The 72,089-nt window shown below is 44.1% G+C and overlaps 1 pseudogene; it reads right to left on the bottom strand.

Moving 5' to 3' along the window:
- Window positions 1–38,439: 38,439 nt before the first annotated feature.
- On the bottom strand, window positions 38,440–62,807 carry LOC129062047 (RNA-binding protein 8A-like; annotated as a pseudogene).
- Between the last annotated feature and the right edge of the window lie 9,282 nt (window positions 62,808–72,089).

The following is a 72,089-nucleotide window of genomic DNA, read 5'->3' as shown; positions in this document are numbered from 1 at the left end:
AAGGAAGCACATGTATACTCATACACAGACTGAATATAATGCTGGCCCCCAATCAAAAATCACCAGGAAGTCAGACTTCAAGGCAAGCCCCTGTCCTGAAATGACTCATGATCAGATAGCACAGGTATCAAAGAGAAAAGGCATAGACGGAGCTTTTGCAAATTTCTGCGCCCAGGAGCCATGGTGTTCTGACGGACCAACTGGAAACTGGACGAGTTCATATCTGAACAAGTGAATAAACAAACCTGTGCTGGACCTTGCCAACTGAGTAGGATTTCTGTAAATAAGAGGGAGAAAGAGTGGAATTCATGTGGAAAGCCGCTCAGTCAGGGATCCAGATCAAGCCGCAAATGCACCAGAACTATGTGACAGAACAGTGGATACATCTGCTACACTGGAGGTGACGTAGGTCAGGGCCCCAGCAGAGTCACATCCAAAGCCAGGTGTTTGTTGCCTCTTGGCAATGTCTGTGTGTGTCATTTTCTTCCTTCCTTCACTATGGTGGCTGTGCATAATCACCCCACTCAGAAGACAGCCGTGCTGGCTTCAGTAACAGACATCAGGACTTTCAGTCACGAACTTCCTCTACCTCCTGTCTCCACACCTACAGATTATTGCATTTATACCTACTCACAACCTCTTTCCTCTCCAATCACATGTCCTGGCCTGTCCTGGCCTGTCCTGTCCTGTCCAAGGCTAATTCCTCAAGCTGCACTCAGGGTCCCTTCTCTCCTCCCTGTCAGAAACATTGTTGCCTATGTTATCACCCTCAAGTCCTTTCAAGCTTTTTCCCAAAAGCCACGAGCAGGAAAATGTCTGTCCTATCATGAGCACGTGAGACCTCAATCCTATACCCTTTGCCTTTCTTTATCATTCCTTTAACAGAAAAGCTTATTTTTGTGTTAAATATAATTTTACAGGTTTCTCTAATTATGAAAGTAGTACATGTTTCTTACAGAATATTTTCAGGTAAGAACTTTATCATCTCGCCTGTCATTTGGGGGTTTCCATGTGGACGTATCTAAGTCTGACACTTAATAGCTGACCTTTTACTGAGTGCTTGCTTGGGCCAGGCTCACCGTGACCCAGTGAGAGACTGACTTACCCACAGTTGCCTGTCAAGTCAGTGGCATAGTCTAGGTTCAGCCCCAGGAAGTCTGGCTCCAGAACAGAGGCTCTTAAATCCGCTCCTTATGCCTCTAATTTATACCAGGATCAGAATCATATATGATAAGTAGAGTGAGCATTTTTTAAGATTGCAAAATATGTTTTAGAAAAGTGATTTCTAAGGCATAACCAAGATTTTTGATATAATGGTTTGTCATCTTCCATGCAGTTGTCAGCCCATTGCACTCTTGTCCTCACTCCTTACCACTCAACAGCTCGTGACTGTTGAGGGTTACCACAAGGGTTAAATTAAAGGCAATCTCTTTGATGCTAAATCCAGTGGGCCCTTTAGAACCCCTGTCTTTCTTGACTCCTCAGCAATATTTGGCACCATTGTTCCTTCCATCCTTCTGTGCTTTAGTCAACAAATATCTATTGAGCACCAGCTGTACCTCAAGCACAGCGCTAAGTATCAGAAACTTCCTCCTCTGTTGATTTCCCGGATATTCTCTCCTGAGCTTTGCTGTTCCTCCTCTCACCATGTTTTCTTAGTCTCAAACTTCCTGGTCCTCTGGTCCTCAGCCCCGGGTAGGGGTCTTTAACTGTGCCTCTCAGCCCAGGCTGTGCCTCAGAATCACCTGCAATATGTGCCTAGAGATTCTGATGCAGAGGGGAGCCTCCGTATCAATATTTTGAAGATGCTACATGTCCTCCGTTTAACAGACACTTTTCCTTCTGTGTTCCTCAAGCTAGAAGCCTTGCCTTCTCCTCCTCTTCCAATTAATTGCTATGTCCTATTGATTCTACTTCCTTATTTTTAAAATATTCTTACTTCTCTCCATCTTCAGTGTCATTACCTGCATTCGACCCCTCATCATTTCATACCTGGATTATTAAAACGCCCCCCTAATTGACATTGCCTCCAATCTTGCCTCACTCCTTTTTTTTTTTTTTGGCTACTTTTTGTTGTTCCACAGTGAGAGTAGCTTTGTTGTCTTTTTCCTCATTATATAAATAATGCAAGATCAATATAAAAATTAAGACGGTCATACAAATACAAGAAAGAAATTATTACATGAAATCTCACTACCCTGAGATACCCTCATTTCTCCATTAACTTTCTGATGATCATCCTTTTGGAAACCTTTTTATGTTGCTCAATCATATAAGAGAAAGGTCTTAACCTTGTCCCCTCATTGGGATTCAGATGCCACAGGATGGCCCAAAGAGGGGAATGATTTTCAGTAGGAACAAAGAGGGCCTGGAAACAGTGAATGTGTAATTGTAAACAAATGGGATAATATCACAATACTATTTTGTCTTGAATTCAGGGCATCTTTTATCTAAATATATTTTTTTCATACCTTCTTTTCTCTTTCTTTCTCTGCTCCCTACATTCCCCTCCCATCCCAGATAATCAATGGTAAGAACTTGGTATGTATACTTTCACACATTTTCTTCATACTCATATAATCAAATACTATGTTTGGCTCTTCATAATAATGACCCAACAACAGAAGTTTAATCACTGGAGGGTTTAGCCTTATATGTTTGAAGTCCAGGGTTCCATAAAGTAATCAGAGAGGCAGCTTCCTTCAAGCTGTCTGCTTTGCAATCTTTTACACTGTGATATCCTCAAAGCCATAAAATGACTGTCAAAGTGCCAGCTATTACATCTTTTTTCAGATAGGAAAAGGAGAACACAAAGAGCAACAGAATTTCACCACTCTCTCCAAAACCTTCACTTATATCTCACTGGCCACTCCTACCTGCAAGACTGGATGGAAAAATACACACACACACACACACACACACACAGACACACACACTCACACACACACACGGTTTCAGGGTTGTTGTTTTGCTATTAGTAGATGCTTTTATTGTCTGAGAATCAGATCACAGTACATCTACACCTTTACACATAGCTAGTCCCACTTAATTACACTTCATGAAAACCCGTGCAAGTCAATTAGTATAGCTCTAACTCATACTTTTAAATGGCTACATAATTCCTCATGGTATGTGCACACTACAATTTATTCAACCACTCCCTTGTGGTAGGCATTCACTTTGCCTTCAGTGTTCTTCCAACTGCAAACAATGCAGCAATAACCACCTCTGTACACGTCTCTTTTGTGTGATGCTTTTATTTCCAGGCTAAATTCCTAGGAGTGGGACTGCTGTGTTGAAGGGCATATGTATTAAAATTGTAGATTCTTTGTTAGATTGCAAACACTCACATTTTAGCCAGCAATATATGAGCATCTCTTTCCCCTTTATTTCCACCAGGAGTCGGTGTTATCATTCATCTTACTTTTTAGCAGTCTAAAGCATGTAAAGTGATAATACATTACATATTACTTTTTCATTAGCATCTTTTAAATATATTTATTGGACATTTTGATTTTCTCTTTTATGAATTGCATAATTATATCATTTACCCATTTCTACTGGGTTTGTGTTTTCTAATCAGTTTCTGAGAGCTTTTTGTATATTATGAATGAATATTAATCATTAATAGGTATAGTGCAATTAGTATACTGATATACTACATGAAAACTTTATTGGATCCTCTTTGCCTACGGAGTAAAATCCAAGTATTTTAACAAAGCCAGGTGTGTTGTCTGAGCAGGAGACAGTGTTCAGATGCCTCTGATAAGAACAGTCAGACAACTCCCTTCTCTCCATATATCCATTACATCCACTGATTTACACAGAAGTTGAACAGTGCAGCCTATGAGAAATAGTCTGAACCTGGCGCTGGGTTGGATTTCAGCTGCCTGATGGACTAGGGTGGCTCAGAGGGAGGCATAATACTAAGTAGCAGGGATCCTGGCAACTAAGTCATATAGAGAAGAAGGCATCTGGCCATTGACTCTAATCCACCATTTGGGCCAAAGGGCTCGAGGGAATGGTGTTCTGAGTTCACTGTGGAAGCAAACCCTGGAATTTGTGTCACCTAGTCACTTTGGCAGCATGTGTGCCTTCTGGAAGAAAGGAGGCTTGTATGGAAGTGTAAAGAGCTGTTGCTGTGGAGTCAAGCAGCCTTGCTGTGGAAGCTTATTTGAACTGTACCCAGAAAGAGCGTTTTCCTTCACACTTCGCTAAAGCAGTGGCAATGATCTCTGGTCTTCAGATGCAGTGGTGTTGCTCCAGTTTCAACATAGGAAGCTTGGTAAACTGCTAGGTATTTGTGCTAGTGGTAGGAGAAACATCCCAGCCTTGTGTTGGCATCCTTGCTAAAGTATGAAGGCCTGGGACTGCAGAATTGCCACTGGCTAAACGCGGTGGCAAGTGGTAACCTAGACTGATTCAGTGAAACTTGGAAGTACTCCCCAGAGTCCCCTAAGTACTTGGAGGAAAAGGCCCTAAAAATAACTTTGATTTCCTGCAAGAATCTTGACTTCCACTAGTCTGGCTGGTGGGATGCAGACCTTGTGGTACCTGGCTGCTGATGCGAGTGGGATTGCCTGTGCACACCCGCACGGATGGAGAGTGGTTGCTTTTATTCTCATTGCATAGTTGATGACCCTTGACTACCTCTCTGGACTCTTCATCTGCATTTTCTCTCTTCCTCTCTTAGTTCTGGGTGTGTTAAACCAGTAGTAAATTTCTCCAAGCACCGTATTTTCTTCGTCTACTAAAGCTTTGTAGATGCTGCTCTCCCTTCCTGAAACATTCAACCCCTCAGTCACATTATTTGTTGGCTATCTCTTTTCAGCCACTGCCTCCTTCAGGAAGTCCCCCTTGATTCCCCCAATCTGGAGGGCTTGAAGTCCTTCCTTAATGTTCTCGTGGTATTCTGCATGCTCCCATACCTCACTCCTTCTATCAGACTGTGAGCACGTTTCTTCAGCATTGAGGGCAGTGCCTGATGTATCATGGGTGCTTGTTAAATGAGTAAATTAATGAATGAAAAATTAAAAGTCCACATATGCTCAATGCTGTACTCATTTCTTCTCAGAGCAATAAAGGGCATATCCTCTGTCCTCAAGTGACCGATAATCCAACTGAGGAGACAGGTGTTTTTATTTATTTGTTTCACTTGTTTTTTCTCACCCAAAACTACTAAATAATTATATACACTTAAGATTAAGTGTAAGAGCAATGAGAGTCGAGAGAAGGGGGACATCATAAAGCCAGATACATCTGGAAAACAGAGAATACTCTCTTCTGTGAGCAAACAACTCTATATAGTTCAAAAATAACTTCCAAACATGCATCAAATATCAAATATGCCCACTGTGCCAGTCACAGAAGCAACAAAGAGGGGAAGTTACTGTCTCGAAGGGCTTATTATCTAGTTGGAACCACTTTTTGGAAGTAGGCAGGGCATACACAGTAAACAAACAGGTAGCAAACAAACAAATGAGCAGTATGGCCAGAATGACAGGATGGGATAGCTACATAAAAATAAAGCCAATCCATTTTCACTTATTAAAATAGCACAGATTAAAATAAGGATGATACACAGGCCTTGTGAGGGCACAGTGAAACAAGCCCTATTCCGCGCTATTCGTGGAAAGGTAACCAGTCCCCATTTTCTTGAGGGCAAGTTAGCACCACATATCAAGAATTTCAAAAATGTTCCTACTCTTTTGACCCAGTAGTACTATTTCTAATAATTTATTTTAAGGAAATAATTACAGATGTGGACACTTATTTACAAGGATATTAATAACATTGTTATTTTTAACGGAAAATAATAAAAACAGCCTAAATGTTGAACAATAGGGGATCAGTTAAATTACTTATGATTCATCTGCATAATGACATTATGCATCCATCAAAATCCATGTTTTTCTGAGAATATTAGCAGTATGGGAAATCCGCAGGTCATAGCAGTGAGTGAAAAGATACGTACACATCACCCGCACTTTGTGGCTGTGAGAAGGCTGACAGGAAATACAGCCAAGGTGTTGGCAGCAGTAAAATGATGCACAGTTCTTTCTTTTTCCTTTACCATTTCCATGATCTTCCAAATTTTCTACAATAAGTATGTATGATTTTATAGGTAGAAAATGGTTTTAACTTTTTGAATAAAACAAAATTGATAGGACGAGGTAGCTTATGCTCAAAGCAAGATGAGTATTTGACTGTGAACTTCACAATCTGATGGCCTGGCTGGGAAGTGCCCGCCACCCTGGCTCTCGCGCTGTGTAGCTTGTTCTCTACAACCTTGGCAGTGTCTAAGAGGGAAGTGCCTGAGGAAGAAGCAAAGAGAACAACTTGAGTGACTATCATTTCTTTCTTGCCGTAGTCAAATATTTTATGGAAATTTTGTGGGTGAGGCAACTTGGAGGCCCTGGCAGTCAGCATTGTATTCCGTGCCCATGAATCTTTTCTCTTCTCTTCTCTTCCTTTGTTACTCTTGTTGAGGGAAAGACGGGAGCAACATGAGCCTCGAGAGGGTTTGCCAAGCAAGCAGAAAAAGACTTCTCACACTCACACCAGCAAATTTGAATTATCACTTCTGTCCCTAAGAGCCCTTAATGACCATTCAGGAAAAACTGGCCAGTATCAGACACGATGGAGTGGATGGTGTTTCAATTCTTTTGCCCTGATGGTAGGGGGAGACTGAGGTAGGGATTGAGCAGAGAAGAGGCAGGCACAGATGTCAAGGTATCATTAGATAGCCGAGGAAGGCAACCCAATAATTATAATGCTTCAAGCAGACAACCAGTCAACACTCGACATGTTCATTGTATCGCTTTTGCCCCCAGTTCACTAAGGGCTTTTACAATCATTATTTTATTTGATCCTAACCACAACCCTTTGAGATAGGCATTAGTCTTCCCATTTTATAGACGCTATAATTGAGGCTCAACAAGATTAAAGGACTTGTCCAAGATCTCTCTCAGTTGGTTGGAACATCATCTCCTAACCAAAGGGTTCAGGATTTGATTCCAGGTCAGGGCACATACCTAGATTGCAGGTTCGACCCTCAGTTTGGGCATGTACAGGAGGCAACCAATCAAAGCTTCTCTCTCGCATCGATGTTTCTCTTTCCCCTTTCCCCTCTAAAAAGAGACAGAGAGAGCTAGAACCCATGACTTATGATTTCTCTTTCTTGTTTGACACATTTATGTCCTGACACACATATTCTCATATAAGAACACACAAATAATGCCGAAAATTGAAAAGGAAAATGAAAATCTATCCACTGAAAGTTTGTTCACATGATCTTAAATAATATTTTTCCTTTGGAAATTATTTTTCATTTCTCAACTCGCATCATCAGTGCCAAGGAGATACACCACCGGGCCAAGGCCCCACCCCAGGTCCTCGCCGTGTTTGTGCTGCGTTGTCTAGGCACAGCCACAGAGCCTGGGCTGAGGTGGGACTTCCCTGGGCAGCCCTGTTTACTGATGGCCGTGCTGAGGCATGGGTCACGTGGCCCATGTGTCCTGGACCCGTCACAGGTTCTCCGTGGAGGAGTCTAGCGTAGGAGTCTACCACCTTGGATAGGCACCCTGGGTTTAGGTTGGCTCACCTCCAGATAGGACCTTATTAGAGGAAAGCACAAGGCCCCAAACTGGGCATAGCCGTTCATCTAATTCCTCGCTCCGTCTCCATCTTGGGTCCTGCCCTCCCACTCTGTTTCTGACATGCACAGAAATGAAATAACTAGAACTACTTTCAGCCCAGTGCTATATATTGTCACATTTCATTCTCAGTCCAGCCCTGTGAAGCAATTGTCCCCATTTTGTAATTAAGGATCGTGTAGAATCAGAGAGGTCAAGCAAATTACTCAAGGAGACATGACTAACAAGCCACTCAGTCAGAACTTGAATCTAGCACTTCCTGGCCACAGAACACAGATGCTTTCCAATGTATTACCCAGCCCCACTGGGCAGTACGAGCTCAGCAAAGCCCCTCAGCTGACGTATCCAGCGAGGAGACTCACTCAACTTGACTGTTTGAAAGCTGCCTCTCCGCTGTTGCAGACGAGGTGAGCGCACACAGAGATGCCTTTGCAGATCATGTGTGAGACAGAAGGGAGCTCCTCTTCCTCAGTCAATCAGCTTGGGGATCCCCTTTTCTAGAAAACTTTACTGTCCCTGCCGGAATCTGCTTAGCTTTAGAGCACCATTCCTGTCCCCTTCCCTAGCTTAACCTCCAAATGACTCTCCCTTGGGACATTTACGGAGCAGTCACAAGAAGCGTCTCAGACCATCCCCGTGGCAGCCGCCTGAGTGTCTGCATGGAGGACACTTCCTCAGGATCCTGGCCCACAGAAGGCAGGGTCCTGGGCTGCCTCAGTCACTGTGGACAAGGCAGTGAATCCCAGATCAGCCCTGAATCCGCTGCACCTGCCCCTCTCTCGCCACCAGCCACCTTTCCAGAAGGAACATTTGAATCATCTTCTCAACCTTCAGGAAGTTCATTTCTCCCCTGAAACAATAGCACGGTCTATCTCCCTAGGAGGGAAGAGATTTACATCCTCAGTGTTAAAAAATTTTTTTACTTTAAATTTTTCCATTACAGTTTATATTCAATATTATTTTATATTGGTTTCAGGTGTATGGCATAGTAGTCAGACAATCATACACTTTAAAAAGTGTTGCCCTTGATGTTTCCAGTACTCGCCTGATCCCGTACGTAGCTCTTACATTATTACTGACTACATTCCCTGTGCTGTACTTTACATCCCCGGGACTGTTTTGTAACTACCACTGGGTACTTCTTAATCCCTTTACCTCTTTCTTTCAGTCTCCCAATCTCTTTCCCCTCTGGCAGCCACCAGTTTGCTCTCTGTGCCTATGAGCCTGTTTCAATTTTGTTTGTTTGTTTATTTTGTTCTTTATCTTCCACATATAAGTGAAATCATATGGTACTTGTCTTTCTTTAACTGCCTTATTTTATTGAGCTTAATATCCATTAGGTCCATCCATGCTCCCGCAAATGGTAAGATTTCACTCAAAAAGAAAGTCCTTTTTCTAGAGGTTTCCCCTTTCCAACTTGTTCTAGAACCAGCTCTCTGAGATTCTGGCTAGAGCCACCTGCCTTCTCACATCCATGCCCCATGCGGGCTGTGTCTGGCCTTCAGCCCTGCTGTCAGCAGCCGGGGGCCTGGCTGTGCCCCACAATCTGTAAGGATCACGCTCAGGATGGAAAGTTAAGGCTTGATTCCATCACTGCATTTCCTGTTGCTTAATATTTGTATCTTCTTAATGTATTTGTCTGGTCTCCTCCTGTATGTAAGGAATGGGAGGAACTTAGTCCACAGAGCACCTCCACAGCCTGTTCCTAAATATGTGCCTCCTGGGTCTTTGACCCAGAACTCTCCCTCGTTACTGCAGCAGCTCCTAAGGGAACCGCCTCCTCTTTTCTTTGCATCTCTGCCTGGTTGCTTCCAAAACAGAGGCAGGGCTCTTCTCAGCCAGTGCTCCATGTTGCTGACCACTGAAGCAGAACCTTCTAGCTCTAATCAACCTCAAGGGACCTCTTTGGTTAGCCAACACACTGGCAAGCACAGGCATGGCTGTTTAGCCCACTTCTATGGTGCCAAAGAATGGTAGGCATGTCCTGGCCGGTGTGGCTCAGTTGGTTGGGCATCATCCCACAAAGCAAAAGGTTGTAAGTTCGATTCCTGATCAGGGCATATACCTGGGTTGTGGGTTTGGTCTCCGGTTAAGGTGTGTATAAGAGGAAACTGATTGATGTTTCTCTCTCACATCAATGTTTCTCTCTCTCTCTTTCTTCCTCCTACCCCCTCTCTCTCAAAATAAATAAATAAACAAACAAGTAAATATTTTTTAAAAAAGGAATGGTAGGCATGACTTTTCTAGGGGGACAAGACACCCGTCCTCCTCTGTGTCCCCATCATAGCCCCGCCCTCCCCATCCTGGACTAAGCTGCCTCCACTCCTGAGCAGGGCAGGTAGCCTTCAGTCTAAAGACTCTTCCATATCTTCTTCTGGACAAGTCTTGTTCCCACATGTCCTAGCCTGGGAACCTCAGCAGGGCACTTGTGCTCAGTGAGGGCTTGGGTTGGCAATAGTGATCACACCCTGATGAGGATTAACAAGCTTCCCAGGCCTGTCTGGGGACTCTGCCTTGGGAAGCCATCCAATCCGCAGCTGGGCCTATCCCCACAATGCAGCATGCTCTGCTATGAGTCAGAGCTCGCAAATGCTGAAATTACTCCCACCACGCGCCTCAGGATGACAAACTCCCAAACGCTCTCACTAGAGCCTCCTCGCCAGAGCAGGCTTTACGCCTGGTCTGCAAGTTGGCTTTGGGCTTCAGGTGAATTTTTGTGTGTGTCAGTTCTTAGCTATTTCTGCTAGAAAAAGCAATGATTATTTGGACAGTCCACAGGACAGATTATCTTAAAATAATTTAAATTTGTCTCTGGAATGTGTTAGATGATTTGTTTGTTTTAAGAGGGGCATGTACCTTCCTAATGACATTTAATTTAGGGTAATGAGCAAAAGAAATGGCATTCCATCACCCCAGATTAGTGAGATAGGCAGCCCTGGAGCTGGGGGGCAGTAGGGGGGACCAGTGGAGCAGCTTATAAAACAATGTGCTCAAACTTCACAGTGGCCAGAGATGCCCCACTCACTCCCTACATGCCCTGGGGGCTCCATGGGCTCAGCGCTCTGCTCCCCGGGGTAGGCTCACACATCCGGCCATCTTCCCATTGGCATGGGGTGGTCTGCCACCTTGGGAGCAACAGAGGAGAAAATTAGGCAGAGAAAGAAGTGCTTCCTTTGTCCAGGAAGTTAGGAGCTGTACCCTAAAATAAAGAAGGGTGGGATATAATTCTTCTCTTCTGGTAAGTATGGGAAGGTCCGAGAGAGAGAGAGAGAGAGAGAGAGAGAGAATGCTTTCAGAAGCCTAAAAATGGCCAACTCCCTAGAGCCCTTTCTAGCACCTTAGAACTCTAAGCCCTGAACATCAGGATGCAGAAAGAGTCCAGTGAGCAGGGAAGGGGACAAGGCAGGCAGATAGAGTGAGAACTGTGCAGGATTTAGACTCAGAAGAAAAGTTTTGCCTCTTGTTGGCTATGGGATCTTGGGCAAGTTATTTAATTGCTCTGACCCTCAATGTATTCATGTGAAAAAATTAAAACAACAAAAAGATTAGTGCTCTTATAGATGAGTGACAGGTAAATACTAATATTTATTAAAGTATTTTGGAAGCTATAAAATCTTGACTCAGTGAGACTCATCCATAGTCCTGGAAATGCAACTCAAAGGACATGCCACCTTAGAGATTAAAGGACTGTGTGTTTAGCACTTAAGAGGTATATTCAGGTATGTATTTAATCATTGCTATTCTCATTCTGACGTAGGTAGTGATAACACAAGAATCTGGAGAAGACTAACTGCCTTCCTGCACGTAGATCTCAGCCTCTTCAGAAATGCTTGGCAGCAGTGTTACCACCTACTTTAGAAGCCAGGTTGGAATCTGCTCAGATTCTGAATAAGATGATACTTCCAAACACTGCCCAGGCTCCCTTATCTAAGATCCTTTCTTCAAAGGATGTAGGGAGATGGGGGAGCGGGGTAGAGCAAAAGAGTGTGCACGTATGTGCGTGCGTGCGTGTGAGCCGCTGCTGATCTGCAGCATTCCCATTTTGAGGCAGAATAGTAAGAAGCTAGGAAAATTCCTTGGCAAGTGGAATGGGGAAACTGAGACAGAGAGCTGAGCAAGCTGGCCCAAGAGTTTATAGCCAGATACAGAAGGTCAACTCCTTAGAGATAACATCTAAACCTCAGTTGTGTTTCATCTCCAGGACTAGAAAAGCAGCAAAACCAGGTGGGCAATGCCAGAACCAACTGCAATGACTAATGACCTCTTGGCCTCTCACTGACCAATCAGCAGAGACCATGGCCCTAAAAGAACACACCTGGAAAACTGATGACTACTCTACTGAAACCCTCCCCTGAGACCTCCCCTAAAATTCCTGGCTTCAAAAGAGAGAAAAACTCAAGACAAAGGACCCAGCATGCGCTCTCTGCCTGGGGAGCAGCCTGCTCCATTCCCCTTCCCCTTTTCTTCTCTCTCTCCTTCCCCCACAGGCAGGCATATCCTAAGCTCCAAGGGTCCTGGGGGGAAATGGGCAGCGGCAGCTGGTCCCAGGCTGATCCCCTGAACCTGCCCCCAAGGCCTCTCTTCTCTGACACCCCAGTGAGCTAAGGCAGCCCAGCCTAGGCTCTTCTGTTGCTTCTTCTACCCTAAGCCCTTCCTTGTTTTACTGTCCTCAGCTTTAATAAATGTACCCTCATAGTCACCTGTGCTTGTGTTATGAAATCTTTTCTACACGAGGTCAATAACCCACACACCCCAGCTGGTCCTGCGCAGACCCTCTCAGGGCCAGGCCCCTGTCCGGGAGCAATTTAACTATCTTCTCACACAGAGGAGAGGGAAAAAGGAACCACCACTGAAGTGTCAGGATACCCTAAGTTTTCCTCCCCTGATCTGAACCCTCATTCCCGTCTTTCAGTCTGTCCCCTTCTTTCTTTTGACTGTTGCTCCCACCCCTGGATCGAGTGTTTCTATTCTCTTGCTCTTTTATCTTAAAGCCACAGGGTCTCTGGGATCAAATGGCACACTCGCCTAGAGGAAAACGGGATATGCGCTCTGGGACCAGTGAGGTAACCTGCGGGCTCTTGTTGTTGCTGAGAACACGAGGGATGAGTTCACCTGGATGTTCCCCGACGCACTACTCTCATTTGAGGTTAAGTCTGGCTCTTCCTAAATCCTCACAGACTTGGATTCCTCAGTGGCAGCTTAATCCTCCTTCTACTCGTGGCCATCAGCTGCAATTGGTCCTTTGCCTCAGGACCTTTAGGAATCCTGCCACCTCCAAGTGCTTCCTATCCTTCATGGTAACTGGGTAAATTTCAAATTGTCTTCAGTGGACACAGTGTTTCTAAAAACAGAATCCTTAATAGGATTTTATAAATCAGGATTCTTCAAAATGTTATATCCTGTCTTAGGGGAGGACTATTGTGCAGGTGACTTTTGGGTGGACTGTTCTAGAAGGATCCTGAAGAGGGGATGGAGCAGGATAGGGAAGGGGGAGAAGCTAAGCAAGAATGTGGCTTCAGGAGAAATGTGTCCTCCACCTGGAGCCTCTGGGAGCTCTGGACTACAATTGGTGCCACAGAGTTTATCCTGCACTGAGGCAAAGCGGTGGCCGTTTCTCTGTCCCTACACCAGTCAGTCACCAGCTGTAGGCTGTGGAGGGATGTCATTCCCAGGGGTGTGGGGAGGTGGCTCCCGTGGTCCAAGCACCTGAGGGAGGAAGCGCACCCCTGATGGTAAATGGACCCCAGGTGCACCAAGAGCCTCTGCTAGATCCCCTCAGACTCTAGTTTAAGTCCTGGAATTCTGCCATATTGGAATAATTCTAAGTATAGAAAACACACACACACGATGTTTATTTGTGTCATTTACTACCAAACATTTTAAAATGTAAAAATGTGAAGTTGAACAGCATAAGAATAAGTCGATTATGTAATGGTATAAATTAAGTAAATAAGTAAATAAATGACACACTTGCACAGCATTCTTTGCCACACAAGCCTTGGCCCTGTCTGCCTCTTTGATTTTATCCAGGACCAGTCTGCCCCCTTGCTCATTCTACTCCAACAAAACTGGTCTCCCCGGTCCCTCCAACACATCAGGCTTGGTACTTTCCTAGGGCTCTTGCACTTACATTCTCCCTGTGGGAACACTCGGTACAAGGCTGCTCCTATAATCACTCAGGATGTAGATCCCATATTACCCCCTCAACAAGGACGTCCCTAAGCCCCTATCTTCAATAGTTGCCCTTATGACTCTCCAACATATCACCCAGTTTTAGAGCTCATATGGCTCTATGGTTTGCTCATTTATTTCTTATCTTCTTTTTCTTAAAAGATTTTATTTACTTATTTTTAGAGAGGGGAAGGGAGGGAGTAAGAGAGGGAGAGGAACATCAGTGTGTGGTTGCCTCTCATCCACCCCCTACTGGGAACCCAGCCCACAACCCAGACATGTGCTCTGACTGGGAATCAAACCCTCAACGCTTTGGTTTGCAGGCCGGCACTCAATCCACTGAGCCACAGCAGCCACGGCTATTTCTTATCTTTTACCTGTCTTCCGCCCACTAGAGTAAAAGATCCTGAGGGTGGCGATCTCACCTGTTTCGTTCACTCCCTCATCATGGCGCATAGAATTTAATCAATCAATGGCTTTTATGGTAAGTGAATGAAAGTATACATAGTTTTAAAGGATGTTTAACAAAATTATTCAATGACATGGAAAAATCACCAAAATCTACAGTTAAGTGAAAACATCATGATGTAAAGTGTCATGTTATATAATTAAATATGCACAAAGATAACTTCTGCTCTGGCCATGATGAAGTAACAGGCGCTCCAGGAATTTACTCTCTTACCTTAGAAAGCTAAAAATCTGGACAAAGTATGAGACAATGGTTTCAGACTTTGGTCAATAGCACAGGACCGTGGCCCCTGAGAGAAGGGGTAAAACGCGAGTCAACCGTATGGTTGCTTCAGCTTACTAGCTGCAGACAGTGCCCAGGCTGCAGTGTGGAGACGGGAACCCAGACAGAGCCTGGCCCTCTCGCTGAATTGAGAGACTCAAGTTCACGGAAGCCAAAGTGGCTAGACTTAGAGAGGCAGCTTAGCAGAGAGGAGGGACCTATGCAGAGAGAAAGCTCCAAAGATCTACAGATTGCGTCTTTGGTTGAGTGCTGATCTGTGCATGCATGAGAGAGAAAACACATGAATTTGGGGAGGAAAGATATGGAACAATGTAAAGCAAGATTTGCCCAAGTTCCTGGAGCTCACAGAATTCTGCTGCCATTAGCAAGAATGGAAAGATCCTATAATACACAGAGCATCAGGTAGAGTCCTCAGAAGGGCATTGTCGTAGTAGTGGGGCTAAATTAGCCCTAGAGTCACTCTTGCTTAGGACCCACCCTAATTAAGCTTAAAGCAAGCCTATGGGAATTAAACTGACTCTAAGTAATTTAGCTGCACGCCAGAACTACAGCATCAAGAGGATTACAATAAAATCTAGCACTCAACAATGTAAAATTAACAATATCCTGCAACCAAGCAAAACTTAACAAGCGTGGCTCAAAATAGGAAAATACTGTCCATGACTAGGAGAAAAATCAATCAGTAGAAACAGACCCAGAAATGACAGAGATGGTGGATTTAGCAGACAAGAGCATTAAAACAGCTGTTTTAAGTATGTTCCTCATGCTGAAGAAGACAGAGAAAAACATAAGAACAATGAAGGGAGCAATGGAAGATAACAAAAAAGATTTGATAGAAGTAGAGGTGAAAAATACAGTATTTGAGGTAGAAATATATATGTACTGCATGAGATTAAGAGCAAATTAGATAACACAGCAAAAAAGATTGGTGAATTGAAGACATAGTAATATAAACTGTCCAAAGAAAAAAGTCTTTTAAAAAACAGTTTTGGTTACTTGTGAGACCATATTAAGTGATTTCACATACCTGTAATTTGAGTTCCAGAAGAGGAAGAGAGGTAGGAAAAGTTTTAAAAAAAAACAATGGCTGAAATTTTTCCCAATTTGATAACTATAAATTCACAAATACAAAAAATTCAATAAATTTCAAGAGAATTAATGTAAATAAAGCCATACCAAGGCACATCATCATCAAATTGGTGAAAAATAGTGATAAAAATTAAAATCTTAAAAGTGATCAGAGGAAAAACCATAACGTGCAGAGGAGCAAGGACAAGAATGGTGTTGTTCTTGTCAGAGATTTTGCAAATAAGAGAGCGGCGCAACATCGTTCCTATGCTGGAAATAAAAACTGTCCAGCTAGAATTCTGTCTCTACCCTATGAAAATATCTCTCAGAAACAAAAGCAAAATAAACACTTTTTCAGACCATGAAAAGCCAACAGAATTTGTTGCCAGGAGACCTGCGTTAGGAGAAATGTTAAAGGAATTCCTTCAGGGAGAAGACAATGGAAATTTGGATAGGAATAGAGAGGATCAGAAATGATTAAATAGTAGCATAAATATGAAATAAAATTTTCTTGCTTTTAAATCTCTTTAGAAGATAATTTGTTAATGCAAGAATAACTACGATGTATGTTGGGATTTCTCGCATATGCCTAAGTAAATGTATAGCAACAATAACACAAAAATAAGAGGGAGGAAATGGAAGTTTACTTTTGAAAGCTTCTTTCACTACATGCGAATAATATAAAATTATTTGAAGGGAGACTGTGTTAAGTTAAAGACGTATGTTGTAAACCAGGGAGCAACCACCAAAAACAATTTTGAGAGATACAGCTAATAAGCCAATAGTGGAAATGCAATGGAATCATAAATAAATAATCAACAGCTCTAAAAGAAGACAAAGAGGAAAAAAGAAACACAGAACAGAGGGGACACATAAATAAAATAGCTTAAACTTTCCATTCAACACTGGTGAACAATACAGCTCCCAACCCACTGACTTGGGAGAAGGACAGCCACCTGTTCAGCTAGGGCCACGCTTCGGGCTCTGACGTGGAGCAGGAGTTAACTGGTGAATCATGGCTTACACCAGGCCGTCCCCCAGCCTTCCTGGGCACTATCCTGAAGGTCACCCCTGGGCAAAACACCCTTGGACCTTCATTTCTCACCCAGAGAAGTCTGTCAATCAGCCGGCGCATCAGGCAAATCGCAGCAATGAACGCCATTTGTGAAGATAGATGTGCCCAGTGTGCTAGGATAGAACGGGAGGGCCCCAAGACCACACCTGTGCAGATTGTCCCCACCAAGGTTTCCTCATGTATCAGCCTTCCACCCTCACAAGCACTAGAAAGGTGGGGTCTTCTGAGAGCACCATGAAAGTGTATGTTGAATAGCAGGGAGGGCCTCATTTCATTTGCTGTTAGCATGGGTTAGTGAATCAGATTAGCTGGACTGTACCTCGGCACCACTCTCCCTGGGAGAAAGAACTATTGAGCAGTACATTTTCTGGGCTGAGGTGAAGTCAGAAATGGTGGTCAAGAAGGTAACTCAGGAAGAGGAAAATTATACCCCAGGGAACGATGCTACTGGCTCAGTTTTGCCCGTGGGGCCAGTCCGGCTGGGCCTCAGGCGGCAGTAGTGCATGGTTCTTTATCATTCTGAGCTGGAGCTGCACCTTTGACTATTAGAATTTGGGGGGGCACGTTTGAAAGAAATGATTACAATAATATTCAAAATGACAACGAAGTCAACAGTGATTTCGTCTACAGTCATTGCTAGAGGATAATAAGGCCCCGCAGCATCTGTAACAGCTGTAGACAGAGTACTGCTTTGTTGGTCCTTTTACATCACCACGTCATCATTTAGAAAGAGCCTATTTATATGGAAAACAGTATGGATGTTTCTCAAAAACTAAAAATAGAACTCTCTATAACCCAGCAATTCCACTTCTGGGTATTTATTTGAAGAACTCCAAAACACTAATTTGAAAAGATATATGCATCCCTATGTTCATTACAATACTATTTACAATAACCAAGATATGGAAGCAACATGTGTTCCCACTGACAGACGGCCAGATAAAGATGATGTGGTACAGATATACAATGGAATATTACTCAGCCACAAAAAAGAATGAAATCTTATTACTTGTGACAGACAACATGGAAGGATGTAGCAGGGGTGTCCAACCTGCAGCCCACGGGCCTTACGCAGCCCAGGATGGCTGCGAATGTGGCCCAACAAAAAATCGTAAATTTACTTAAAACATTATGAGATTTGTTTGTGCTTACATGTTGCAATGTATTTAATGTGTAGCCCAAGACAACTCTCCTTCTTTCAGTGTGGCCCAGAGATGCCAAAAGGTTGGACACCTCTGACTGAGGGTATTATGCCAAGTGAAATAAGCCAGGCAGAGAAAGACAAATACCATATGATTTCACTTATATGTGGAATCTAAAGAACAAAACAAACAAACAGACAGACAAAACAGAAACAGACTCTTAGATACAGAGAACAAACTGATGGTTGTTAGATGGGGGTTGGGGACTGGGTAAAAAAGGTGAAGGGATTAAAAGTGCAAATTGGCAGTTGCAAAAAATCACAGGTGGGCACTATACTTATTGGGGGAATCACTTAGTAAATTATATAAATGTCTAATCACTATGCTGTATATCTGAAACTAATATAATGTCAACTGTAATTTAAAAATAAAAATTACTTTTAAAAAAGCCTATTTATTGACCCCCCCCAAAGCCATCTCTTACATAATTTAAGACAAAGTTCTTATGTGTTCTTGTCAAGACAGATTTTAGGGGTTTTTGTGGATTTTTCATACGTTGGGGTGGGGTGAGGAGTTTATAACTCCATGTTACACCATTCCTCTTTCTAAAAGAAAGTTTGCATCTCCCTCTATACCCTATAGCATGATTTACATGCCTCAACATTCTGACATATGCTGAAAACTCAGTCGTAGCAAAAAATTAACTTTATGTGTTAACCAACATTTGGCAGCGCGTGAAAGCATCAGCAGAAGTAGAAAGTAAATAGGAAACGGTTCCAGCCCCAGGAAGTCCAACTCCATTCAGTCAAGGCTAGCTAAACACCTGCCACATCCAAGGCCCTGAGCCTGATCAGGTCACGCAGGGTGGCCTTCTGTCACTGGAGAAGCTCTTCAGCCTTGAGCCATGTCCCTGGGCTGGAGCAAGGCCAGCTACAAGTGAGGAAACCACTTACGTACGTCAGAGATATATATCCTCTTTTTTTCCCTTTGGAAAGATGTTCTTGGGAGTTCTTTGTCAGGAAGTTGGTCACTTCCTGCTCCAGGGAAGAGGTTTCCGAAAGGCATAAATAGTTTCTTTTACCACATGGAATTGGCTGAAGACGCCTCCACACACCAGAAGGCAGGCCTCAGGGAGGGTGCTTCCCAGCATCAGGAAAGGTGAGCACATCAGGGAGCTTGGGGACAGCGAGCAGCAGCTACAGGACCACCGGTATGCGCCCCATGGAATGGGCTTGAGGGCTGAGGGTAATAGGACCTGGAAAAGTAGCAAGCCTGCTGGAGAAACTGCTAGAAGAAATGCACGGAGAGTGTGGGGAGGCACAGGGCAGAAGAGAGTGGAGAAAATGGTGAGGAAGAGTAAGAAAGTGTGTTGTAAGGGTCTATAGAAGAAACAGTAAAGCCCTGACAGAAATGTCAGAAACTGGGTGAGCCACAAGCAGGAAGGTGTCACAGGGTACAAGAAGGGGAAGAAAATGACCACTGGCAGGGCTAAAAGCTATGACACTTACCTGGTCACACCAAACTAAAGCACTCCCCAAGTGTGAGTGTTGACGCTATATTCAAATTTTGTATCACGCATATATTATTTTGTGTAATTTAAACGTGCACCAAGTTCTACTGGTAATTTACCATGGAAGTAGTTAAATTATTTCCTTTCAAATACACCCTTTCTTGCTAAAGGTATTGGCCAAAGGGACCCTGCCTCAGACCCATGCTTTAGAACTATTCGAAGTCTGGTCCTTGTACCAGCAGTGCTGGCACCGCCTGGCAGTTTGTTAGATATGCAGGATCTCAGGCCCCATCCCAGGCCTACTGCATCAGACCCCAGGCGCCCCGCACGCACCGAAGTCTGAGAACCACGCTCCTTCCAGCTATATCTTGCCCCACTGGACGAGGAGCCCCCAGAGCCAGGCAGACGTGGCCACGTACATCTAGACCAGGGTCATCTCCCCTCTAGACTGCGCTCCAGGGGGCCTGGACACCAAAATCCTTTGCACAAATGGCTGCGCCTGATCCTGCCTCCAGGGCCTGTGTGACCTTCCCCCAAACCCATCCTTCCAGGGCCCACCTCACGGTCAGTGTGAGATCTCTGGGACAGAAAGGGGGCCTCAGCGCGGCTGTTTGCAAGCCCTGTGGACAGAGGCTGTAGTACCTGCAGACTGTAGTGCATGAGAGCTTGTGTGTAAGGCTGCTCCGAGAGAGCCGGGAGCAGGAAGGGAAGCAGGGCAGGTGAGGGGCGGGGGAGACCTTGTTCCTGCGCTACCCCAGGGCCAGCACAGAACTCCAAGGAGTTTGAGAATTCTGCATTTGAAATTGTCCTTTCCGTGTAATTCTGAAGGTATATTTGTAAAGGCAAGAAAATAAAATATATTTCATTTAAAAGTTTATTCACGCCCTGACCGGTGTGGCTCAGTTGGTTGGGCAACAACTCACAAAGCAAGAGATCAATGGTTCAATTCCTGGTCAGGGTACATGCCTGTGTTGTGGGTGCAATCCTTGGTTGGGGTGCGTACAGGAGGCAACCAACTGAGGTTTCTCTCTCACATCAATGTTTTTCTCTCTCTCTTTCCATCTCTCTAAAAATAAAATAAATAGAACATTAAAAAATTTACTCTCTAAATTCATAACTTTAAAATACTTAAACATGTGTATAGGGACTCCTTATGTGCTTTTGCCTGCAATGCACAATTTTTTTTTTTTACACAAAATACACAAATCTCCTCACATCCACTGGTTCCCAGGCAGCGCAGGACTCTACCTGAATGGAGCAATGGCCCACTCACCTAGTTTGTGATAAAAAGGAGGAAATATGCTTTATACCTTGAAAAGGGGTGTTATAAAGGAAAATACAGATTCTAGAAAGTAGGGTAAAAACAGATCCAGAAACAACCATTGCAGAATCTGAAAAGTGCTGTAACAGAGGTGTAAGTAGAGTATCCTGTTAGCCCAGAGGACACAGACATTAGTTCAGCCTGGGAAGTTTCCAGTGTGAAAGCTGGAACTTCCAGGATAAAGTGGCTGTTTTGGTGAAAATGAGGTGAAAAAGGCAACTTGTAGCTCAGTCTGGCTAGAGGACTGAATATGTAGAGAAAGTCCTGAGGGCCAAGTCTTCAGAGGTGGGAGGGACAAGACTATGGAGCATCTCTATTTAGAAGACCAACATTTCCCAAGCTGCTCTCCAGCCATCTTTGTGCCATGAGAAGTTACTAGAATGTTACCAATATTTTTCTTCCAAAATTTATAGATAGATTAATGATACTATGTGGAACAATGGTGAATCTACATGTGAGAAAAAATGAGTTTAGACACATATCTTATGCACTTCACAAAAACATCATAGATCTAAAACTAAAACACAAAAGTAGCAATGTCCTAAAAGATAACATAGGAGAAAATATAGCTGGTCTTGGGTATGGCAGTGACTTTTTAGATATAACACCCAAGGCAGATTTATGAAAGAAATAACTGGTAAGTTGGACTTCATCAAAATTATAAATTTCTGAGAAGACAATGTCAAGCAAATAATAGAAGCCACAGACTGGGAGAAAATGTTTGCACAAGAAGCATTTGATAAAGGAATGATAGCCAAACTATACAAATAACTTTTAAAACTCCACAATAAGAAAAGAAACAACCCAATTAAAAATGGGCAAAAACCAGGAACAGATACTTCATCAAAGGTGTACAGATGGCAAGTAAGCACATGAAAAGATGATCAACATCATACGCCATTCCAGAACTGAAAATTAAAACAGCGATGAGATACCTCTACACAGTTGTTTAGAATGGCCAAAATCCAGAACACTGACAACTCCAAATCTGGCCAGGATGGAGAGCAACAGGAACTCCCACTCATTGCTGGTAGGAATGCAAAATAGTACAGCCACATTGGAAGACAAGTTTCTTATAAAACTAAACATACTCTTAGCATATGATCCAGCCATTTTTCTCCTTGGTATTTACCCAAGTGAATTGAAACCTTATGTCCACACACACACACAAAAACTGTAATGGATGTTTATAGTAGTTTTATCCATAATTGCCAAAACTTGGAAGCAACCAAGATGTTTTTCAGTAGGTGAATGAATAAACTGTGGTATATATAGACAATGGAATATTATTCAATGTTAGAAAGAAATGTGTTATCAAACCATGAAAAGACATGGAGGAATCTTAAATGCATGCAAGTTACTAAGGGAAAGAACCAAACCTGCAAAGGCTACGTACTTGTATGATTCCAACAAAATGACATTCTGGAAAAAGACAAAACTGCGGAGACCATAAGAAGATTAGTGCTTTTCAGGGGTGAAGTGGGAGAAGAAATGAACAGGCAGAGTACAGAGGATTTGGGGCAGTGAAACTATATAATGGTGGATACCTGTCATTATACCTTTGCCAAAACCTATAAAATGTACACCACTAAGAGTGAAGAACCCTAATGTAAACTATGGACTTATGGATGATAAAGATGTCAATGTAAGTTCATCAATTATAACAAACATACCACCCTGATGGGGTATATTGATAGCGGGAGAGGCCGCTGGGGGTCATAGGGTGTATGGAAATCTCTGTACATTCTTCTCAGTTTTTCTGTGAAACTAAGACTGCTCTAAAAAATAAAGTTGGAAGGAGAAGGAAGATGTGGGGGTGAAAATGACACTTTACCTCTGTGGTCTTCCTCTTGAAAACCCATAATCCCGGTCAAATTGTGAAAAAAAATCAGACAAATCCCAATGGAGAAGCAGTTAACAAAATACCTGACCAGTACATCTAAGAAACTGTCATAGCTAAGAGGAGCCTAAGGAGATGTGACAACAAAATGTAATGTGGCATCTTGATGGGATCCTGGAACACAAAAAGGACATTAGGTGAAAACTAAGGAAATTTGAATCAAGTATGTTAATAATAATGTATCAATACTTGGTTCACTAATTGTAAGAAATATATGTCACTTTCTTTGCAATTTTTCTGTACATCTAAAAGTATTCTAAAGAAAAAAATTTATTTAAAAAAAGATATTGAACATATTTATGTGGTTTTTATCCTATGACGTCTATTTGCCTTTAAAAATGACATGTCCATGCAAGTGGAGTGGGCAAAGCATTGTGCACCTGCGCTCAGTGGGAGGCAGCAACGCTGACCAATCAACGTTCATCTCTCATTAGGCTCCCTGCGATTTCCGCATTCATTGTTATGCTGCTCCATGTTTGTTGTGGCCTAAACATTTACACGCCATTCCTTAAAACTCTGTGCTGGGCAGAAGGCGGAGTTACCTTCTCTGGCTGCCCTATCAACAGACATTTATTTCTCACAGCTCTGAAGGCTGGCAGTTCAAGATCAAGATGCCGGCAAGGTAGGTTTCCTTTTAAGACTTCTTTCCTCGTAGGCAGCTGCCACTTGTTGCATGCTCACGTGACCCCTTCTTTGTGCACACGCAAGGATATAGTTGAATATGTAACTTCATCCTCTTTTTTTTCTAAGTTAAAAGTCAGAACGTGCCAAGGACAAAATATTCCAGCCTGACAAATGAAGTGAGGAACAAAGGGAGGAAATGACAACTTTGGCTGGGTGTTTTTGAGAGAGAGGGAGAGAGAGAGATGTCTTATAACCCCATAAAAGGGCCCCGCCCTCTTCACCTCCTCTAAACCTGCTTTACCTCCCAAAGGCCCCATCTCCAAATACCAGCACAATTGGGGTTTGAACTCCAACACTGGTATTTTGGCCGGACTCTATCTTTAGGTCCTCAACAGAGGGCAAGGCCCCCAGGCTCTGGAGTCAAACCGCTTTGAACCCTTTACTCTGTGACTGCCTGTGCCTCCACTTCCTCATTTGTAATAAAAACTTGCAAGTGGCTCTGAGGATTAAATGAGTTGATGTATACAAAGTGTGTAGTACTGTGTAAGCGTTCTGAAGTCCGATGTTGGAGAAATGCTACAACAAACAATGGGGAAGCTTTCAAAAAGTTTTGAGCAGGGAGGGTTCGCCTCCAGTGTCCCACTTTCTCTGCAGGTGCCCCGATCAAAGACACCCAGCCAAAATTACCGTTTCCTCCCTTTGTTCCTCGCCTCATCTGTCAGGCTGGAATTTTGTGTTCTTGGCACATTCTGACTTTTCACTGAGGGAAAAATGATGAAGTTATGTATTCAACTGTATAATATTTTGATAGTTCTCAGCTCCATCACATACACTTTTGGCAGAGAATTATATAAATAAAAGCAGGCATCCAATGAATATATAGCACTTAGTTATGCATTCAATTTATTTGAATTCCAGGTACAATTGTTAATTTTCTTAACAAAGGTAAAGCATCTTAACAAATGCTTACCTTTATTCCATGGCCAGCTTCAATGATCATTCCTTCCTTACCTCACTTGTGGTATAATCATACTTATTGACTGCGCTTGCCCGTCAGTTAGGCTCAAATAGCATAGCCCACCTTCCACCACAGGCTTGCGCTGCCACAACTTCCATTTTCAACTTGCTACACTTCTTTGAATGGTTGGTGTCATACACAGACTGTACTTTTGTTGCATTTTTAATTGTGGCTTTTACACATAACACAAAATTTATCATCTTAACCATTTTAAGTGCACAGTTGAGTAGGGACTATTTTTTTATTGTTAATTCCTGTTTTATGGACCTACCTGTATTTAACGTGTGTCTTGTGTAAACACAATATATACATATCTTTAAAAAAAAAAAGTCCTCACACACCTAATAACCACATCCTGAAGAAAGCTGTAAAAGGTTTTTCTTTGCTTCCTTTTTATTTACTTTTTAATGGTCCAGCTCCGTTCAATGGGAACTTTTGGTTTTCTAAGAAAATCTTAATAATCTGGGTAATGGCAATTACTGTCATAAGCCTCCCTGGACAGCTCATAATGTTTTCTGTTTCCCTGATACCTTATCTTTTGAATGAGAAAATTAACATCTCTTTGGTTTTCTCCATTCTGGTGAGGAAAGAAACAAGACAGAGGAATGTGGTCCCTGTTTGGCCAAGAGGGAACCAGGCAAAGAGTCAGGGAAACACGGTGTCCCAGGGAGTCCCGGGCCCTGGTTGATGGAGAGCCTGTTCCCCGGCTCCTCTTAAAAGCTCTATGATCAGCTCAACTAGACACTGTCAGTCACAGAGCTCTACACGCAAGGGGTGTACAGACTAGTCAGGAAGGCAAGCTGCTCAAGGCCACATGAAGGCAGCAAATGAAGAATACAGAGAGCAAAGGCAGCGTTAGAGGGTTAGAAAAATCTTTGTGGGAGAAATGGGATTCCTGACGCGCCGTGGATCATAGATGGATAGACTGTAGATAAGCAAAGGGAGAATTGAGGGCCTGCTGCTAGGGAGTGTATACATGCAAAGGAGAAAATGAACATGCATGTTGAGAAAACCTGTATCTCCCTAAACTGTCTTATTAATTTTCATCTCCTGAACTTCAGTCAGTTGATTGGTTTTTGCCATTTGCAAAGACTTCTTTTTTTTTTTTTCCTCCTTCTACCTTTCCTTGAATCTCTAAGGCAACTTCCAGCATGTACGTTTTTATATTTCTGTGAATGAGAATGGATCTGTCTTTTCTCCTTTTTGGACATGGGCTTCCTGAGGGTAGAGGTCATGGCCGTGCTGAGCAACGTGCCTGGGAAAAATACAAGGAGATACTGCTTGCCTGAATCAGGCTATGTATCCACGGTTAGATTTCTCCCCCAGAAATAGGTGGAAATTAGGGGGCACGGGGAGTGATCCTATCTTCAGACACTTCAGAGGTGCCTGTTAATAGCTAAGTTCCGGGAGGATCTACCCCATCACTGGCCTTGAATCTCTCCAGACAGATCACATGTGGTTTCCATGACTGTGTTTATTCAATAGGAACACTGACCAATCTGTCCTCAGAGTCAGGTCTGGCTTAAGTCTGGACCCTGAAGGCACTGATCAATTTTGTGGTCTCTCCAGACCCTCTAGGGTCTCCAATCTGGTGACTTAATTTATCCTGGTCACTGAGGTTTAGCCAAGAAAAAAGGGCTTCTGGGCAGAATGCCACTAGGAAGAATGTCCCTCAGGAAACAACACACCCTTTTATTTATGGTCTTTTCCTTTTCCCCCTTCAAACCAGATTTTGCTTTCTCACACTACTGAGGTGAAAGAGACAAAGACTTGTATTTAATATGCAAAAGCAGTAGCTCACATTCGAATGGCTATTATCCCAGCAAAAAGACTGCTTTCAGTGCTTTAGATCCTTCAGCTATTTGCTTTCATCATGTGGGTTACATTTACCTATTTTTTGTTTAAATTTTATACATTATAATCACAAGGAAAGGGAAGAAGTTCTATATGATTTTTCTAGACATTCATTCTATTCAATTTTCGTTGTTTTTTTTAAAAATAAAACTCTACTTGGATTTCATGCAAAGGAATTGCAAATAAATATAAGATTTGAATTTATAAAAATTGTATTTTATCTTATTTTCCAAGACAGATGATAAAATCACTGACACATGCAAGTATAAAAGTGCTATAAGCCCTCGACTTCTTTTAGTTTTCTTGTCTATAAAATGAAAGGCCGTTCCCAAATGGATTATTTTTGTTTCCTTCTAGTTAAATATTTATGATTCTATAGACAGACATGGTGCTGTTTTTGTTAGAAAGTTAAGATGGTAACATCAGTTTAAAAAAAAAAAAAAGAGGGCCAGAAGGGGAGAAGAAAGATTGGCTTGGGGTACTGGTGACACCTCTTAAGGTCTCATGATTCTAAGTATGGTCAGCGTTCACGTGAACAGAAGGTGGAGTCAGCAGTCCTCCCAGGGACCCATTCTACCTGGAGTCTAATATTTGCAGCTAAGGGTTTTGAAGCAGGTGATGAAAGTGTATGAAGTGGTTGAATGAGAGTGCAAGGGGAGTGGTAGGAGCCCCGGTCAATGCACAGGGCCTAACCCCTGCCGGAAAGTGTGCAAATAAACTGTAACGCACTGTGCTGGCCAAAGCAGATGGACAAATCTCTGGCTATATTCAGCCCTGAGGCTGTTGGCTTCCTATCCTTAAATTCTAATCCAATGAATCTCTTTATTTTTTCAAATAAGAATCTGAGACCTAGAGAGGGGCGGTAATTTGCAGGTCACACCTCCAGCAAAGGAGCTAGAGCGAGGAAGAGAAGCCTGGGTTCTTGATTCCCGGGCCAGAGCTCTTCCATCTGATTAGTCCCCAGACTGAATCTGCTCCAGCCGAGCAAGTCTACTACTGATTGTTCAAACACAGAATGTGCTATGGTCTTATCTGAAAAACGGTTTTAACAATACCTGCTTCATAAAGGTAAAAGAAGAGCTATTTAAAGTCACTTTTAAAAAATGTTGGCACACTATTAAGTCATTATTAAGTCATGAAGACTCTGGAGCAGCACCATGCAGCAGGCACATAGGCAATTTTTAATTGTCTAGTAGCCACATTAACAACAGTAAAACCAATAAAAAATGATCATTTCAACTTGTAATAAATATAAATAGTCATTAATAAAACATTTACGTTCTTCATTACACAAATCTTCGAAATCTGGTGTGTATTTTATACTTCCAGCATATGTTAAATGGGCAATCAAATTTCACATGCTCGTTAGCCACCGTGGCTACCATACTGGACAGTGCAGTTCTGGAAGCTTCCTTATTGTTCTGTTCTCACTGTGCTCGCAGCCAACCAAGGGAGAGAGAAAGTCCCCAGAGGTTTGTCTTTCTCAAGCCTTCTATTGCTGGTTAATTAAATCTCTAAGCAACGCTGAATCACTTGCAACTGAGGAAGACACTTTAAGAAATCTGTCTCAAAGCCAGGACAGAGCTCCCTATACAAGGAGGGGAGGTCAGTCCTAAGGGATAGATATCTTGAAGGAGGAGGAGTCAGCTTTGAATCAGGTGCCCCTGTGTGGGAGGGGGGAAGATAAGTTATTGACAAGGAGAGAAGAAAGCAGAGAAGAGGAACAGGTCCCATGAGAGTCACTGTTTCCTTCCAGGCCACTCTAAAGGGGAGTCTACAATGCTTTACTCACCTGGTCCTCACAACTTGTCCATGAGGTGGGTACTGTATAATTCCCATTTAACAGAGAAGGAAGCTGAGCCACAGAGAGGTCATGTAGCTTGCCTGAGGTCATGTAGCCAATAATCAGAAGAGCCAGTGTTCAACACTTAGGTCAGAGGGACTTCAACACCTAGTTCTTAACCACTGGGATATACTTAGGATTTTCTCACACCATCTCCAAATACCCAGGAAGGCCACATGGACATTTGCATAAAATGTGCATGAGTGATGGCATTTACATATAATTTATTATTATCTGCATGACTGAATGGTCTATTTTCAGGCAAATTTCAATCTAAAACAGTATCACTGCTTCCCAATATAGTGCTCGTTTTTTCATCTTTCCCTTTGCTATTTTTTTTCACCCACCCACTCTTTCTGGTGGATTCCTGGGAACAAAACTATATGAGGAGGCGACAGAGAACAAAGTAGGAGGTGAATACCAGAAATCCGAGGGGCTGGCTACCAGCAGAGAAACTGGCATATCTGAAACGTCTGATCTGAGCTGATAGAGGAGGGAAATAGCAAACATTTTGTGTAATTTTTTTCTCCTACGGTATCTACGGTGAGATGGGGCTCTGATACGATACTCGGAATCATAGAGTCCATGACCTCTATCTGGCTTCAGCCAACATTGTATTTGGTTATTTCTCAGTGTTCCCAGAGTCTGTGGCCAGTACTGGTGCAAATGGGGGCAGCCCAAGGAAGGGGCCATTCACAGGCTCAGCTGCAGGCTCCAAAGGATGACAGGCTACAGGCTTCAGCAACAGAAACATCCAGGACATCCCCAGGCTGAGCATGGCCTGTGAATGGCTCCCTTCTCTGGGCTGCCTTTAGAGTGCTTTTTTTACCTCTCAGTTAAGTACTCACTGAAACGCCTAGCACATAGTAGGCACCTGATACCTTTGAGGTGTAACACTTTGAACCCACTAGTCAAACCACTTTATTTCTTTATAGAGCATTCATATACTTCTCTATAGAGCACTTTCATAAATGTTATTTCATTCATTGTCACAACTTCTTTGATTGTGAGGCAGGAAAGAAAAATCTTATTATATTTTCCAGGAATCAAATAAATAAACAAACTGAGATTCAGAGGGCTTAAGTAAATAGCCCAAGGTCCATACAGTTAGTAAGTGAAAGGTCTGTCTCTTGAATTAAGATTTCAGGTTCTAAATCCCAAGTGTTTCCCATTGCCTGGGGGAAGAGCTGGAAAGCTGCTGACTTCTCTCTTCCCCTACCCCCACCCCTTTACCCTCTGTCCAGTTATGCCTGAGACAGAGCTACCTTTTAGAGGAACCCTAACAGAGCTACCCTTCTCTAAGTTGAGCCTTACTTCCTGTGCAATAACAAGCCACTCCACTGGCTCAGCACCCATGACTGAGGACCATCATGGAGCCCAATACTGTGCTAAGTATTGAGATGTAAAGAGGGATAAGACAGGTGAAAAACTTACCAGCAGAGGTTCCTGGATGTTCCGCTGCACGAGAGAGAGAGAGAGAGAGAGAGAGAGAGAGAGAGAGAGAGAGAGAGAGAGAGAGAGAGAGATGGGGAGAGTGTGCGCTCTTGAAACAGCACAGAAAGCAACAATGGCCAGAATAAAGGCAAAACATCAATAAGAGTCCAAAAGCAAGAAGAGTCATCAAGTGAATAACAAAGAGACAACTGCAAAGAAAGTGGGAATTGGCTTTTGAGCTTCTCTTTCCCCAACTCCTATTCCCAATATCCCCTGCTAAATGCCTTATGACCAGAAAAGACTTGGTAAAACTGATGCAGGTGTTCCAGAGGTCTGAGGACCCAGGAATTGCCACCCACTGTGGGTTCTTGGCTTCATGCTGAAAAGAATTCAATTTCAAGCCAGTGTAAAGTTTAAAGCTAAAGTGAGTTTATTAGTAAAGCACTGAGACAGAGAGTGGGCTGCTCCACAGACAGAACAGCTCCCCTTTAGTGAAGTTTGCTTCCTTTATTGAAGTTCATTTAATCAGGGGGGTAGGGTACTCATTAAAGGGTAAGAATATTCAGGGTCTTCCTGGGAAAAGGATGGAGATTTCTCAGAGGAGCTACTTGGACCATTTTGTGTCTTTATATGGGCTTTCTGTTATTGATCATGGGGGTGTAGGATGTGTTGTTTAGCATGCTAATGTATTTCAATGAGTGTATAATGAGGCTAGGGGTCACCATTAGGCGAAATTAGTTGCCATGTTGGATCAAGCTGGTGTGTGCTGATTTGAAGCCTTAATCCAGTGGCAGGGACTATCTTACTTCCTTGTTGACAGTTTCTGTAGCTTTTATCACTTGTAGCTGTTTCCCCATGTACCCTAATCTCAGAATTGGCCATATCTTGAGCTAGATGGCCCCAAGAACATCAGGGGAAATTTCCCCTTTGATGGCTTCTTTCTCACCTGGACTGATGGGGTCTGGGGTGGGTTATGGGTATCAGGGAGGGAAAAATTGATGTGCTCTGTTGTCTCTGTTGACTAGGCCTCCGAACCTCTTCTGGTTTGGCTGTGTGTTGTTGGTTTTGTGTCATGACGTGTGTGAATCCGTTTGTGCATTTAATGCTGAGAATTAGATCATTGTATCCCAAGAGTGTAAGTCAAGGGGTGAATGGAAGGAAACATCAAAGGGACTCTTCCCCTGGATGGAAGGGAACACCACCAACAATAACCATAACCACACTACTCACCTCCCTCTTTAATAGGGCTCATCCCAGTTGGGATGTTTTTGTTCAGCTGGCAGGGAGAGAATATCCCTAGGGCTAATCTGAAGGCTCTTAACTTCTTGAAATGGGCAGTTTATTTTTTAGGAAGGAAAACCCAAAAGGAACTCTCCGCACTGCCTGTCTGCCCTGCCCAGGTTCCCTACTATTGACACCTTTGAGCTGGCAGCAACCCTCAGGGACCCACCCACCAGGAACTCTGACCAACAGCCTGGCAGCTGCTCCTTCTGAAGGAAATTCAGTTCCATTCGATGCCTGAAGGCCAGCGGCATGGCCAGACAGGTCAACTGCTGCCAGGGATGCCCCCCAAATTCCCATTTCCCAACTTCAAAATGGGCCTTGGTGTTGAATGCAGTAAGGGCTCCATCCAGAAAAGACAAGTGATGCTAACGTTGGCTGACCACCAGGCACTGCCTTGCTTGAATTAATCCTCAGCACAAGCTTCAAGAAAACATAATGATCTCTACTACACACAGATGGGAGCACTGAGGCTCAGAGAGATGAAATGCCCCTCCCTAAGTCACATAGCCAGACATGATGGGGCCCAAGTTCCATCACAGACCTGTCTGACTCCAGGGCTGGTGCCTTTCTCACTCCATCACTTGACCTCTTGGTATTTTTGGCACTACATGGATAACAACTTAGTATTCTGGTGCACCAGTACCCTCCACCATAGGGTATAACTGTGGCTTATTTGTAACTCCTCCCCCTCTTGGGAAAATAACTCTGCTCAGCCCGTAGGGTTCCCCATTCAGTGTCTGGGCCCTTGCATCTGGCTCCTTGCATTTTAATAAATTCTCCTGGAGATTACAATGTGCAATCCTGGTCAAGGGCCAAGGGACTAGTCATCTGTAGGCCCATACTGTATGCACCACTAGATTATTGACTGCTAACTGTCCGGGCATATCATGTTCCCCATTTTATGTAACCCTCTGAGAACCCTATGAGGTAAAGACATTCCAGCAAATTGTCTAAGTTGCCACTGCGGGAAAGTGGCAGGCCAGGATATCCAACACAAGCAATGTGGCATCTGAGGCTGCAGGCTTAGCAGCTGCTCCTCCATATGGCTCCCCCATTGATTCCATCACATTTTCATGGGGTCTTCTGGAGAAAATATTTTCCCTCCAGTGAAATGAATTGACTAAGGGGCTGAGGTTGATGGGATATTTTGCAACAGACAAAATTTTTGGTATGTCCCTCCTCTCCCACCTCAAATCAGATGTTACAGATACACCAGCCCTTCTGATTCCTGGCATTCACTTCCCATTTTTTCCTCTGTGTCTCCCTCGCATACAGTTTCACTCCCAGCAGCCCCCAGAAACAGTGGGTGGGCAAAAAGGAATAGCAAGGAGAAAGATTAAGAAAGTAGCACTTTTTGCCAAGCACTGGTACTGTTTGAGACTGAAATTTGCCTGAAAATACACCATTCTGTCATGCAGACAATAATAAATAGTGTTAGCTAAGACTTGCTTTAACTGCTGGTTGAGGCACTATTTCTAGTGATTCACAAATATAACTCAGTCTTTACAAGAACCCCACCGGGTGGATTGTGTCACTCTCTTCAGTTTCAGATGAGGACACTGAGGCACAGAATGTTTATTTTAAGAAGGTTGTCCCAAATTTCTCAGATTTGAGTTGTGAAGCCATGATTTGGACTCAGACAGTCTTACACCGAAGAAAACTGGGGCAGCTGTTAACCTTGGGGGCAGCCTTGAGGGCCACCTGTGGACCCTGTCCAGGCGGAGGGGCAGCGTGCTCTGCGCCTGTCAGTGACCGCCACCTCTCTCTACTGGCTCTCCGCGATTACCAGATCGCCGGTGGTTTTCAAGGGTTGAGGGAGAAGGAGACTCCACTTTTTCTTCTATTTTGTTATACTCCTTGTTATAAGGACAACTCAAAAGAAAAGATAAAGATCATATTTTAAAGATCGTTTAAACTCATTGTTAAAGAGAAGACTAGGCAGATGTTGCAATGGGTTCCAAGGAGTCCAAAGGACGACACATTTATAGATCAGGAATTTGCAAATGGATGTAAAACTGCTTTTTTGAGGGTGAGGAGAGATGTTGTTCCTCTACCGGACAGAATTCCCTTGCATGTCTGTCATTTCAACTTGTAATAAATATAAAAAATTATTAATAAGACATTTACATTCTTCATTATACAAGTCTTCAAAATCTGGTGTGCATTTTATACTTACAGCGTATGTTAACTTGGGCGATCACACTTCATGTTCTCATTAGCCATCATGGCTATCATACTGGACAGTGCAGTTCTGGAAGCTTCCTTATTGTTCCACTCTCATCCTGCTCGCAGCTAACCAAGGAGGAGAGAAAGTCCCCAGAGGTTTATCTCTCTCAAGGCCTCTATTGCCAGTTAATTAAATATCTATAGGTGAGAATTATTTGCATTGCCATTAATTATCTACTATTTACAGAGTTGTCAAATAGCTCAAAGGCAATGAAAGGCTAGAGTCAGGTAATCCTAAAGGGTGTGTTCTGAACCATGCATAGTTTTCTACTGGAAACACCTAGTAATTTTTTCCCCTTATTTCGAATTTCCTTACATTCTTCACTGCTAGAATCTTTACATGCTGTACAATATTATTTAGTAATTTGGATGTTAACTGTATTCTCTCACCATTTTTTGGGCCCCCATGACTTTTTTCCTTTCCTCATTCCACCGAATTGAAATGTTTATATTTAACTAATTTATATTCTGGAGTTTGATAATTCCAGTATCTGAAGTCTGATTCATCTTTGTTGCCTCTGTTGACTCTTACGGCATTTGGTTTCCTTGTGTGTTTTTGTGGTTTGTATTTAAAAACTGTGAGTTTATATTTATGGGATCTTTACCTGTTGGAATTCTTTGAGGCCTGGCTGAGGGAGGCATATTCCTCCAGAGAGAATTACATTTGCTTTTTCTTGGCGCTCAGAATCACAATCTAGTGAGGATCAATTTAAATGAAATTCTCAATTTGAGGATTTCCAGAATATGCAGATAGAGTGAATTTGGACTGGAAGCTGGAGTTGAGGGCTGCCTTATGGTGACACATATCTTAAGGAGGCTTCTTTTCAAGACAAGTAATTCCTTATTAGTCCCTTTGTCAGGTACCGCACGCCCACGGCACGTCAGTCCCCAGGAGCCCAGCTTCACACTGGGCTGTCTGATCCGATCCTTCTGCTTCTGTGGGCCCTGTGGCCTCTAGAAATTGACAGACTTTTCCCTCAGAGAGCCTCTGGCTTTACCACTCACTTACCTCTCTAGATTTGCTATTTGATTTTTTGGAGGGGTAGGGAGTGGGAGGCTTTTAGTTTCTCTGTGTGGCGGGCGCGGGGGGCATGCCAGCTCAGCAATGCACTTTTTAAAGTTTTTTAAATGGTTTGATTCATTTTAGATATTTTAGGTATTTAGCAGTGGTAGGATTTTTAAGAATATCTGGTCTACCATATTGCAGGAAAATAGGAATTACTTGTTATTTCCAAAGTAGTAGCATAGGGTAATAAAATAAACAGGATCTGAGCTCATTTTCATTCAAAAGGGCTACTATGTGACACGCACTGTACTAGGTACTTGTGAACAAAATCCTGGCCTCACCCTCAGGGCAGTGCCTGGTCCCATCTCCGTCATAAAGTCAGCACTGGGCTGAATTTCGACTAAGCTGCTTACCAACTGTATTAACTTAATCTATAAAAAGGAAGTAGATACTGCACGGACAGTGGTGAAGAGTATGTGAACTAACCTTTGGATCGCGGGATGATTTCCGATGCAAGCAACAGAACTCCCAATTTAATATGATTTAAGCATAAGAAAATGATCATGTCACAGGCTAGGAAGTCCTATCACATACTAAGCCCAGAGTTGTCCCAGGCCTCCAGGGAGGAACATCAGGACTCTTGGCTCTGCCGCCCCTATGAGCAGACATTCATCTGGAGGCTGCTGACAAGGTGACTGCAGCAATTTCAAGAACCCCATCTAGACACAATACCCAGAGAGAAGGGCCATCTCTTCCCTAGAACCTTAACCATCCCCCAAAATGATTTCCCTTTATGCTTCATTGGCCAGAATTGTATTATACAACTTTCCCATAGCCACTCATTGTTAAGGAAAATGGAAATATCATGATTTGTGTAAATTAGTTAGTACTTACCTTTGGTGTGCGATAGGGTCCTCTTTCTCTGAGCCTCAAAAGGAAAGAATAGATAAACAATGTTGGGGTTCTGCTAGCAAGGAAGGGAGAGATGGAAGTTGAGTGGGCCACCAGGAGGTTCCACCACAGCCCACGAATGCCCAGGGCAAAGATGATCACCTAGCAGAAACGTGTCCAAGAAATGTTAGTCATCAGTTCTCTCAGCTACACCCAAATCTAACCTCTACAAACTGGTTTGAGGGCAACAACTTAATGCAAATATTTTTCAAAAGCTTAATATGATTGACAGTCTCCAGAAGTAGATGCCGGTTCTTCACACCACGCTCCATGCTGCATAGCACGCACGTTGCCAAGTGGGTGGTCTTGGGCTGACTGCTTCCTCTTTCTGCCCTCCTCTGTGTTGGTGGACCCTCCGAACCTCTATACAGCTTCCATTCCAGAACTGGCAAAGGAAATCTCCTCTGAGGTCCAGCCTCCGCCACACACACTCCCCACGCCTGCGAGGGAGGGCTCCCTGCCCTCTCCTTTCACTTCAAATAAAATATAATAAATATGAAAGTCAAACAAAAGGCATACAGACAAAAAGCAGACTTAGAAAGACAGAATAAGGAAAACACGCATACTTTTACAAAAGCGGGAGAGAATTAAAGGAGGTAAGGAGGGTTAACGCCTCTGTGTCCGCTTGAGTTCTGAAGAATCCAGATTTTTCTAAACTACTTTTCATATTTAAAGATTTATTACTTATTCTCCCCTTCCTGATAACCCTCTTTCCAGGAGTTTCTTTATTCATCTGGAGTCCGGAGGATGAACAAGAAACACCCCCTCCTTCCTCGTCTCCACCCCTGTCCTCGGAATCCATGACTGCAGGAAGCGTTTCAGATAAAACAGTTCCAGTTACTGGAAAATCTTAAGGTTTTCCTCTGTGGATTTACAGGGGCCCTGTGCTCTGACTCAGAAATAAGAGAGATTTACTAAGAGATAGTAACACCTTTCACGGATCTTAAGTCACTTGTCTTTCCAGGATTCAAATTCCTCAATCACACAAGGATGAAGGCTGGAGCAGATCAGTGTTTTTCAGACGGTCTATGTGTGTAAATATGTGTGCATGTATGTGTATATGCATTTACTTAAACAACAGAACATCTTTTTGAATGATGACATCTTCTGTGGAAGCCCAACATACAATACAGACAGAGATGGATGTGCTTTGGCTGAAAGGAAGGTGGGAGCGGTGAGGGTGGAATAAGAGAAGGTGGGGGACTGTAAAGGACGCACTCTGGGCCCCTGCAGCCCTTTGAAGTACTGCCCTGAGCTGGATCTTCCCAGGACCATCTACCAACCACCGGCCCAGCTGTTTCCTGTGGTCCCTTCTGGTCTAAAATGCTAAGGTTCTGCTCTGTCTTTCTCGAACCGCAAGTCCGATTCTTCCATTCTAGATTCACACAGTAGCACAACAACATACCTTCCCTAGATATGAAGTAGAGATTCCCTTCCTAACCTTATTTCTCTCTTTGTAATTTTGAGAAGAAATTGATAAAGGAAATAATACACATATGAAATAATGTGAGTAATACCTACCATCCATAATTAGAAAGCTACCATTTGACAATTTGTTTCAGATAACTTTTTTAAAACAGAGACATTAAACCTAGAAGATAAAATTGAAGCTCTCTTAGCTCATCTCCCCAACCCGCTTTTCCTTCTTCTGTCCTCACATAAACATTATCATGACTGAATAACGGCCCCCAAAGATGCCCAAACCCTAATTCCTGGAGTCTGTGGATATGTGACCTTACGTGGCAGAAGGGACTTTGCAGCTGTGGCTGAACGAAGGGTTATGAGATGGGAAGAGTATTCTGGATGAGCCAGCTGAGTCCAATGTGATCGCAAGCGTCTTTATTAGAGGGAGGGTCAGAGTCAGAGAAGATACGACGATGGAAGCGGAGGCTGGTGTGAGGCAGACAGGAGCCAAGGAACATGGGTAACCGCCAGGGCACGGAAAAGTCAAAGATCCTCTCCTGGAGCCTCCAGGAGAAACACAGCCCTGCTGCTCTGCTGTGGACTGCTGACCTCAAGAACAGCTGTGCTCTTCCAAATGACTAAGTTTGCACTGACAGGACACTAATACAATGAGTTAGTGAGTTTTCATGTGGTCCATGTTTTTATACTTGGGCTAGATCGATCGATAGGTAAATAGAATGATAGAAAGATAGATAGATGGCAGGCATAGAGAAATAATTTTATTTATTTTCCATACTCACCTGATGTTTTTGAGAATCTATTTATTGGGTACATAAATGTCTAGTTTATCCAGTTTAATTGCAATGTAGTATTTTGTTATATGAATATACCAGTTTGTTTATGTAGTTCTTTAAAACGGAGATTAAGATATTTTTCACAGCAATAAATATCCTTGTATTTCCTGGTACACATATCTCCTTGTACATATATGCAAAAGGTCTGCTAGAATCTGTATCTAGAATTTGCAGATTCTGGCTTTACCCCAGGCAGCTTACAAAATAAAGTTCAAAATCCTTAGCACATGTGCTTGGACTATTGACAGGGGCTGCCTCTGGGGAAGGGAATTGGATTCGGAGGAAGAACAAGGAGGAAAACTTTCACATTCACCTGAATTTTTGATGTTTGCATGTTTTACAGGCATATATTGTACTATTGCAATTGTTTTTCTTAAAGTATCGAGCTGGTTAGGACTTTAAAATGGAGGTTGGCAACCAGAGGTCCCCAGGCTAGGTACAGCTAACAGGCATGTTTTGTTTGTCCCACCTGGGTTTTTAAAGTATTGAAATATTCATTTACGTGAAATAATTAGGAGATTTCACATAAAAATCAAGAGTTTCGACTTCTCTTTTAAAACCAGAAGAGTTGGAAATATTGCAACTGTATTTTCACGTGGCAACAATCAGTGGGAGCAAAGATGGGCTGTTCCCCCAAGTGGAACAAGCGATTCTCTTGTTTTGCCGTGGTTCCCACCTTGCTCTATTGCTCTATTCCCTGCCCATATTGCTCATTTACTTTATCTCCTAGCCTTTTAGTAGACATTTGAGTTTGCCACCCTAGCTAGAGTTGCCAGATAAAAAACAACTTCTCATTAGATTTGACCTTCAGATGAACAACAAATATTTTTTTGAGTATAAGCATGCCCCAAATATTGCCGAGTATCCTGCATTTCTATTTGCTAAATCAATCAACTCTCACCCCAGGTCACCAGCTCTCAACATCCTGCACCCCCCAGCCCCGCCCCCATTCCAACCTTATCTCTCACTGGTCTCCTTCACAGCTGCACTATGACCAAATCAGATTATGCACCAGTCTGCGGACCTGTCGTTAGCATTCTTCTCCTGCCATGGAGATCCTACCCCTGTTCTCTAGCCACCTACGATGAAATCAGTGCCTTTCAAGACCAAGTTGAAGTGCCAGCTCCTGCCAAAATTTTCTCTGCTTTGGGGATCACTTCTTGTTATTTATTTATTTATTTTAGAAACAAAAATGGGACATTTATTCATAACTAAAAAGAAAAAGAAAAAAAGAAAACCTAAAACACTAAGCAAAAGGTAAGAGATGAACTATAAACAATGAGTTCCATCCCAGCCCTGTTTCTTCAAGGCTGCCTGGTCAAATGGAATCTCTGGAGAGAACACCTGGTCAACAGAGGACCTGCCAGCCAAGTCTCTGGTCTGGACTCCTGCTGCAGCTTTGGCCACCTCTCCTCTTGCCCTTGGGTGGACGCCGAGCAAAACACCAGTCCACACTGATCGGCTGTCCCATCAAACCCTGGCCCTGGCGTCCCTTCAGGGCAGCCTGGGCCTCCTTGTACGTTTCATACTGAACTAGTGTATATTCCGTCAGGTATCCGGTGCGCCTGTCCAGGTTGAGGTGGATGTTTTTTTATTTCCCTTACTCTGCTAATGTATAACGGATGTCTTCTCTGGTGCCTTCCTCATGGACTCCAGTGACAAAAGAGAAGCCAGCCTTTAACAGAGCGTTGTGGTCCGGGTTCACCTCTATCCTGCTTCACGCTGCCATAATCCTCACGCATCCGCGCTCGAGACCCCTCGGAGCAGAAGCTGCAGCCCAGCCGTTTCTTCCCTTTTTCCTGTGGATGCTCTTGTTTCCATCCTCCTCTGTAGCGAAATCCTCGTCCCAGCCTCTAGGAGACTCAGCACACCTGCTGTCTTGCCCTAATTATAGGGCTCATGGATGCCGCTCAGGGACTAAGCACCCAGGGAATCTGCCAAAAACTTTGGGGCATTGCTTCTTCCTCCCTATTCTGGTGGCACTATTGGTAGAACTTGCCAAGCACTTATCATTTTGGACTTCTATGTTACTGATCTTTATACAGGTAAAACATCTCCCTAACTAGATTATAACCTTTGAGTTTTTACTTATTATTATAACCCTAGTGCCTCACAAATGCTTTAAACACAGGAGGCAGCTGATGAGAGTGTGTAAGATACAAGTACGATGTATCAGCTAGCTTTTCATAACAAACTACCGCAAAGCCTAGTGACTTAAGATAACAGTCATTCTAGTTCATGATTTTGTGGGTTGGTTGGGTGGTTTTTCTGGTCTGGGTTGGTTCGGTTGAAGCTGGATGGTCTGGGCTGGCCTCACTCACGCACCTGGGGCCTCAAGTAGACTGCGGGAACTATGGGAGCGGCCAGAGCCTCTTTTCATGTAGTTCCTCTCATCCTCAAGGAGGCAGGACCAGGAATTGTTCCCACGGTGGCGAAGGGTTCTCACCAGTGAGAACCTCTGCTTGTGCCACATTCGCTACTGTCTCATTCACCAAAGAAGGTCATACAGCCAAGTCCAGATGCAACAGACAGGGAAACGGATTCTGCTGCTTGCCAGGAAGAGGGGCAAAAATCACACCGCAAAGGTGACAGGCATGCAGGAAGACAAGGACATATTGAAAGCTATTACTGCAACAGTCTATCTCTCATAACAAGGAGAACCCAGCTTCCAAAGTGCTTCGAAGCTCATCTCAATTAAAGTATGCTTTTTTTCAGTCTTGGCCTCTGTACGTCAGTAGAACCGGATTTCTTTTGGAAGGCCAAACTCCTTCCCCCAGGGGGCCTTTTCCATGCTGTTTGCTCTGCCTGGAATGCTCCTCCCACCTCCTTGCCGGGCTAATTATTACATTTCCTTCAAGCCCCTTCCTAAAGTCACTTCCTTAGGGGAGCCTTTCCTGAATCTTTAGACCAGGCTGGTCTCCTGTTTTACAGTTCAGAGCACCATGCGTGAAACTTTTACAGTATTCACACCATTACTATGGATTACTTTGTTATGAAGTTATTTTGTTTAATGTCATCTCACTGTCTGAACAGAGAGAGCCACAGGGCAGAGACTGGGTCTATCTGACCCAACACTGAATCCCTAGCATCTAACTCCCCGCCTAGCATAGAGCAGTTGCTCGGTATTGGAGGAATACATGACTGAACATAGGAAGAAATGGCCTGCAATGTGCTCAGCATGGAATAGACCTGTTCAGAGATCAGAGTAAAATGCACAGGAAACTTCAATCTGTTTGGGAGATAAAAACAGGTTGCACAAAATCATTCAAAAACAACTGAGGGCCAAATAGTTAAGTATCAGATGCTGGACTGTAATCGCTATGGGAAATAAAGAAGAAGAGATCAGGATAGGCCAGGTGGTTACAGAAGGCTTCACCTAGGAGGCAACACTTGAATTAAGTCCAGAGAAGGAACAGGATTCAGATGCAATGAAATTCGGGAAGGAGAGTAATAAGTCAAGGTCATGAGTTTGATCCTCTGTAGCTCTCATGGCACTGGTATCCTCACAAGCTATTGAGCACAGAACAGACAGGAGAGTAGGTTCAGTGGAGCCATTCCCACTATCACTGAAATGGCTCAAGAAGATCATGATTTAGAGGAAACCTCAAAGTCAAGTGCTTTTCACACACAAAAAAACAGCTCATTGCCAGACCAGACTCCTTTAAGCCATTGAAAGCGAACAGCAGTAAACATCTGCTTCTACTCTTGAGGAAACATTGTGGTCTGGATGCTCCCCCCTCCTCTTTTCTTCTCTTTCTCCTTTTTAATTATTTATTATGAAAACTTTCAAACATACACAAAGAAAAGAGTACAAGAAATGCCATCACCAACTTCAATAAGCATCTGTGCTTCGCCGTGTTTATTTCATCTCTCTCCTTCGCCAACCCTATCTTTCTCTTTTCTAAAACATTTGAAAACAAATCTCAGATATCATGTCATAACACCCCTGGATACTTCAGTGTGCATCTCTAAAAGAAATAAGGACATTTTCATACATAACCACAATACCTTTTTCACACTCAACAAAATAAAGCATAATTCCTCAATATCATTTCACACCCAGTTCGTATTCAACTGATTGTCTAAACATATTTTTTTACGATTGGTTTATTTGAATCAGGATCTAAACAAGGTCCACGCATTAATTTAGTTGGCATGTCTTTTCTATCTCCCTTAACCTAGACTACTGTTAAATTAATCAACAAGGCCCTTAAACTGAGGTGACTCCTAATGTCATGGTGGCCCATGTAAACAAAACTCTAAACCTATAAATGTCTCAAGGTTATGAAATCAAAAGGCTAAGGACAACCAGTCACAAAGAGCCAACTGGGATTTAAGCTGTAGTCAATCAAAGAATGTTCTTTCTTTGCTTCTCTGTGCACCTTTCCCTGGCTCCTGCCACAGCAGCGCTCCTAAGCACTTCTGGTTTGGCACTGCCCGGTTTTAATAAATTTTTGTTCATATAAACTCTCAAAATTTTTAATATTGCTTATTGTATCTTTTAACCCTACGATGCTGTCTTTTAATTGAGGCTCCCTTTTGCTGACAAGCCGCGTCAGCCTCACTGCCTTCCTCTCACCCTGGGGTCAGCAGGAAGCAGGGACATGAGAAGATCTCCTCTGTGGAGAGAGGGTGGGAGGAATGCAGTGAATATCAGAGTCCTCGGATCTCGTGAAAAAGAAACCCCGAATTGCCTTCAGGGGAAACATAAAAGTAAGAGATTCGTAAGAACTAGGGTTGACCCGCACGTTCTCCTAGAACCTAAGAATGACAAACATTTACCGAGATTGTAAGAGTGATTTCTGTGAGCAGGAGAGGGAGGGTGAGAGAGAAGAAATCAGAATGAATCTGATGGACGACATACAAGCACAGGCAGGACCAGCTACATAATTTTCGGGGCTCCGTGCAAAAGAAAAATCTCACAGCCCTTGTTCAAAAATAATTAAGAATTTCAAGATGGCAGCACCAAATGTGCGATTCTTCTGAGAACAGGTACGCGTGTGACTGTATAGTCACATGCCTACCCATGAAGCTGGCCCTTTTATAGGGGCAGAGTCCACAGGGCCCCGGGGGGGTTTTCTACAAAGTGATGTTTTACTAACATGTGTCTCACTTGCATTTGAGAGACTTCAAAGGCAGTGGGGATTGTTTCCATATCTGGTAGTTACTACCAGCATCTCAGGCTTCAGGTATCTAGGGATAGTGAATGGCTTCTGGAGGGTCACAGAGATCAACACTACCTAGTTTATGGATAGTGGTGGGTCTGGGTCCTCTAGTCTTTAGGTCAGCGTGGGCTCTAGACCCAGAATGTCTGACTTCATATCCAGACTCTATTGCTCCCTCATTACCTTGGCTAAGTTACTCGACTGACCTGTGTTTCAGTGTCCTTGTCTATAAAATAGGCTAATTAAAAGTGTCTACCTAGAGTTGTTTGAGGATTAAATTAGTTGGTATTTGTTGGCACATAGCAAACATTGTAGGTACCTGTTAAAACAAGTCAAGAGGTTGGGGCTTGAAGGGCCCAGACGGACCTCAGGTAGTGGTGGTACCTGCAAGATGGAGACAGATTCTGCTCTTCTGGTGGGAGGAAGCTGCTCCCCAACAACTCACACAATGGTCATCCACTCAATGAGTGAACACTTATTATACGTCAGGCACTTCACTCGATGATGACCATTGAGTGAAGAGTTAGCCAGACATGGTCCTTGTCATTAAGGTGCTGATTGTCTAGCATGAGGAGAGGTCCACCAGAAGTAGGTCCTGCTAAGGTCTGGGGCCTGCCTGCTCCAGGTGGGAGGAAGAGGAGATGCCCTCAGCCTGTTGCCCACCAACAAGGCAGTGTTGCAACTAGTAAGCATGGTTTGACTTCAGTATCCTAACTCACGATTAGCAATCTGCCTTGTAATAATCTGTTTTGACCAAGACCATGCCTGAGAATGCAGCGTTCCCACTCTAAGAGCTAACATTTTAGTTCCTGTCCTTGAATCTAGACACCACAGCTTGCGTTTCAATACCTGCTGTTGAAACCGCAAGATGTTGTCAGCTGCCTGCTCATCACCTGGAGAGGCTCCCAGAATCTTGGACTAGGTTGAGCCCACCCTTAGATAACCATAATTATGTCCCATTGACCTTCTCGGGCTGGTCTGGGCCCATGTGTGCCCACCTCTCCAGTAACTAGTCCCCAACCTTGCCCACCTATCCTTAACTCCTGGCCATCTCTTGACTTTGAGCAGCTGTACAGATTTGGATTCCATCTCATCAACACTCAAGCCCAGGCTGCGAAGGTTCCGGGGAAGGGAGGCTATGGGAGCCTATGCCAATGTCGGTCTGACATGGAAACCAGAGTCTTTCCCTTCAACTAATAAATTATTGTCCCACTGTCAAGGTCTTTGAGAGGTAGTTTGTGGCAAGATGGCCATGAGAGGAAGAGCTGGGTTCATAGAGGTGGAGGGAGAGAGAAATAGGGACACCAGCTGCTTTCCCATTGGCGTGCTCCAACCCTGAGTTCATTTTGATGCTGTTCTAGCCAGCAGCCCAAGGACACTCTCTAGTACGCCGCCATCCTGGACAAAGGCCTCCAGACAACTGGACTCTTCAGGAGGCTGGTGATAAAAAAAGAAGTGGCAGGTGGAAGCCAAGGGAGAGTTTTTCTACACGGCCTTCCCCTTCCCCAGAACTGCATTTTAGAATTTCTGAAATGCTGAGACTGAAAAAAAAGCTCCTCCCAGATCACTTTGAAAGAAGAGATGTACGTGAATTCCCCTCCCGCCACTTTGGGTCACAGAGCCATGGTAAGTTAGAGCTGCAAGTCCTGTTGATGAAGTCCTATCAGAACAGCAGAGAGTCAGACCCCAAAAGGGTTACCCCCGGAAAATCAGAGAGGACTTTTGTAAAAACCTAGGGATGCCTCTGAACCCTTTGGCTGAGGGAAGGGAAAGGGAGCCCAGCCTGGGAGGGGCCAAGCAGGAGGAGAGCGGTTAGGGAAGGTGGCTGGGGCCCAGGGCCAGGACTTTTATCCTATTAACCCACTGCTTCCCTGCAGCTTCCGAATATACAGCAGTGGTTCCTCTTACAGAAACTCTGGGCTTCTGAGTGAGGGACAAATGGAGTCAGTCTTTAGGCTAAAGTTTCTCTATAAACAAAGAGATTTTTAAACAATTAATGTTGATCTCTTAAAGGACCAATAGATAAATTAATCAACCAACAATATCTCCTAAACAGAGTCAAAGTCTGGTGGGGGAAGAAAGGGAGTAAAATGTGTAGCTTCCCTAAAGCATATTTTAGTTTAGTAGAATACGTTTTTAAAGTTCTAGAAAATATCAAAAAATTCAGGAAGAGACAAGTATCAGTTTACAGACAGTATAGGATACAGAACTGGGGGACTGGTGGGAGCAATCTTTCCTGTCAGGTGTCTGAAAAGACTTGGGAGAGGTAGAACGCGAGTCTGGTACTGTTGGCTGGGGAGGGTCTGGGCTCTACCTACATTGTGAAATACCCTCGGGTACCAGGTGCTGTGCTAAAAGCCAGGAAGGCAAGCCTGAGCCCTGCATAGGCTCTGCCCTCCCAGCCTGTAGGGGAAGCAGATGTGTGAACAGAGGGTGGAGCAGAGCCCTGGAAAAAGGTGTGATGGTTGTGTGGCTGGGGAGGTGTGGAGCGTGCGTGCATGCGTGCGTGCACGTGCGTGCGTGCGTGCGTGCGTGCGTGTGTGTGTGTGTGGCGTCTGGTGAGAGAGAGGGGGCGTGGGGAGTTAGGGAGGAAGAGAGAAAGTATTTCTGGATGGGCTCCACTGAAGACATAATGTTTGAGCAGAGTCTTGAAACCTCAGTTTACGCTGTGGACTCGGCATTCTAGACAGGGGGAACAGCACGGGAAAAGGCACGGGCAGATGGCATATATGAAAGACAGGGTGAGAATTTAGAGGATGTGTTTGAGGCAGGAGTATGTGTGACTGGAACAAAGGATGCATGAGAGGTATGCTAGACATGAGTCCGGGATAAGGAGCAGGAGAAAGATCATGAAGGCCTTGCGTGGCCAAATAAACAGCGTGAATTTTTATCATGCAGGGCATCGGGAGCCAGGCGCAGCTTTTAGGCAGGAGAGGGGTAGCTTCACGCTTAATGTTACAAAGATCACTGGAGAAAGGAGTCTCCAGCTCAGAGACACCAGAGGAAGGTGGCCAGGGCTGGGGGCGACCAGGGCTGGGGGTGGGGGGGCATTGAGACTCTGAAGCAGGGAAATCGGAGCAGCTCATCGACGCTCACAGCTCTGTGGTGCGCAAGATGTGTTTGAGGCAGGAGTACTGTTTGGGTGTAGGGAGAACTTTAGAGGAAAATGCCCTGGAAAGCACTTTGTTGTCCATAGCGCCATCTCTTTCCCCAGGAGTGCCTTCCATTCTGCGATTGTTAATTCTTCTTCACAGGAGTCATCAGAGTTAATTTCCCCTTTGCATCTTCTGAGGGCTTCTTCACCGTGTGTTACCCCTGGTCCATGGCTAAGGGAAGGTCTGTGATAGTCATAATGGTTTGAGTTTTCTAGAAATACTATTGAGATCAACTGGCACAATTATGTTTGCTTAAAAAAAACAAACAAAACTTCCCAGGGGAAATTTTGGCCAGTCCCCAAATTCTGTACAAAGGGACCCTTAGCCTCGCTGCCTAAATGGTTAATCCTGAGTTACTCAGAACATCCCACTGGACGAAAGTTTTTAGAGGTAGCTCTTTTCTCAGGAAAAGCTGGATTGTATGAAAAGGGCACTGAAAAAAAGTGACTTTTGTTCTAATACCCAATCCCTGGGAGACTGGTGCTCAGAATGTTTACATCCTCCTGACTTTTTACATGATTTCTCCAACTCTTACATATTTCGTATACTAAGAACAAAGTAGAACTTGACCCTGTCTATTACATGGTGGGTCTGCCAGGCTGGCTGTGGAACGGTGGCTTTGCCATGTGCACTGGCTAGTTGGTCAGGAGACCAGAGCAGAGGGCAAGTCAGGTCGAGGTCATGGTTGAAATTCCTATAGAGGCCAGTTGGCCGGGCACGCCCTGCCCTCCGGCCTCTCTGGCTCAGGTCATGCAGGGGTAGGAGGGCAGGGATGGCTCCACGCAGCCCGGCCCATCCTCTTAAATCGCATTGCTATCCTGAGCGGGGGTCAGTAATGGGAAGTTCAGACTTGATGAGACCTTGATTAAGAAACCCCCTGGGAAACGAACACCCTAATATAGTATGTTTCAGCTGTGGTTGCTTTCCAGCTCTCATCGGTGATGTGGGGCACTGTTGATTGTAGCAACGTTTTTACTAAACAGAAAATATTTTGTCTGCCGCTTTAGGCAAAAATACCAGGCTTACAGCCTCATTTTGCCCCCCAACAGTTTCCCTTCTCCACTTTCCCTCGTTCTGCGCCCCCTCCCACCCGCCGCACCACTTCACCTATGGCCTCTTCTCTCCTGGCAGCCTCTGGGGACCTTCTTTTCCCTATCAAAGCAGGAAAGGCTCTTATAATGGTTGACAGATTAATGACTTCTGTCCCTGCTACTTCAACCAGACATTGCATTTCAATGACATTGTGTTTCTGGGAGACTGTAGGTAGAGGATAGCAGTTAAGAGTAGATCGTCTAGAACCAGATCAAAGCCAGGCTGGAATCTGGCCCTGACGGTAACCAGCTGTGTGATATGGCATAGGTGCTTCGCTGGTCAAGCCTCAGTTCTCGCTCTGCAAAGGGAAGCCCATAATGCAGTGCTGCTCTGAAGACTAAAGGAGAGAACTCATGTTAGCTCTCAGAATTTCCTGTCATATGATAAATGTTAGTTATGATTATTTGTTGGCTTATTGACAGATGGCTTTATTTTACTACAGCCCTTGGTATAACAGCTCACAAGTGGGAATAAGTTTTCAATTTATTTTATTATGAAGAATTTCAAATGTGTAGAAAAGTTGAACATATAGCTCCCTCTCCCAGATTTTGATTGTTTACATTTTCTGTATATATTTTTTCAGAACCATTTCAAAGTAAGATACAAACATGACCCCTGAATACTTTAACACACATCTGTTGAAAATGACATTGTCCTACATATTCACAATAATCTTTATTATGCTTAAGAAAATTAATAACTATCTAAATCACCTAATTCCTACTCAGTATAAGATTCTCCTAAAATGTCCCCAATGTCTTCTGATAGACTTTTTTCCAAACATGATCCAGTCAAAATTCTTCCATTGAATGTGTTGGCACCTCTATTTATTCTCTTTTAACCTAGAGCCGGAGGTGTGAAGAAAGTTTGAGAACCACACTGTTACTGAAATCAGCTGCATGGACTGTTGGCTCCCACTGAGGCCCAGTGGGTCTCCCACAGGTACCGAGACAGCCCCTGCAACATGATTGCATTGCCTGGCTTGTCAGACATGTTGGTTACTAGGTTCACTAATTAATAACTTGAGGTTAGGAACTCTTATTCCCACCGCCTACCCAGTACCCAACACACAAATGGTCAATAAAAGTGGATGGAGGAAAGGAGTCAGGGAGGGAGGGAGAAAGAAAGAGAATGGCGGGAAGGAGGAAGGCCCGGGCAGGCCCCTGCTTCCACATCTGGTGCGTGCCTTCTGGGGACATTCTGCTCTCATCCTCCTTGGCTTTGGGAGGAGGATTTCCTTCTATGACCTTCCTTCTCATGCTCCTTTTCCTATTTCCTATTTCCTGTCTTCCCTGCCTGAGTGCTAGTTGGCTCCCCTCATATCCTCTGCTAGCTTTAATCTCTCCTTCTTTTTCAAGAGACAGGACCACTATTTGAAAGCATTAATAAAATAGTCTAGGGTAGAAGATCTTTTCCTACAGCCACATTCACTTTTCCGATACCCTGGATGGGAACTCCCACACAGTTTCCACCTTCAGTGATGAAGTTCCTGACCACACAGTAAGTCGTGGGGAGTGCCTTCTCTTCATTAGGAGAAATGCCATGGTGTCTGTGATGGGGCATGCTCTACTGGAAGGAGAGGACATGTGGATTGGCTCTCAAAGCCAGGATGAGTTGTCCTCCAAATGCAACCAACAAAGTTTGGTTCAGGTTTTAGGGTCAAACTATTCTATTCGGTGTAGAGAAAACAATGACTGAATTGGCTGGAATAGACCAAAGTTTGTGCAGTAAACTTTCTCCATACCTTGTATTTAATCCACCTCTAAAAATTTTGAGTTAAAACAAAGGCAGACAACATTTGTGACAACATGGATGGATCTTGAGAATTTTATGCCAAGCGAAATAACTCAGACAGAAAAGGACAAAAGCTATGATTTACTCATATGAAGAATATAAAACAAAAGAGTAACAAATGATCTAACAAAACAAAACAAAGACAAGCTCATAGATACAGACAGCAGAATGGCGGTTACCAAAGAGATAAGGAGGCAGAGGGAGAGAGAAATGGGTAAAGGGTGTCAATTATATAGAAACTAGACTTTTAGTGGTGAGTACACAATAGACTATATAGGTATCAAGTTATAATGTTGTACACCTGAAAGTTATATGTTACTAACCATTTTTACCCCAATAAAAATAATTTTTTTTTAAGTCAGAGAAGATATGAGGAATGAATGTAAGAATCCCTAGATTATCTGCATGGCGGACTGGCTAATTTTCATTCCAGGCTGACCTCATTTGATATGCTTCTCTGTCGTCTCCCCTTGCTGAGCAGTTGGCTTCCATTCAAAGTACACAAGGCCATTTAATTATTAATCTGAGCAAAACATTATTAGGAAAGTTCAACTGTTGAGTGTATGTGTATATGTACACACATGGATACTTCTTTTGATTATCTGGCTGCTTTGTTTTTCTGTTTAGCTTTCTGGGCTCCTGTTTCTCTCCATTTGTGGAGATACCTATAAAACGATTGTGATCAAGAGTGAATTCCGGAGAGCTTTTTGGTCCCTCTTCCCTTTTCTTGGATGTGTGTGGAAATGTTTGTTAGCTCTGGAAGGCACACATACACAAGAAGAGTGACTGACCTTGACCTTTGAATGGACTGTGTATCTGTGACCAGGAACAACTTCAGTGTTTGTATTTGATGATGGTTTTATATCCTGCTGTCAGCAGAGGGTACTTTATAGGGCTTGCTGAAAATGGCCTGGGCCTCCAGAGCCCATTGTGGTTATTTAGCCAACAGTTTTAATGAGTCTATAAACTCATTCTATTTTTATATTAATAACATGGAGAGAAAATTTGGAAGATTAAATATAGAAAAAGATGGGTTTTAGCTTCACTGGTCAGGGCCATTGGGAGTTCTACAGAATTAGATCCAGTCTTTTCTCATTACTTCCTTCTTCCCATAGCTGTCATTCTTTCTTTCTTCCTCCCTTCCTTCTCTCTCTCTCTATCTCTCTTTCACTCTCTCTCTCTCTCTTTCTCTTCAACATTTATTGCATGCTTGGCACTTACTAGACAGCGTTAAGTGCCAGGAATACAGAGATGAAGAACATTACCCCAGCCCTCCTTGAACTTGGTTTTGTGGGGGAGGCAGAGAGACACAGATGAGTCCCATACAATGGGCAATTATAGAAGTGAGCTCAGTGGAAAGGCCCTTAACCGAGCTTAGCTTGTGAGAAAAGGCAGGAAACTTCCTGGAAGAGATAACTGAGTGATTGATCAGGGAGATGGGTTGGGGGAGAAAGGCCTAAGGCTTTTACCCAGCAGGTCAAGCCATTTATGTGGTTTAAGAGCACTGGACAAAGTTATCGGGGTAAAGGACTTGGAGGATGTAAGTTTTGCATGGGTGGATGACAACAGATTTTGATGTTACTGGGTACGGTTGGGACCACATAGGCAGGGTAGAAATGATACCTGCTTCTACTCTGGGAAAGTACAAGTGACCCATCCATGAAGTACTGGGTGAGTTCCAATGTGCCTTCTCAGATGGCTAACCCCGGGAAATGAAAGCTAAAATGGAGGAAAGATCGCCCTTGTAGACCAATGTGTGAGATGTGCTCAGAGTTGAAGAATTGTATAAGGAGAAGTGGGCAGGTGTAAAGAGGCATGGACGAAGATCAATGTTTACCAGCGTAGGGCAATGAGGACTGGAGAAGTGGAGGAGGATTCCTGGTCTCCTAAAAAACAAGGCCTAACTTGTGTTGCGAGTCTTACTGGGCACTCAAGACTTGGGAGGAGTTCTTTCAGCCAGTAGTCAGGCAAGTGGTCACAATAGTTCTGATGCTCAGCAAGGGCAGGGCTGCACGTGGGCTGCTACACGAGATACAGGAAGCAGGAGACCTTTTACAATCTCAGGAAGGTGACAGGGAGTCCACCGAAACTTAATTCCTGTTTCTTAGAAGTCTCAAGAAGTAGAAGAGCACTTATGAGCCAAAAAGACCTAAATATCATGACCAATCATATCAACCACAGCAATAGTGATAGCCACTGTATATTGTGTCTAACTGTGGCAGGGTGTTTCATGTTTTATTTAATTTACCCTTCACATGACTATATAATGATATATAATGATATAAGGTATTACAATTCCTTCCATTTTATAGATGGGGAAATCAAAGTTTTGGAAGGTCATAAATAGGAAAGCACAGGATCACATTGGAAGCCAGATCATACTAACTCTAGAGCCCCTGATCTCAACTGCTCTCCTTGCTATGAATATATACTCATTGCAGCTCATCCTTGATCTGACTACTGGACCACAGCCCATCAATAATGGTGAGGTGGAGTGGAGGCTGATGAGCTGCATTTCTACAAGACTATTAGTTATTACGAAGATGCATAATTAAATATTTTCCATTTTTTCTAGTTAGCACAGTCTTTGTGTATTGAAAAAACATTAGTATTAGCCAAAAACATATGATTTAAGGGGGAAAAAGTACAGATTAGAAAATGGGCTCTCTGAAGTCTCTTACCTTGGTTGTCATTATGAATTGAATGTTTGTATCCCTCCAAAATTCATATGTTGGAGTTTTAATACCCAATGTGAAGGCATTTGGAGGTGGAGCCTTGGGAAGATATTAGGCTTAAATGAAATCATGATAGTGGGGCCCCATTATGGGATTAATGCCTTTATAGAAAAGGAAGAAGGCACCAGGGTTCCCCTCTCTTTCCTCCTCTCCCTCTCCATGGGCACACCCCGAGGAAAGACCATGTAAAAAAACAAGGTGAGAAGGCAACTATCTATAAACCTGAAAAGGAGACCTCACCAAGAATCGAATATGCTAGCACCTTGACCTTGGACTTCCTAGCCTCTCAAACTATAAGAAAGTAAATGTCTATTTTTAAGTCACCCAGTCTATGGAATTTTTTTATAGCAGCCCAAACAGAGCAGATGAGTGGTTGATTCCAGCAACTGGATGGACAGGCTCCCTGTGTGTGTCCATGAACTAGATCCTCCTGTCAGAGGATTGCTGGCCATATCTTGAACTCCTCTCACTCTCCACATGAGATCTCGGTGTTCTTTTTCTCATTGGTTGTTTATGAATAATTTATGCAATGACTTTTATAAGATCTTCTAGGGAAAATATGTGTTAGTTTATGATTCTTTACCAGATGAGATGTTGGGAGCTGCCTACTGTCCGTAGTCCCAGATGAATGAATGGGGAGGTAGGCAGGTGGTTTCCACAACGGAGAGGAGAGCCAGGATCTATACAAACCACCGGACCACCCAACTCACTCCTTGCTCTGGGAGTCCTTGATGGGCCTGAGAGAGGCGCATCTCAGCAGGATTGTATTACAGTCCCTCTGAACACACAGCAGACTCTCAAGCTGTGTGGTCTTCCAGGAGTTTGCCTGGTGTGTTCAGAGAGACTACAATGGCCATCCCCATGAGGTTGTGTAGAAACTTGTCCTATAAACACAGATGAGTAGAAAGCTGTAGCTTGTGAGGAGAACACTAGTATACCTCAGCTGTCCTTAGCAGCCAGGTCCTCCCTCTGCACGGGGGCCACGCTGGTTCTCAGCTGAGGGTGATCCGTCAGGTCCTCAAGTAGGGGGACCCTGAAAAGGTCATTTAGTCCGGCGTTTCTCAGTCTGTTAGGCACGCGTGTTTCACCTGGTTGTAGGGGAGATTCTTATACAGTAGGTCGAGGGTGGGGTCAGAGTCTGCAGCTTTAACAAGCTCCCAGTTGAAGCCCATGCTGCTGGGCTGGGAACCACAGTTGGAACAGTAAAGATTTACTCTCTCTTTCCATGTCAAGGTGGGCTGGATTTCAGTGACCTTCTAGCCAAGTAAGAATCCATTCTCTTGTTTAGCAGCTTTCTTATCTTTTAGAAGTTCTCACTTAGCAAAGTCAAATTCCTTTAGTCAAGTCCATTAAGGCCATTTTGTCTAACTGGAGACCCAAAGTCACCCTCTCTCATATCATAATCCTTGGCTATTTAAAGACTACTAAGTCAGATCTATTTTTAAAAGCACTGCTCCTCTCTCTGTTCTTTTTCCTGCATTATCCAGCTTGGTCAGGAGGAATGAAACAATGGGGCACTTTGGTGGAGGAGTTGATGTTTGGAACATTCACGTGGCTGCTCATCCAGTCGGAACATCCTCACACACCCAAATACTCTCTACTCTCAGTTCTCTATAATAAAGGGGACGGCGGAAGTTATGAAAGTCAAAATCTGAAGAGAGAATGACAATCTCATTTTAACCTTTACATCATCACTACTCTTATCAGAACTTGATCATGGTATCGTTCACAGGTAACACCTGACCTAGTTTGGGTTTTCTCTTTTCTGCCAGCTGAGAGACTTGGAAGCAAGGATGCAGCCATCTACCGCGGACAAGCCAAGGAGAGTGAATAACCCACAACATGAATGAGAGTCGGTAGGTTATATTTTAAGTACCAAATAATCTGTGATATGTGCCAAGCCACTTCCACCTCTGTTCCTTTTTTAATTTTTTAGTTACAGTTGACATACAATATTATATTATTTCAGGTACAACATAACGATTAGGCAGTTATATAATTTATACACTTCCACCTCTGTTTTAATCCCCCTGAATCTGTTTTCTTTCTGCCCCAGAAATGTTTGCCATCAGCTTTTTGCTGTTTTGTGTGACTTTAAATCAATGTGTTTCCTCTCTCGGGAGTGCTTGTATTTTAAACCTTTCTCTCTGTCCTTTGTTAAAAAGGCTAATGGTCTCCTGGTGACAGGTTATGTTACTTAACTGCCTGGAATGGCACAGAGAGGCTGCTGCAGACATTGCCTACAGTAAAGAAACTGTGGCCACTTACAGGTTCCTGGGGGGAGGGATGAACTCTACCAGTGGAAAGTGAGGTTTCCAGGAGGACCTGTGCAGTCTGCAGGTGTGTAAAGTGCGAGGGTATCCAGGAGGCTGCTGTTAACTCTGATCCCCACCCTCCGCAGAGCATCCTTTGTCATTTCAAGAAGGTACTGTAAAATGAGACAATGGGAGCAGAGGACGAGATGGTGACTTCTCCTGGTTTATTCTGACCGCCAGTGTGTAGGGTGCTCTGCGTGGGGAATATGACTCACCAGGCTTTTCATGACTCTGGGCCCAGGATTCACAAGTGTTCCAAAATTAGCAACCAGCCTTGTACACCCACAGAGTAGTAAGACACTTCCGTACGGAAGCACACAATGGGTAAATACATGGAGAAGGAATGGTTAAAAGAGTCACAGATTATTACAGCTCTTTTAGTGAGCCTGGAAAATCTTTCTGGAGGATACAGTTCTCTTTGCTTCACCATTTATTAACTATCATTCATCCATTCTAGAATTTTTTATTGAACATCATCCTGTGCCTGCACTATTCTAGTTCTGAAGAAGGCAGTCCTTCCTCTCATGGTCTTCATAATTCAGGGGGGGAACCTGCACAAGTGACTTAATCTTTATTTATAGTTTCCTCATCTATAAAATGGGGATATAATGTACCCAATTCATTGGATAATGTATGTATTGCTCTCACTGGAGTGTCTGATGTTTAGCAGCCATTCAACTGTTAGCTGTTAGCTTCTGTTGAGAAACAACTTGTGTGGGAGTAAGATGATTTGTGTCCTGATGTCAGATCTCTCCCCTGGAAGCTCGGGGCCTCAGCAATACCACAGCTGGGAAGTTAGCCCCAGTGGGGATGGAACCAGAGATGGTAAATTCAATATAAGCCTCCACTCCATTGGACAAACCTCATCCTAATGCAATCTAAAATGCACTGGATAATCGATCAGTGCTTGGTGATGATGGTGATGATGATGAAGATGACTCTGTGAAAAGTCTAATTCAATTTTATAGTCATCATTTCCTCTTTAGTGTGGGGAACCACCTAATCCACTACACAATGAAAATTAAGTCTGAGAATACCAACATGTGTCACTGGTTGTAGTTCCACAACTAGAAATGGGAAAGTCAGATTGCAAAACCAGATTGCCTGCCTTCAGTGGATAAACCCTGCCACCCAGGCCTGCAGTTTCTCTAGGTCTCAGTTCCTTCCGTGGGTCTCCTCCTGGGTGAGGTTTCTGGACACCTGCAGGCACCGACAGTTTCTGGTTTGAGTGCTCACATAAAACTCCTCACAGGTATCTATTAACACAATCTCCTGGTATTATCATTATGTGTCTTTGAGTTTCTTAATAGTCCTATTTGTTTCTATGTTCCTGGTGACCCTTCCAAGAGCTCCTTCTGGTTTGGGAAAAATGGGGCAGACCCTCTGACTTACTCCAGTGAGGGCCTTGCTAGTGGTGAGGTAGGGGGTTGGCAGGCAAAACCATCTTTTCTTTAAGTGCCTGAAATAGCTCTGCCACTGGCCGGCCACTCAGTCCCATGAACAAGGGGCAAGCATTCTTTCTCAGTCTGGGAGAGAAGCTTTAAACATTTAATAAGACATAACTGTTGCTTTAAGCAGCCTTGACAAGAAGCATTAGATTGCCTCTAAGCTTCCTTCTAGTTCTGTGAGTCGAAAATCTTAACTATCTTGAGCTGAAGACAGTTTGAAGCTGGGGCGGGGGGCAGGGAGGGTGGCGGGAGAGGAACCTCAGCAGAGAGGGAAAAGGAAAAAAACTAGATGGCTTGGAAAGTAAGCAGGGAGGGTGAGAACAGCTTAGATATTTTTCCATTAGGAGATTTGGCTGCATCTAGAGCCTTTTTTTTTTTTTTTTTTCCCCAGCTCTGTTGCATTCACCTATTTAAAAGGCATGCTGCTATGAGATTTGAATTGGTTTACCAATCCGGCTAATTGGTGTGGTTTGAAAGTAACAAAGGAGCAGGAATCTGAGGTCTGGCTCCTTTGCTATGCCCAGTCTACCTCCAGCAGATCCCATTTTCACATCCCCAAGCCCATTCAGCATTTTCCTGTCCTTTTCACAGTCTTCCTTCTGTGTCAACATGTCATGGAGCCAGACAGTCCTGGCACGAAATTCACCACTTGTTAATTATGTGACTTGAACACATTTAACCCCTCTGAGCGTGTTTTTTAATCCATAAAATGGGTCCACATGAACCTATAAGCTATTACAGAGTTACTGTGAGAATTAAACATGCACATACACATATTACCATACTTAAATGTTCATTGAAAAGCTTTTCAGTAGGGATTAGGTACATGTCCAGGTATGCTATTTAGTGGGACCTTAATAAGTTACTTTACTTCTGTGCCTCAGCTATAAAATGGAGATAATATTACCAATTCCATTGATTTGGGCTAATGACAAAATCAGTCAATATGTATTAGTTAAAATGCTGGGGATAGTAATTGGCAGGTGGTATGTGCTATGTGTTAACTGTTAATATTATTATTATTATGCAACATACCCAGTGCGTGCCTGGCATAGAGAAATACTAAAAAAAAAAAAAAAAAAGGATTCCTGTTCCCTGATATCTTTAGTACAAAACTTGCTGCCAGACCTCTGAAACTCCTTCCTCTCTAGTAGTTCTGCTTAGCGGAGCCTCTCTGCAGCTAATATGAAGCCGGGGCTAAGGAGCTGCTCAGCCATCAGGCCTAGGTTTTGCAGCCCAGGTAGGACAGCAGGTGAGGTCAGAGGAGACTGAAGGGGTGAGAAAGACCAACAACTTTCACTTCCTTCCATTGCTTGTCCAGGGCTTTAGCGTAAGGCCTCAGGGACACCCCAGAGAGGGAAACCAGAGTGCACTGCCTTCCTGGAGGGAGGAGTCCCCAAAACAAATTGTCCCCCACACATTTGGTCAAGTCAGGCACATGCCAGGGGAGGCTCTGGGTTAGCTTTGGTGGGGATGTTTTTCAAAGCCTGCAAACTGAAATAGAATATAACAACTTCCAGCCCCAAGAATTCTCTCTGCACACAGCGCTAAGCTTCCGCTGGCTGGGGACGGCTACTGGTGCGCTGCCATCCAGGGAGAACCGCTTCAGGGAGGCTGCGGTGGGGGCGGGGCAGCTGGGCTGCTGGCCCAGCTGACCACTGTGCTGGTCCAAACTGGCTGTGCTGGGCTGCATGGAAAATACTCTCTCTCCAACCCACGGAATCAATCATGCATTAGGCACTCGGCCTGGCGGAGGGCACAATGGAACCTGAGGTAGCCCTTGCCCTCGAGGTCATGAATCTAGTGGAAGAAACAGAAGTCCTTAAAGAGTAAACTAATAATAGCAGGATATCTGAAGTCATCAGCTTGTCCTTGCAGATATCAGTGACCTGTAAGACTCCTTAAATTCCTGAGATTCTAGGTAGAGCCAGCCCTATTAGCAGAGGCATAATAATCCCATCCACCGCATATTAGGCACCTTCTAAAGGCCCCTATAGCTATAATTTTATTTCGTTTTCACAGCAGCCTGTTGTAGTAGGCCTTGCTGTTTTTATTTTCGTATAGGGAAACTCAGGAACAGAGAGGCTAAGGCACTAGCTTAAGATCACTCAGGTAAGAAGCTGCAGAGCCAGGCTCCAAACCCAGCCTCTCCAGCTCCAAAGGGCACACGGGTGCCCTCCTGGTTAAACTGCCATGATCCAGGGAGGATGAGCGGTCATGCGGTACAGAGAAATCAAACAGCTCCGTGCCACCTGCAAGAATGTGACTAACACTTGAGCCCACAAGGAAGGGGCATGGCTGCATATGTACATATTTCATTTAGTGTTTGTACATAGTGTATTTCTAAGATTGTTTATAATAATGAAAAATAAAACTATCCAGCTTTCAGGCCATAATGGATTGGTTAAATAAATTAAGTTGAACCCAAACAACAGATTACTAGGTACTATTAAAATCAATGCTATATAAGTATTTTATTAACATAGAAAGATGTTTTCAGTATGTTGTTAAGTGTCAAGATCAATTTGAAAAGCAAAATGGATATTCTGATCTTACTTGTATTAAAAAAATACATATTTCCATATAGGAAAAAATTCATTTATATACACAAAATGTTAATAGAGGCTATCTTTGACAGGAAGGATTACAGATTAAGTTCTTTCCTTTTTCTTATTTATATTTTCTGTAATAAACCTCTAGTTTTAATATAATAAATTTATTTTAAAAAGCTAGTGGTATATTAGAAATATGTTTAATTTTGAAGAAGAACCATTTCACCTTAAGTATGAGGGGAAAAAATGTCTGAATTCCTTGTTCTCTTTCCTCTTTGTCCCTCCTGCTTTTGGTGGAAAGCAAATAGTTTTCATTGTGAAGAATGATTCTAAGCCAGTAGCTTACCTTTGATCAATGGCATATGAGAGCCAAGAGGGATTCTACAGATCATCTGGCCCAGTTCCTTATTTAGCAGATGAGGAAACTGGACTCAGAGGCTTAGCTAGTCTTCTAAGGACTTGGTAGAAAAACCTCAGCTGGAATCCAGGTCCTTGGACCCCAAGTCCAGGGCATTTTCTACACCATCATGCCAGGCCATTACATTTGACACACTGAGAGGACTGGATTCATTTAGTGTGAAGGTGACAGCTCTAAGTGTAGGAAAGGCTGTTGTGTTGACAATGGTCACTCACTCTTCTTCAGCTCTACTGAGAGGCACACATGGGTTTAAACTGATTGGAGCTCCAGTAGTGGGAATTAAGACCTTGTGATGGGTGATGGGAAGATAATCCTTGCACTCTCTTCTAGAAATCTCCTATCTGGAAAACCCATGTGATTCCACATGAAGGCAGAGGCCAGGCCTTCAGTCTATTCCCCGGACTCCTTTCTTTTCTTCAGTAGTTGGGTCACAAATGCTGCTTGGCAATTTTTTCATTCTTCTTCCCAACACTAATCTTTCTGGAGAATAGAGTAGTGATATTAATTCAAATTCAGCTTATTATAAATGTTGTTTTTCAGCCTTTGTGAAGCCAAGCTTGAGAAGCTGCACTGGTAATATTGCTCTGTCAACCTTCCTAGAGAATTCTTGACATTAGCACTATTGTATTAGTGAAGATGTTTGGTTGTACATATCAGAAACCCCACTGGAACTAGTTTAGGAAAAAGAAGAAATGTATTAGTTCATAGAATTGAAGGGAAGATTGAATATCCAACCAAAGCAAAGGTCAGGGGTAGGAGCTAGGCTTCAGGGACCATGAGAATCAAGAACTTCAGTGCCAGGCCTTTGTCTCTGCCTCTCATCCCTCTTTCTCCCTCGTGGCTGCTTCGGTCTCTTTGACTGCGACAGGCTGACTCTACTTTCCATGCCTACATTTTTATCTGACAGTCTCCATCACCAGAAATGAACTTTCTGGATGATCCCTCACTTATCCCAGGTTAAGAAATCCCACTGGAGCCCTGATTGGTGTGGCTCAGTGGGTTGGGTGTTGCCTCGCAAACCAAAAGGTTACCAGTTTGATTTCTGATCAGGGCACTTGCCTGGGTTGTGGGCCAGGTCCCCTTTTGGGGGCTTGTGAGAAGCAATCAATCAATGTTTCTCTCCCTCACTTTCTCCCTCCCTTCCTTTCTCTCTAAAAATAGATAAAATAAAAATCTTAAAAAAAAAAAAACAAAAACCACAAAAACCACGGGAGGGCCAGTATGCTGGGCCATATAAGAAACATGACAATTGCAACCTGAACACATTGTCTAGGAGGAAAAGCAGGTCCCAGAAGACTAGGAGGTATTTGCTGAGAGAAGGTAATGAGTTTGAAGAGAGGAGACTGAACAATTAAATGGTGAGTGTGAATCTTGAAGGAGTCAAAATAAAAATCCTAAGAGAGGGATGTGCTTGGCTAGGTACACCCTTTTTTTTTTTTTTTTAAACAGTGATTGACATCTAATTGGAGGAGGGAGGACCCTCTAGTGACTTTCTTCTTGACTGGGCCCTCATGGAAGTACACCTGGATATTTTAGGACCTGAGACAAGTTTCCAGAACTATGCTCCCCCATTCCCAGCCCACTCTTCAGAGAACTAAACCATGAGGGTAACAATCCTGTAATTTTAACTGTATTTATAAATTCCTGATCCTTTATGTAGTGCTTTTTTTCTAGTCTGTGCTTAGTTTGAATGTTGCTATTTTCACAGAGGAAATCAGAGGAAAGAGGCTATAATTATAGGTCAAACACCAGCTCCGGAAGCCGGGAAGGCAGCAGAGAGCCCACAGTTCCCTGCCCTCTTCCGGGTTGCACCCTGGACATTTCCCCCTCTTTCCTTGGGCCTAGGTCAGCTCTTTGTGTGCCTGTCCCCATGTCTTTCCTCCCTTTTGTATGGCAGTCCAGCATATCACGAGACGAAAAGGGAAAGTTAGAACTAAAAGCCAACAAATTAAAACCGCACGTTGCTTGGGCAGGCCTGTCTCTTGGAGATAATTCAAGTGGAAAAGAAAAGAGAAAAAAAAAACATTTCAGGTCATTGGCCTTTTTAAACAGACCGCCGGCAATATTTACTCCTCCTGAAATAGCACAGTCACATGAAATAAAACCGTGTTCGGTAAAGCCTGCAAAACAAAAGGACAATTTACAGGCTGGCACACTCACTGAGGGCCCTCTGTTTGCAGGCCAGATCAGGGCCCCGCTTCCTGGCTCTCCTGACCACCTTCTGCCCAAGGCCTCTAGGAGATCCGCTGGGGTCAAGGTCAGATTGCTTTGGAGACCCTCTCAGACTCCCCCCACCCCTCCTTAAGTAATCTGGAAAGGTAGCCAGAATGTTGAGAGCAGGGCTGTGACAAGGCTGTGGCAAATGTGGCCCCCATCCTAGAACCCGTGCCTGGGAAGCACAGGTTGCAAAGATGCAGGAGCAGCGGCTAGTGGTGCCCTGGTCTCCGGCACAGTCATCTGTGCTTCCTCTCTCTTCCTTACCCCTGACTGCTTGACCTGTTACCCACCCACCCACCCACTTAAGTTTGATTCCTTCCTTTTCCCCCTCACTCATTCATATATTCCCCTTTGGCCTTATCTCTTAATTCTCTTAATTCTGCTGGGGCCCCTCATGGCCCTTCATCAATCAGCCCTTCTGGAGCCAATAAGCTCTAAACAAGCTTCTGGGGGCAGGTTAATGAATGTGCTGTCGCAGGCCAGGCCCAGGGACAGGGTGGATTCCCAATGATCCACAGACCTCTTTGAAGACTCAAGGGAACTTTCTTGGTCTCACTCTTAGAAACTTTTCTCTCCAGTGGCCCAGGATTGCTTTGATAAAAGCCAAAGGCTATTTAAAAAAGAATTCACTATGTCTGTGAGCACATTATGTTTCTCAAAGCCCTCTCACATCTATTGATTTAATCTTTACATCAACGCTGGGGTGTGCGCAAAGCTGTTGAGGCAATGGAAAGATAAAGAGGTTCGGGAATGTGCCCAAAGCAGTCAGAGAACTGTTTTCTGTTTCCTCAGCTTCTACTCACATAGAAAAAGAAGAAAGTGACCCCCATTCTGGATGTCAGAGAGGGACTCTTCTAGCACCCAGGGTGAGAAGTACAATATTAGCCTGTGTCCCTGGCTTATCAAATGTTGACCGCTGGAACTTCATAAAGTCAATTTCCCCGAGTGTCTAAGTTTCCTTCCTTTACATCAGCAATCTAGCAGGTACTGTCTTCCTTTCCCTCTGCACGTGCCAGAGTGCGGACAGTAGATGCAGGAGGGTTAGCCAGATGTCCATCTTTTCAAGTGTTGAATGGTTGCAAAGGAAGTTACTTTTAGAGCACCAATCGTCTGTCTGCTGATCTATTGACTGCTCAATCAAACTATCTGTTAGGTCCTATCAACAAATACCTGGTCTCAGCACCATGCTACATGACAATAGGTGCTAGTTTCTGATGTGTGTGGGAAAAGGAGACCCCGAGCAAGAGAGTGTAGCAGAGCTTGTGTGTGTTCTCTTCTGAAGCCAGCACTTCTGCCTCTATGTCAAAGGGCCGCTCCCTGGCTGCCAGGATGTCAGGGACCTGGGGTCCCGGAGAGCAGAAGGGCCTGGTCTGTACACACACGAGGAGCAGCCTTCAGCTGATGACTGGCGGGTGCAGGTACAAACACTTCGCTGGCTCAGAGAGGCCTGACGTGCACCGTCGCTCCCCTGTGGGCTGAGCTGTGGGACTGCACTTGCTGGCGCTCCCTTTCTGGCTTCCATGTATTTATCCATCAGGCTACTTTCCCACACCCCTCCTGGTTTTTCCTGGGAACACATCCTCAAAAATCACTTCCACACCAGTTCTTAGGATGTGCTTGTTTTGTCTTGGTCTCCTTCCCACCCTGGTCTCTAGGGTCCGAGTGAAAGAGACAGATGGAGGAGCAGACAACCAGGCCCTCTTCCGGGTGCCAGAGAAGGACGTAGTTACATGCCGAAGGCCAGGAGACAAGGGCAGCACTCGGCGTGGAGGAAGGCCCTGTCCACAAATCTGCACAGGATTGGAGCTATAGCTCCAGTGTGGGGAGGGAAAGGCTGATGGGAACTGAGTGTCACTTGCCACATTAGGAGATGGAGGCAGGAGAGGCAGCAGCTGCGAGACACTTCTCCCAAGTGGCTTCTGGGGAGCAGATGTCCACGAAGAGACTTGTGCCTGAGCACACAGGAACCACCATCTGGGATGCCCAGAGAGACTGCAAACAGGAATGAAGTATTGATATATGCTGCATGCATGAACCTTGAAAACATGTTAAGGTAAAGATACCAGACATGCAAGGCCATGTATTGTATGGCTCCATTTACATGAACTGTTCAAAACAGGCAAATACACAGGGGCAGAAAGTAGATTAATGGTAGACGGGGCTGGGAGGAGAGGGGAGTGGGGAGTGACTGCTTAATGGCACAGGATTTCTTTCTTGGTGATGACAAGTCTCTGGAACTGGAGAGTGGGGACGGTTGCAAACCTTGCAGATATACTTAAAACCACTAAAATGTGTATTTTAAAGGGATAAGTTTTGTGTTATATCTAAATAAAGGAAGAAAGAGCAAACTGGGACAGTTTGGAGTAGTGGAAGGAGGCACTGAGTTCCTGGTTCCCCAGGGTTGCAATTTAGTAAAATTTTCGCTGTTACCGTTACGCTCCTTCCACGTGGGGCTGGTGATGGCTGGGATCACTAGTGTTACACGGGTTGGAGGAGGTCTGATTGTGCAGACTGTATGCGGGACAACCTTTGTGGTGGCCCTGGTCAGTTACACATTTCTGTAAGTTTCTTCAACACTTAGGATCTCCACTGCCCAAGAGAGAGGATTGGAGACTTTCTTAAATTGTTTCATGAGTCCTCATCTCCTTTCCCTCGCTGCAGTGTGAACTTTCCGAGGGTAGAGACCATACCTCTTGTAGGGAATTAAAGATGCTCTCTTCTTGTTCTTCCCCAGGGTGGGCACCTATAGGTGTTCCTTGACCCTGTGACCTTGCCACGTTGACTTGAACGTGAATATAGACCTGGGGTCTGGCACCGGGGTCCATCCTGTGAGAGTCTTGAACCCTGCTAGTCTTTCCAGATTCTTCTCCAAAGGTCAGGATGGCTCACCAGTCCAGAGATGTTCCACATTTCTGTCCTGGTACTTGGAGTCATTTGCTCCCCTCACCGGGAAAGCAGGTCTGATTTATGCAGGACATGTGATACCTGCTTTTCCTGAGTCACCATGCACTCCAGCGTGGAGCAGGCTGAGGACGATAACATATTTGATAGTAAACGCCAGCAAGGTTGAGGCCTAAGCACCAAAGCTGGTTTAGAAGTCACTGCAAGTTTTCTTTTTCAGTGGAAGAAAAAGAAATTTCCAATTAAACTATTAAAAAAACCCCAAAATGTATAATTTAGCTCTTTCCATCCGGTTCCTCCTGCAGTTCCTAAATGTATGGGAGTAAAAAGAAACCCTTTCCTGACAGCAGTTAGGCCCCTTCTGCTGTGAACAGCACGGGCAGGAAGGCGGTTCCCTGCCAGCGGTGCGGGGCCCCGTCTCACCTCCGCTCCTGCGCCCTGGGAAGCAGAGGCGAGCAGCGGGGCCTGCATTTCACAAGGGGTCTGTCTCCAGACACTCCAGCTGGGTGTTTACTTGAAGGCTTGGATGAACAGAAATGTCACTTCCTTGTTTCAGAGCTGGCAGGGTGCCTGCCCTGTTCTGTTGGCCGAACGCCAGAGATGGCCTGAGGTCCACTACACGTGCTCTCTGCAGGCACGTTCTCAGCGTCCCTGAGCCTGGGTCACATCTGGACTCCGAGTTTCTGCCTCCTGAGGGAGCAGGCATGTTTGTGTGCTCTCCGTGCGTGTTTGCAGCGTTTGTATATGCATATTATGGTCTGGAATGTTTGTGTGTATTTTGGGAGTTGAAGTGGTTAAGTGTATATAAAAATCAATATTTATTGTAAAGCAGTCTGACGATAAAGGGAAATATAAGTAAAAAAACCACTCAACATTACCTTAGTGAGCATTTTTCCATGTAGCTCTGTCTTTCTCCCTCTACAGACAACAGATGTAATTTTCCATAAGTGGTATCAAACAATATACTGGAAGGTTGTTTTCTAAACTAATTATAATAATGGCCAGTTTCCAAGCGCTTGCTATGTGTGAGGCACCATGCTGGTCCCTTGGCATGGACTAATTTCCTTTAATGTTCATGGCCATTCTATGAGGTAGGTACTATCATTATCCCCACTTTAAAGATGAGGAAACTAAGCCATAGAGAGGGTAAATAAGGGTAGCCTCCAGGGTATGGCTGCATAGCTATACAGGGGCAGAACCTGGATTTGAACTCATCTGACTCAGAGACTCTGCTCTTGATCACAGTGCAAGAACAGTAGACAGAACAAGCTGACCAGAGCCTTGGAGTTTGTTCTTTTATTCATTCAGTCACTCAGTCACTCACTCATTCATTGGTTTGCTCAACATTAACGGAGTGCCTAACATGGGCTAGGTCACCGGGATAAAAAATAGGAATAAGACACAGGTGTTCTACACACTCCAACTCTTTTGAGGGAAACAGATGTGTAAATAAATCCCTGCAACTAAGAGTAGTGAGGTACGTTATAAAGAGAACAAAAGGGAAACTATGAATGTCACCTGGGGAAGTTATAGAGTGACCATTTCACTGAGTCTCAAAAAAAAGAAAAAGAGGAGTTATTTGCTGGTGAGTTAAGATGGGGAAAAGAGGGGAAAGCCACTTTAGACTGAGCAAACAGCCTGTGCCAAGGTCCTGGGAATCTTTGCACATGCTGTTTGGCTGCAGGGGGAGATAACGAGAGGGAGGCTTGCAGGTAAGAGTGCAACCCGAAGGGTCTGGAAGCTCCGCTGAGGAGTTGGGCCTTTGCTGTGCAGGCACAGGGGAGCTCCCGGGGCGTTTGATCGCAGCGCTGTTTTATAAGGACAGCATTCTGGAGGGAAGTTAGGAGTGGTGGGAGGGAGGCTGGGCGCAGGGAAAGTAGTTATTCATAGCGACAGGAAAGCGGAGGTCAACGTTGACTGCCTGGGAGCATCACCTGAGGGAGGAGCCTGAGCTCCAGAGAGAGGTCTGAGCTATCCCATGATGCAATTCTGCAGACACTAGAGCTTAATAAATTCTCTTCAGTAAGTATTTTTTGAGGAGCTGGTATGTGAAAAATTCTCAATAGCATTAAAGCCAAACACACACACACACACACACACACACACACACACACACACACACTCTTTCTCTTTGGGAGTTTGTGTATACATATACGAAAGTTAGGTCAAAGACAGGAAAAGGCAAGGTATGAGGGTTGAAACGAGTGGTCTATAAATGATACCAGAAGGATGTAATCAGCCAAATCCAGAATGTGGGCCATTTTACAGGGCAGTTAACCTGGTTTTGTTTATTTATTTAGACAATGACATGGGGGAAAAGTGGAGGAAGAACTACTATAGTTTAAAAGGAGTTAAGGGGGAGGTGGGTGGAGGTGAAGGAGGGTGTGGGGGGATAAGTGGTAATGGAAAAATACAATAAAAAATAAAATAAAAGGAGTTAAAAGAAGCCTCACAGGTATAACCTAATATGATGAGTAAGGGCAACCTTGTTTGGATCTTGAGTATTACAGATCTAACTCTAAAAATAATCTTTTAGTTTGGGAAACTTGAAAATAGACTTGGAAATATATAATAGGAAGAAGTTATCAATTTTATTAGGTATGATAATGGCATTGTTGCTATGTAAGAAAATGTCCTTTATTGAGATGTGCGCTGAGATATTTGGGAAGAAATTGACACACCATCTAAAATTTGCTTTAAAATGGCCCCCACTCCCCCACCCCCCAAAAAAGTTGGAAGGAGGACAGATGAAATAAAATATGACAACCTTGACAGCTATTGAAGCCGGCAAATGGGGTCATGAGGGTGTTTTTGTGTACGTTTGGAAATTGTCACAATAAAAGTTTTTGATATTGCTGTTTCTTTTTTAATGAGTGCTGTAGACATGAATGGTAAGCAGTTCAGAGCAGGGTGCTAGTGGAAAGGACTAGAATGACTTCTGGAGTTGGAGCTGAGCACTTTCTACCTCCTTACCTCCTCTTCTCCCTTCCTATGAGTTAGCATCTTCCTCCTACCAAGCAGAGGGCAGCACTAAAAACCGCCTGGCAGGAGAGAGCAGTGGGTGTCTTTGCCTGGAGAGGTGGGCAGCCAGACTGGAAAAATGAGAGGAATGTCAGGCTGGGTGTCTGGCTGGACTTTGCATAACAGGCAATGATGGGGCTTGTGTGCAGAAACGGAGTGATGAAATCTGTGCTCTGGGTGGATTAATTCTGACATGCTGGGCAGCATGGAATGGGTTGGGGAGGTCTGGGGCGGGGTGCGGGTGTTACCAAAGTCCAGGCATGGGGAAGTGATAAAGGCTCGAACTGTATAGAAGTGACAGTGATGAGGGGTCAGGAGAGTGACATTTCAGATGAATTCAGAATCAGCCAAATTGGTTGGTGACTATTTATGAAGCTAGCATGTGTGAGTCAAAGGTTAGCTTGAATGACTGGATAAATGGTGGTACTGTTTAATAGAAATGAGGAAACCGAGCTGATGTTGGAGAGGAGGATCGATTTCAAATGTGCAAAATCTGAGGTGAGGACAGATAACCAAGCTGTGATGTTTCAGACTGTTTCAAAGAATAGCCCATGTCATGGGGAGGTGAGGAGACTCAAAGTCAAACAAATTGTCTAAATCTTTCACTTCTGCCTCCCTTCCCCCAAATAACACCTGATTAAAGTTTGCGGATTGAAGTCTGAAAAAGAGTTCGGGAAAGTGAGTGGCTGAGCAGAGATAAGAGGCGAAACCATGGGGATGGTGGGGAGGCAAGTGGGTGTTTCCAAGGTGCTGAAGAAACCTTGCTTTTGAAATTGTGCTCTGCTATGACTTTTGCTTCCTGTTTGTGATAACAAAACCTTCCCAGAGTTCCATGGGGCACAGCTCTGGTGGGTCATTTAGTGGGCGCTGACACATCTCAGTTGGATAGCTGACGGCTGCAGGACACTGGGCGCTCCCTGAGGGGACGGACCAGTTCTGTTACTCCAGTCCCCGGATACAGCGGCTACAGCGCGCTCTTGCTGGAGATGCTGTAGTAGCGGGGATGACTTCCCAGGTCCATGCCCCACAGAACTAGGGGACTGTTCTGTCATGACTATTTAATTATGCGTGAACAAACAAGGAAAAAAAGTCACTCAGGGCAGGGTTTCAAGAACAGAATTACTTCAGCTGCCTGTGGAAATAACACCAGGTTGTGCAACAGACTTTCAGGGTGAAAAAGGCACAGTAGGTCTTGGTCTGACAGTCTGACCATTTGTAAAACACAGCCCATTTTTCCTTTTTGGAGCTGCAGATAGGACACCCCCAAAAAGAGAAATCAAAGAAAGTCTTGATATTTTGTGACGCCTTAGAAGCCTTGTGTTGCTTTCTCTTTCTGATTTTCATTTCCAGACACAAAGAAGCCAACAAGAAACAGTGGATTGTTTTTTCTCAACTGCCTTCCTTCCTGCTAAGAGTCTCTCGGGCTTTGCCCATTCCCTCTTCCTTACCCCCGCCTCTCGCCACCACAGACCTACTTCCTCCCCAGAGTCCCAGCCCGCACACTAACACCCCGCTTACCCCTGCCCCTCACGCTCCTCCCCCACAGCTGCCAGCCCGGGGGTCATGCCCAGGCAGCCTGATCCTGGCCGAGATTCCGACCTCACTCAGCAGCCCTGGACAGAGCTGGCAACATCACGCTGGGTCACCTTGGGGGAAGGCAGGCAGGAGTGACTGGGGATGTGGCCTGAGAGCACAGCCGACCTGCTCCCTGTCTTGCTGTCATCATCTTAAACATGACTTCCTGTTATTGTTACTCTTAATATCATGAATATATAAAGAAGAGTTGCCGCTGAGTGAGCACCTAACTACATGCCAAGCACAGTGTTAAACGCCGTACGTGACTTTTCTCATTTAACCCCCAGCAAACACACGAAGCAGGTGCTGTCACCATCCTCTTTTTAAACATAAGGAAATAAAGTTTAGAGAAGTTAAGCAACCTGCCCAAGACCAGATAACAAACAAGTGGCAGTGCTGAGATACAGACTCAGATATGCCCTGTCCCTAACCATCATGACACGCTGCTTGAAAGGCGTTTGGCTAGACTCACTCCCACTTGCTGAAGTGGGGAAGACCATCTCAACAAGGGAGCTATTTGGGGGAGGAAGCTGGTCACCAGGGATCTGGGATCAGACTGCCCCAGAAGCCACAGGAACCTTGTAACTGGTCATCTGCAGGACAGCTTGCTCTTTCTCAAGTGTGCAGTTACCAAGCTCCAGCTTTGCCAGGCATCTGGGCCCACATCCTACTTGGGTGAGTGGTAATAGGGCCAAGGTCACGGATCTGATTTCTTTGTGGGCCAGTTCACTTCCATCCCTGCTGTGGTCACAGGTGGTACTCCTAACTTTGACCAGTGCTGCTCAAGTGTGAAGCACTGGATGAAAACAAAAGTGGTTTAACACAATATTCTTTTTTTTTTTTAGTGAATAAATCTTAAGAGCATATACCCTACTGATGGATGGTCAAGAGTTACAACCTTATGTAAAGATAGTTTTCTATTTGCAACAGAGACCTAGCATTTTAGTGAACCCCAATCCCTAAAAGGCCAAGCTCCCCAAAAAGGTATAGTGGGAAATCGTAGCAGTGCTCCTACCCAGTTGAGATAGCACCTTTTGTTCAATTGTTTTGAGCCTGTCTAGGTCATGATACACCACCTCCTCATCAGACATCCCTGGGACAGATGCAAAATCTCAGTATTCAGTAATAGCACAGATCCAGTACAGGGCTTGGTATACAGTGAAAATGAGTAGTTACAGGGGAAGTTGTACAAGCTGGCCCCTTGCAGTGATGGCTGAAGACCGTAGGGATTGTGAATTGTCCCAAACAGGCTTTGGACCAGGAAGGCGGCGACCTCCACTGTGCATACAGCATGCTGTAGGCCTGGTGGAGAGCCATGGCCATCTGGAAAACTTTGACCTGAGTGTAGGAGACAAGGGAACACACCCATGTGTGCAAAAATAGACACAGAAACATGCACCCAAAAATATATCACACTTGATGAGGGGGGCCGAGACAGGAACAGAAAATAACCAAGTGGGTTTAAACAGGGAACAGATTTCCAAAAGAGGGAGAACACGTAGCTTGGAGTTGAAGAGTCCAAGTCTAGATGGAGAGAACAATGTGAGTCTGTGTGGATGAAGGGCGCAAGTCAGAAAGTACCTGAGGAGCTTAAGGCTTATGCCCAGGAAAGAACTGGAGACAAAGCCAGCTGTATTCCATGGCACCATGCCTATGCCAGTTGGTTGGGATAGTTCTACCCCCAATCCATACCTAACTAATTAGTTCACCCACATTTATTGACTTTCTGTAAGTGACTGGCATTGTGCAAGACACCAGAAATACAGTGATGGGTGATACATAATCTTACCTCCAAAGAGCTTATGGTCCAGTCTAGTCAGGGAGACAGTAAAGCAAAGAGGTGATTACAGTATCCCGTAATAAGGACCATGATAGAGATCTGCCTGGGTGCCCAGAGATTACAGTGACAGGAGACCAAGCTCAAGGGGGTGTTAGGGACGGGGCACTTGAGTTGTCTTAGAGAACAAATAGAAAATGGAAGGCAAAGAAAGTGGGAAAAGGCATGCTGATAGAATTCAGCACGGGCAAAGACATTGAGAGGAGAGTGCGCATGGGAAATTACGAGTATTGAGGAGTGAGAGAGGGTATAGACGAATGAATTTGAAGATATGGGGCAGGACCAAATTTGAGTGTCAAATTAAGGATGCAGTGGCAAGCTTTCTTGGGATGAAAAATTTTAAGTAGGGAAATAATAGTATTAGAGTTCAATCAGTCATGGATCTAGGGTGAGGAGATAGAATAGCTTCATGGAAAATAACTACAACACTCCACCTGAATGCCCACCATTTCTCCCAACACCCTGACTCTGCCAACATTTCTCTTTTCCTTTTCCGCTTGTATGATTCAGTGCGCACACCAGAATGTTGGGAAGGGCAGCCTGATTGCACTTCCACTAAGAAACACGAGCAGACCTAGTTTAGAGCTCAAAGGCCTCCACATGAATTTCTAGAATTCATTCCAAGGTGGCTCCCAAAATTATCCGGGAGACTGAAAAGTGATTTGCTAGGAAGAAGCCTTCCAAAGTCTTATAGGTATCTCTTACCTACCACCCCAGGAAAGAGGAGTGGGCATATTTGTGCCCTTTTTCATATCAGCTCAGAACAGTCTGGGCAGGGTGAGTGGATAGGTAGGTAGGTAGGTAGGTAGGTCAGCACTAGCTTTGGTATCACAATCTCATCCTGCAATCAATGTTGCCCTTTTCAACAGCTACCCTCTCTGTTGCGAGAACTTTAAGCTATTTATATCATTACTTTCCTTCTAAAATAGTTAAAATGCCTATTTGATTTCTAAGATGCAGTGGCTATTGGGGGCACAACCTAGCTCTTTAAATGGGGTTGTCTCCTTCAAAACAGGAAGCAGCATTGGCCAACTCCATTAAAAATCAGCATCAGGGAACACTTAACTGAGTGCTTAATTATGTACCAGAGTTTGGCTTGGGGCCCTGGAATAAAGTTAGAAAGAAAGAGAGAGAAAGAGACTGGCTGTACCTGGGTGAATTAAAAGACAATGTGAGCAAGGAATCAAGGTAACAGTCATGTCCATGTATCCTGGCCTCTGTTAGTCCCATGTCCTTGAGCCTGGTGGCCAAGGTAACCAGACTTGAGATGTCCTACTTCCCCAAGTCCAGTGATTAGTGACCCTTTTCCCTGCAGAGGGTCCACCCCCTTCCAGTTGTGATTGTCATTGGTGAATCATGCCTAACAACTGTCTCACTTTATAATTTTGAAGCAGGAAGGCACCTCTGTATTTTGCAAATCCAAATGGGTTGGTACCCAAAACTTACCCTGAACTTAGTTTCAACTCCTGAATTCCACCTCTCCTGATTTCCACCATGCTGCCTCCCTTTCTCCTTGCCAACTCACCATCACTTTGGAGCCACAAAAATGCAAAACAAATTTGAACCTTGTGTTGAGAGTTAAGCCATGGTTGAACAGCAGCATCTTTCTCTCCACATTAGCTGTGTTTTCCCTCCACTGTGGCCCACACGAAAATCAACTAAGTGACATTAATCTATTCAGTGGTTATGGAGTGCCTGGTATGGAGCAGGCACTGTGTTCAGATTCTCAGTGACCGAGGTAGTCAAGTGCCTTCTTCTGATAGGGGGTTGTGTAAGTGCAGAAGGCAAGGAAGGAAGGCACCTGCCTTCATTCACTTCAGGTGGTCAGCCAAGACTAACGGAGAAAGATGAATTTCCAAATACCTTAAATAGCTGGGTGTGGGGAAGGCCCTGAAGGCAAGAGGAAGGAGGCTCTGAAAATAAGCTGACATCTGCAAGAGAACTTATTGAGATAAAACCTTGGGTGGTGTTCTAAAATTGGATGTGGCTAGAAATAGCTGTTTAGAAGGACTATGGGGAGAAGGAGCTTGCCTTGAGTTCTAGGATTGTCTTGCAGGGTGGGTGTTCACTTTGCTCCCTGACCTTTGCTCTGTCCCTCTCACTTTCCACATCAGCTCTGTCCTACCCTTTCACACTTACTTCGAACTTTTGCTTGCAAATTTATCTCTTCAGTGACACTTTTTGTTCTTTGTAGGGAATACTTTGACATCTCAGGTTAAAACTCGTTTCTCCCCCTAATTTTTCCAAATGTTGACCAAATACGTTTTCAGCTATTATCATGTGCTGTGGTGAATTCACAAATTATAAAACACTCATCCTAACCTGACCAGAGATGCATACACATGATTATTTAAACAACAATACAAGAAAGTGTATGTTAAATGCCAAATACACAAAAGGTGGGGAGAGGGATGCTTCAGGAATATAGAAGAAAGAGAGATTGTACTGGGGCTGGCAAGTCCATCCCAAGGGCCCCTGGGAAAAGTGGGCCTTCGGTCTAGACAGTAAGAGAGTAGAAACAGGAAGGCTCCAAGAAAGGCAGGTTTAGGGAACAAATACTCGCAGAGCAGTTTCGTAGTGGAGAAGAATAAAAATAACATTTAACAACTAAAGAGTCCCATATGGTCTGCAACTTCTTCCACACACACTATTGAATTTAAGAATGGTGAGCTGAGCCAGATAACAGGGACTTCTGAATGCCAGCTAAGATCTAGAAGATTCATCAAGCATGTGGTGGGCAATTTTGCATATCTTATTTAATTCAAGAAGAAAC

The sequence above is a fragment of the Pteronotus mesoamericanus genome, unplaced genomic scaffold (genome assembly GCF_021234165.1).
Source record: "Pteronotus mesoamericanus isolate MK-2021 breed Mesoamerican mustached bat unplaced genomic scaffold, CSHL_Meso_final scaffold_705, whole genome shotgun sequence".
Lineage (NCBI taxonomy): Eukaryota > Metazoa > Chordata > Mammalia > Chiroptera > Mormoopidae > Pteronotus > Pteronotus mesoamericanus.
This window is presented reverse-complemented; position numbering and strand designations above follow the sequence as displayed.